At 43.4% G+C, this 72,089-nt stretch overlaps 2 protein-coding genes across 2 annotated transcripts in view; one reads left to right on the top strand and one right to left on the bottom strand.

The window, feature by feature from the left end:
- The first annotated feature begins 16,673 nt into the window (after positions 1 to 16,673).
- Positions 16,674 to 57,428, top strand: LOC129867893 (mucin-2-like). Its single transcript, XM_055941361.1, has 11 exons — positions 16,674 to 16,914; positions 26,933 to 27,147; positions 33,232 to 33,369; positions 33,558 to 33,696; positions 40,032 to 40,206; positions 42,922 to 43,063; positions 52,378 to 52,524; positions 54,104 to 54,159; positions 54,329 to 54,895; positions 54,981 to 55,063; positions 55,139 to 57,428. The coding sequence occupies exons 1-11, from the start codon at positions 16,792 to 16,794 to the stop codon at positions 55,214 to 55,216; spliced, it is 1,863 nt and encodes a 620-aa protein (XP_055797336.1). The 5' UTR covers positions 16,674 to 16,791; the 3' UTR covers positions 55,217 to 57,428.
- A 14,127-nt stretch (positions 57,429 to 71,555) lies between these two features.
- LOC129869103 (macrophage mannose receptor 1-like) overlaps positions 71,556 to 72,089 on the bottom strand; it is a 14,091-nt gene continuing 13,557 nt past the window's right edge. Inside the window, exon 5 of the mRNA XM_055943608.1 lies at positions 71,556 to 72,089. This exon is cut by the window's right edge and continues 60 nt beyond it. The gene's annotated coding sequence lies outside the window, so the exon portion shown is untranslated.

Raw genomic sequence — 72,089 nt, 5'->3', positions numbered from 1 at the left:
GATGACCAGGGATGTTCTCTGTTTAGTGAGTCCTCCAGATCAGAGGCAGTAGGGATGACCAGGGATGTTCTCTGTTTAGTGAGTCCTCCAGATCAGAGGCAGTAGGGATGACCAGGGATGTTCTCTGTTTAGTGAGTCCTCCAGATCAGAGGCAGTAGGGATGACCAGGGATGTTCTCTGTTTAGTGAGTCCTCCAGATCAGAGGCAGTAGGGATGACCAGGGATGTTCTCTGTTTAGTGAGTCCTCCAGATCAGAGGCAGTAGGGATGACCAGGGATGTTCTCTGTCTAGTGAGTCCTCCAGATCAGAGGCAGTAGGGATGACCAGGGATGTTCTCTTGAGAAGTGTGTGGATTCAACCATTTTCCTGTCAAAATGTAACTAGTACTTCTGCGTGTCAGGGAAAAAGGAGTAAAAAGTACATTATTTTCTTTAGGAATGTAGTGAAGTAAAAGTTGTCTAAAATAAAGGAAAATCAGATACCCAAAGAAACTTCTTAATAAGTAGTACTTTAAAGTATTTTTATTTAAGTAACTTACACTACTGTGTAAAAGTCCCCAAAGATAACTCGGGGGGCTCTAACTTACCTTTAGAAATGGCAAAAGGTTATTCCTTTTATGGCAAAAGTAGCTACATGACTGAATCATGCCACATAAATGTTTTGCTGTTGTGTGAATACATGTCACTGGAAGTATTCAGTTTGAATACATGTTACTGGAAGTATTCAGTGTGTGAATGCATGTCACTGGAAGTATTCAGTGTGTGAATACATGTCACTAGAAGTATTCAGTGTGTGAATACATGTCACTGGAAGTACTCTGTGTGTGAATACATGTCACTGGAAGTATTCAGTGTGTGAATACATGTCACTGGAAGTATTCTGTGTGTGAATACATGTCACTAGAAGTATTCAGTGTGTGAATGCATGTCACTGGAAGTATTCTGTATGAATACATGTCACTGGACGTATTCACTGTGTGAATACATGTCACTGGAAGTATTCAGTGTGTGAATAGATGTGTATGGAAGTATTCTGTATGAATACATGTCACTGGAAGTATTCAGTGTGTGAATACATGTCACTGGAAGTATTCAGTGTGTGAATACATGTCACTGGAACTATTCAGTGTGTGAATACATGTCACTGGAAGTACTCTGTATGTGAATAGATGTGTATGGAAGTATTCTGTGTGAATACATGTCACTGGAAGTATTCTGTATGTGAATAGATGTGTATGGAAGTATTCTGTATGAATACATGTCACTGGAAGTACTCAGTGTGAATACATGTCACTGGAAGTATTCTGTATGTGAATAGATGTGTATGGAAGTATTCTGTATGAATACATGTCACTGGACGTATTCACTGTGTGAATACATGTCACTGGAACTATTCAGTGTGTGAATACATGTCACTGGAAGTATTCAGTGTGTGAATACATGTTACTGGAAGTATTCTGTGTGAATACATGTCACTGAAAGTACTCTGTATGTGAATACATGTCACTGGAAGTATTCAGTGTGTGAATACATGTCACTGGAACTATTCAGTGTGTGAATACATGTCACTGGAAGTATTCAGTGCATTACAGTGACAGTGATAGATATTCTAATACATACAATTATTAACTATATTATATTTCTCACTATCCTCACAATGTTACTCCTCTCCTCTCCTCTCCTCTCCTCTCCCCCTCTCCCCTCTCCTCTCCTCTCCTCTCCCCCTCTCCCCTCTCCTCTCCTCTCCTCTCCCGTCTCCCGTCTCCTCTCCCTCTCCTGTCTCCCGTCTCCTCTCCTTCTCCCCTCCTCTCCTCTCCTGTCTCCCATCTCCTCTCTTCCCCTCCTCTCTTCTCCCTTCCCCTCCTCTCCTCTCCTCTCTTCCCCTCCTCTCTTCTCCCTTCCTCTCCTCTCTTCCCCTCCTCTCTTCTCCCTTCCCCTCCTCTCCTCTCCTCTCTTCTCTTCTCCCCTCCTCTCCTCTCTTCTCCCCTCCTCTCTTCTCTCATCTCTTCTCTCCTCTCTTCTCCGCTCCTCTCCTCTCTTCTCTTCTCCTCTCCTCTCCTCTCTTCTCTTCTCCCCTCCTCTCCTCTCCTCTCTTCTCCCCTCCTCTCCTCTCTTCTTCCCTCCTCTCTTCTCCCCTTCTCTCTTCTCCCCTTCTTTCCTCTCTTCTTCCCTTCTCTCCCCTCTTCTCCTCTCCTTTCTTCTCCTCTCCTCTCCTCTCTTCTCCCCTCCCCTCCTCTCCTCTCCTCTCCTCTCTTATCCCTTCCTCTCCTCTCTTCTCCCTTCCTCTCCTCTCCTCTCTTCTCTTCTCCCCTCCTCTCCTCTCTTCTCCCCTCCTCTCTTCTCCCCTTCTCTCCTCTCTTCCTCCCTTCTCTCTCCTCTCCTCTCCTCTCCGTCTCCTCTCCTCTCTTCTCCCCTCCTCTCCTCTCCTCTCTTCTTCCTTCCTCTCCTCTCTTCTCCCCTCCTCTCCTCTCGTTTTCCCTTCTCTCTCCGCTCCTATCCACTATTTCCTATCCTCTCCTTTCCTCTCCTCAACTCTCCTCTTCCTCTCTCTCTCTCTCTCTCTCTGCAGGATGGCGGTGTGTCAGATAATGAACAGGAGCTGTCAGTAGCGGGAAAGATAAAGAAGCACTTCAACACCGGCCCTCAAGCTACTGACACCACCGCCGGGGTGTCTGTCATTACGGTAAGCACCGCCCAGGAGAGATTGATGCAGACATGTCTGTTTTTTTTGACCCGGCACCACTAAGTTGTACTGGCTTTGTCTTTGGCTCTAAGTCTGAATCAACTGAATCAAGTCTGAATCAACTGAATCAAGTCTGAATCAACTGAATCAAGTCTGAATCAACTGAATCAAGTCTGAATCAACTGAGTTGAACTCCTGGTTTAGAAATCTAACTGTAAATGTTTCCACTGGTTTGATACCTGCAAAGGTTAAATGTTTTACTGGTTTCTCTATAAGTCCTACTGGTTTAATCCTGGTTTCTCTGATTGTACTGGGTTTCGCTATGTTACTGGTTTTAAAGGTTGACTGTACTTGTTTCTCTATGAATCCTACTGGTTTAAAGGATACTGGTTTCTCTGTAAGTCCTACTGGTTTAAAAGGCTACTGGTTTCTCTTTAGGTCCTACTGGTTTTAAAGGCTACTGGTTTCTCTTTAAGTCCTACTGGTTTTAAAGGCTACTGGTTTCTCTATAAGTTCTACTGGTTTTAAAGGCTACTGGTTTCTCTTTAAGTCCTACTGGTTTAAAAGGCTACTGGTTTCTCTTTAAGTTCTACTGGTTTTAAAGGCTACTGGTTTCTGTGTTCTGTTGTCCAGTTGGATCACAGCTTCTGTTTGCAGCGCTCTGGGTCGTTGGACTTCTACCAGCACCCGGCCATGTACTGGATAAGGTATGACCTCGCGTTGTCACGACAACCCTGTCCGCTCCGTTTCCTGTGGCCCAGCGTACTGATTGGCTGCTTGCTTTGGCTGCTTGCTTCTGTGTGCTCTATCAGCCCCACCCATGTCCTGCCCCCTGCTCCCTCTCATAGACCTCCTCTCATAGACCTCCTCTCATAGACCCCCTCTCATAGACTCCCTCTCATAGACCCCCTCTCATAGACCTCCTCTCATATAACCCCCTCTCACAGACCCCCTCTCATAGACCTCCTCTCACAGACCCCCTCTCACAGACCCCCTCTCATAGACCTCCTCTCATAGTCCTCCTCTCATAGACCTCCTCTCACAGTCCTCCTCTCATAGACCTCCTCTCATAGTCCTCCTCTCATAGACCTCCTCTCACAGTCCTCCTCTCATAGACCTCCTCTCATAGTCCTCCTCTCATAGACCTCCTCTCACAGTCCTCCTCTCATAGACCTCCTCTCATAGTCCTCCTCTCATAGACCTCCTCTCACAGTCCTCCTCTCATAGACCTCCTCTCACAGTCCTCCTCTCATAGACCTCCTCTCACAGTCCTCCTCTCATAGACCTCCTCTCACAGTCCTCCTCTCATAGACCTCCTCTCACAGTCCTCCTCTCATAGACCTCCTCTCACAGTCCTCCTCTCATAGACCTCCTCTCACAGTCCTCCTCTCATAGACCTCCTCTCACAGTCCTCATCTCATAGACCTCCTCTCATAGTCCTCCTCTCATAGACCTCCTCTCACAGTCCTCCTCTCATAGACCCCCTCTCATAGACCTCCTCTCATAGTCCTCCTCTCATAGACCTCCTCTCATAGACCCCCTCTCATAGACTCCCTCATAGACCTCCTCTCATAGACTCCCTCTCATAGACCCTCTCTCATAGCCCTCTCTCATAGACCCCCTCTCATAGACCCCCTCTCATAGACCTCCTCTCATAGACCTCCTCTCATAGACTCCCTCTCATAGACTCCATCTCATAGACCCTTTCTCATAGACTCCATCTCATAGACCTCCTCTCATAGACTCCCTCTCATAGACCCCCTCTCATAGACTCCATCTCATAGACTTCATCTCATAGACTCCCTCATAGACCTCCTCTCATAGACTCCCTCTCATAGACTCCATCTCATAGACTCCCTCAGACTCCATCTCATAGACCTCCTCTCATAGACTCCATCTCATAGACCCCCTCTCATAGACTCCATCTCATAGACCTCCTCTCATAGACCTCCTCTCATAGACCCCCTCTCATAGACCCCTCTCATAGACTCCCTCTCATAGACTCCCTCTCATAGACTCCCTCTCATAGACTCCCTCTCATAGACCTCCTCTCATAGACCTCCTCTCATAGACCTCCTCTCATAGACCTCCTCTCATAGACTCCATCTCATAGACTCCATCTCATAGACCTCCTCTCATAGACTCTCTCTCACAGACTCCATCTCGTAGACCTCCTCTCATAGACCTCCTCTCATAGACCCCCTCTCATAGACTCCCTCTCATAGACTCCATCTCATAGATCTCCTCTCACAGACCCCCTCTCATAGACCCCCTCTCATAGACCCCCTCTCATAGTCTCCCTCTCATAGGCCTCCTCTCATAGACCCCCTCTCATAGACTCCCTCTCATAGACCCCCTCTCATAGACCTCCTCTCATAGACCTCCTCTCATAGACCTCCTCTCATAGACCTCCTCTCATAGACTCCCTCTCATAGACCCCCTCTCATAGACTCCATCTCGTAGACCTCCTCTCATAGACCTCTCATAGACCTCCTCTCATAGACCTCCTCTCATAGACCTCCTCTCATAGACTCCCTCTCATAGACCCCCTCTCATAGACTCCATCTCGTAGACCTCCTCTCATAGACCTCCATCTCATAGACCCCTTCTCATAGACTCCATCTCATAGACCTCCTCTCACAGAGAGGTTGTTACCAGGGATGGGCAACTACAGTTCTCAGGGGCCTGATTGGTGACACATTGTTTTGCCCCCCGGCCCTTTTGCTAACACACCTGACTCCAATAATCAAGGAAACATGATCTTTAGTTTAGAATGCAATTAGTTGAATCAGTTGTGTTAGCGAGGGCTGGGGGGCTGGGGGGGCTGGGGGGGGGGGGGGTGATAGTACAACACCAATCAGCAGATGCCCATGCCTGGCATAAAGCTTCTTAGATTAGGTCTAATCTAGGATCAGTTTAGACCTTTAAATCATAATGAATAATACAGGGGTTACCTGATCCTAGATCAGCACTCCTACTGAGACGCTACGTGGATATGGGCCCAGGTAAAACTTCAGTTATCATTCCCAGCCCAGCTAGTTATACCGGTATATGTCATTAGAGCCACCCCATCCAGCCTGGACACATTCCAGTGTTCTGTGGACTACGGTAGCTAGCTGAGCAGAATCCGTGTGTTTCCACCCACAATAACAACAAAATGTTCAACTGTTCAGCGTCTAAAAACAACCATGCTGACATTCAGGTGGTGAGAGGGAAACACACCACACCTGTAAGCCAATTTAATTTCACCTTTATATAACCAGGTAGGCAAGTTGAGAACAAGTTCTCATTTTACAACTGCGACCTGGCCAAGATAAAGCATAGCAGTGTGAACAGACAACAACACAGAGTTACAATGTAGAGGACAAGAGTCCCATGGGGGACCCGGGTTCATATCCCGTCCATGACCCCTACAATACCTGCTACTCTATGGGTGGTTAGACTGGGGGGACCCGGGTTCATGTCCCGTCCATGACACCTACAATACCTGCTACTCTATGGGTGGATAGACAGGGAGGACCCGGGTTCATGTCCCGTCCATGACACCTACAATACCTGCTACTCTATGGGTGGTTAGACTGGGGGGACCTGGGTTCATATCCCGTCCATGTCACCTACAATACCTGCTACTCTATGGGTGGTCGGATAGGGGGGACCCGGGTTCATGTCCCATCCATGACACCTACAATACCTGCTACTCTATGGGTGGTTAGACAGGGGGGACCCGGGTTCATGTCCCGTCCATGACACCTACAATACCTGCTACTCTATGGGTGGTTAGACTGGGGGGACCCGGGTTCATGTCCCGTCCATGACCCCTACAATACCTGCTACTCTATGGGTGGTTAGACTGGGGGGACCTGGGTTCATATCCCGTCCATGTCACCTACAATACCTGCTACTCTATGGGTGGTCGGATAGGGGGGACCCGGGTTCATGTCCCATCCATGACACCTACAATACCTGCTACTCTATGGGTGGTTAGACAGGGGGGACCCGGGTTCATGTCCCGTCCATGACACCTACAATACCTGCTACTCTATGGGTGGTTAGACAGGGGGGACCCGGGTTCATGTCCCGTCCATGACCCCTACAATACCTGCTACTCTATGGGTGGTTAGACAGGGGGGACCTGGGTTCATGTCCCGTCTATGATACCTACAATACCTGCTACTCTATGGGTGGTTAGACAGGGGGGACCCGGGTTCATGTCTCGTCCATGATACCTACAATACCTGCTACTCTATGGGTGGATAGACAGGGGGGACCCGGGTTCATGTCCCGTCCATGACACCTACAATACCTGCTACTCTATGGGTGGTTAGACAGGGGGGACCCGGGTTCATGTCCCGTCCATGACCCCTACAATACCTGCTACTCTATGGGTGGTTAGACTGGGGGGACCTGGGTTCATATCCCGTCCATGTCACCTACAATACCTGCTACTCTATGGGTGGTCGGATAGGGGGGACCCAGGTTCATGTCCCATCCATGACACCTACAATACCTGCTACTCTATGGGTGGTTAGACAGGGGGGACCCGGGTTCATGTCCCGTCCATGACACCTACAATACCTGCTACTCTATGGGTGGTTAGACAGGGGGGACCCGGGTTCATGTCCCGTCCATGACCCCTACAATACCTGCTACTCTATGGGTGGTTAGACAGGGGGGACCCGGGTTCATGTCCCGTCCATGACCCCTACAATACCTGCTACTCTATGGGTGGTTAGACTGGGGGGACCTGGGTTCATATCCCGTCCATGTCACCTACAATACCTGCTACTCTATGGGTGGTCGGATAGGGGGGACCCAGGTTCATGTCCCATCCATGACACCTACAATACCTGCTACTCTATGGGTGGATAGACAGGGAGGACCCGGGTTCATGTCCCGTCCATGACACCTACAATACCTGCTACTCTATGGGTGGTTAGATGACGAGCCATGGTCGGAATTCAAACCAAACTTACACTTATGCAGTAGCCATGTTGTCCTCATGTTCACAAAAGGGTTTTGGTTACAGGGTTTTGGTTACAGGGTTTTGGTTACAGGGTTTTGGTTACAGGGTTTGGTTACAGTAAAAACACACTGTAAAACGTGTGTACGACTTCACAGTAATTTGTGAACAAAGAGTGCATTAACATGGCTAATGTGGTGGGTTCTGTTGGATTTCTGTCCTTTAAATCCTGTGTGGAGGGACATTGAGGACATTGCCCCAAGGACTCCAGCCAGCCCTAGTCACCACCAGTACAGTGTTGTAGGTAGTGTACAGTCTTCACTGTTACTGTGAGTGGGGGTTGACTAAGACAGTGTTGTAATGGTACTGTTACTGTGAGTGGGGGTTGACTAAGACAGTGCTGTAATGGTACTGTTACTGTGAGTGGGGGTTGACTAAGACAGTGCTGTAATGGTACTGTTACTGTGAGTGGGGGTTGACTAAGACAGTGTGTGTGTTACTGGGTGGGTGGGTGGGTGGGTGGGTGGGTGGGTGGAAATGTTTCAGTCTGGTTGTAGACCCCATCATAGCACTGAGACTGCACTTGTGAAGGTGGTAAATTACCTTTTAATGGTGTCAGACCAAGGCTCTGCATCTGTCCTCGTGCTAATAGACCTTAGTGCTACGTTTGATACCATAGATCACCACATTCTTTTGGAGAGATTGGAAACCCTAATTGGTCTACACGGACAAGTTCTGGCCTGGTTTAGATCTTATCTGTCGGAAAGATATCAGTTTGTCTCTGTGAATGGTTTGTCCTCTGACATGTCAACTGTAAATTCCGGTGTTCCTGAAGGTTCCGTTTTAGGACCACTATTGTTTTCACTATATATTTTACCTCTTGGTCATGTCATTCAGAAACATAATGTTAACTTCCACTGCTATGCAGATGACACATAATGTTAACTTCCACTGCTATGCAGACGGTACACAGCTGTACATTTCGATGAAACATGGTGAAGCCCCAAAATTGCCATCCCTGGAAGCCTGTGTTTCAGACACAATGAAGTGGATGGCAGCAAATGTGCTACTTTTAAACTCGGACAAACAGAGATGCTTGTTCTAAGTCCCAAGAAATTAAGAGATCTTTTGTTTAATCTGACAATTATTCTTGATGGTTGTACTCTCTTTTGACGAACATATCAATACTTTTTCAAGGACAGCTTTTTTCCATCTTCGTAACATTGCAGAAATCAGAAACTTTATGTCTTAAAATTTTGCTGAAAAATGAATCCATGCTTTTGTCACTTCTAGATTAGACTACTGCAATGCTCTACTTTCCGGCTACCCGGATAAAGCACTAAATAAACTTCAGTTAGTGCTTAACATGGCTACTAGAGTCTTGACTAGAACCAAATCATATTACTCCAGTGCTAGCCTTTCTACACTGGCTTCCTGTTGAGGCTAGGGCTGACTTCAAGGTTTTACTGCTAACCTACAAAGCATTACATGGGCTTGCTCCTACCTATCTTTCCGATAGGTCCTGCCATACATACCTACACGTACGCTACGGTCACAAGACGCAGGCCTCTTACTGTCCCTAGAATTTCTAAGCAAACAGCTGGAGGCAGGGCTTTCTCCTATAGAGCTAAATTGTTATGGAATGGTCTGCCTATCCATGTGAGATACGGTGGGTGGGGTTATATCCTGCCTGTTTGGAACCCTGAGCTGTTCACCGGACGTGCTACCTGTCCCAGACCTGCTGTTTTCAACTCTCTAGAGACAGCAGGAGCGGTAGAGATACTCTGAATGATCGGCTATGAAAAGCCAACTGACATTTACTCCTGAGGTACTGACCTGTTGCACCCTCGACAACCACTGTGATTATTATTATTTGACCCTGCTGGTCATCTATGAACATTTGAACATCTTGGCCATGTTCTGTTATAATCTCCACCCGGCACAGCCAGAAGAGTACTGGCCACCCCTCAGAGCCTGGTTCCTCTCTAGGTTGCTTCCTAGGTTTTGGCCTTTCTAGAGAGTTTTTCCTAGCCACCGTGCTTCTACACCTGCATTGCTTGCTGTTTTGGGGGTTTTAGGCTGAGTTTCTGTACAGCACCTTGTGACATCAGCTGATGTAAGAAGGGCTTTATAAATACATTTTATTGATTGGATGACTGAGACCCAGTGTGTGTTACTGGGTGGGTGGTTGGATGACTGACAGGTTAGGAACTCTCTCTCTGACATCACAGAGAGACAAGGAAGTGTTTAGGTATGTATATGGAATGTATAGAATGGACGCAGTGTTTGTGTTTTTTAGTTGTGAGACGAGGTCCTGAAAGGTGTCCGTCTGTTGCAGGCAGTTCTGAGGACAGCACAACGTAGGACCCGGGCATTCCAGCCATGGTGTCAGGAAATATGATGATCCCAGAGGTAGACAGCAGCATTGACACTCCCTGAGGGACGAACAGAAGCTACTCTCCCCCCGCTCAGCCTGTGGAGGTATCCCCACCACCCCCTGGGCCCCCTGTCGTGCAGGGAGGGGTCCAAGGTGGTGCCTGTAACCCTGGCAGGGATGCTGTCTGTGGGGGTAGCCCTGGGTGAAATGGAGCAGGGGATTGGAGGAACCAGGCTGCAGCACCGGCGACGCCAACGGCCCCAGGGTGGGTTAGAGGCACTGGGCAGAGAGATCCACCAGCGCTGGGCCTCTCTGGCCCTGTGTCCCCACCCCTGCTGCCTCCATGTTAGCTAGCCAGGTGATGATGTTGGTCAGACCCTCATCGTCTGCTGTAGCTGCCTGGCCGTGTCCCAGGGGACTCCCTGGTGATGTAAACCCAGGGAAGGGACCTCCAGGCACAGGGTAAGGTGCTGCCAGACCCCTCTGTGGCCCCTGTCCTGCCTGGTAGGCCACCAGACCCTTGGTCAGACATGGCAACGCACAGTCATACTGGTCCCTAATCAGCAGTAACTCTGCTGGCTCTGTCAAAGACATGCCTCACTGCAGGCTGGTGATCTAGACAGAGGAGAGGAGAAGTAGGCTAATCATGACATTTTTCCTCCATGTGACAGCTACCCCATTCAGACGTCAATTGACGATTGTATCTTCTAGCCGGGGGAGTTGTAACGCTTTGCTTAGTAAACATTATCACAAGTCACCTGCGGTACCGGTTTGTTAACATAAGGAACATATCTTTCTTATCAGCAAAGAAAAAAAACAACAAAAAAAAAAACAAGGTTAAATTACTACAGCCCTTTATAGGTTTCGGGTTCACGGACATATTGCATGTTAGGGCACTTGTTTACGGTCAACAGATGGAAGAGAATAGAGAACACATACATGTGTTCACTCATAAGCTCCTCCTAGCCACTGAATTAGCCCCATGTCCCTTAACTTACATTTACATTTTAGTCATTTAGCAGACGCTCTTATCCAGAGCGACTTACAGTAGAGTGCATACATTTTATTACATTTTTACATACTGAGACAAGGATTTCCCTACCGGCCAAACCCTCCCTAACCCGGACGACGCTATGCCAATTGTGAGTCGCCCCACGGACCTCCCGGTTGCGGCCGGCTGCGACAGAGCCTGGGCGCGAACCCAGAGACTCTGGTGCCGCAGCTAGCACTGTGATGCAGTGCCCTAGACCACTGCGCCACCCGGGAAGTCAACTTGGCTCGTAATCTATAACATGTTATCTAAACCTTGTAGTAATCATGGTACTCATTGTTAGTTTATGCCCAGTCAGATATCTTATGAACATGGCAAATATGTAAACTCGCAGGAATTAGCTTTAATTGCCCCATGGAATGGTGTGTAGCATCACACGAAATACATTTGAAAACGAAATGTTTATCTGCCCCGTGGAAAAATGTCAACATTCTATGCGCCATTGCAAAGTGTGTAGAACTGCAGGACATTAACTTTAAAGCGGCATGGTTAGCATGGCTGGGCCCCACCACCAACCAAATCTCAGGGCCCCCCAAAACACTAGAGCCCAAGTGAAGGCTGAGGATGGAGAAGCAGGGTAAAGCAAGAGGCCAAACTACAGGTAACTAGTTTCCTTTAAATCACATGATACAAACATACACGGTGCAGCCGGAGGGCAGCCAAAACAACTTGATACAAAATGAATCCATACCGGTTTTAAAGTGTCTTCTACAGACATGAGTCAAGTCATGAACTTAAACGAGCACTACTACATTTACAAGTGTTCATTCAAGAGTTTGAAGTCAAGAAGACAACTTACTGTCATGTTGTTTATGTGATAGCTACCTACACAGACAACTAGCTACCTGGGATGAGACACTATGGCAATATTTGAGGAATGATGGTAAAAGAAAAGTACAGATTCCCAACTCACTTTGAGCTCGTGTACTTCTTCCTGGTGGCCTGCTGGGAGCAATGAGGTACGTCTTGTGGAGGTCTTTGAGGCAGGGATTTCTGCCAGAGTGTAGCCAGTGAAGATGCACAATGCCTCAGACTGAAACAAATGAAATAATTTTACTGAAACAATTTTATAATGTCATATGTTTTCCCCCCAACACCACTTTCCATCAATTTGGATAGCAGATCATCTCTCACCCTCCCGCGCGCGCACACACACACACACACACACACACACACACACACACACACACACACACACACACACACACACACACACACACACACACACACACACACACACACACACACACACACACACACACACACATCAATCAATCAATCAATCAATTTTATTTTATATAGCCCTTCTTACATCAGCTGATATCTCAAAGTGCTGTACAGAAACCCAGCCTAAAACCCCAAACAGCTAGAATGCAGGTGTAGAAGCACGGTGGCTAGGAAAAACTCCCTAGAAAGGCCAAAACCTAGGAAGAAACCTAGAGAGGAACCAGGCTATGAGGGGTGGCCAGTCCTCTTCTGGCTGTGCCGGGTGGAGATTATAACAGAACTATGCCAAGATGTTCAAAAATGTTCATAAGTGACAAGCATGGTCAAATAATAATCATGAATAATTTTCAGTTGGCTTTTCATAGCTGATCATTAAGAGTAGAGAGATAAACTTAGAGATAAAGCTCTCCAACTACAACCAGGATAAAGTTTGCTGTCGGTGATGCTGTGTTTGTTTATCAAACAGCTTTGTCCTCTTCGTTCTAGAACAAACAGCTTTGTTCTCTTCCCCCCCCCCTCTTCGTTCTAGAACAAACAGCTTTGTTCTCTTCCCCCCCCCTCTTCTTTCTAGACCAAACAGCTTTGTTCTATTTCCCCCCCCCCCCTCTTCTTTCTAGACCAAACAGCTTTGTCCTATTCCCCCCCCCCCTCTTCTTTCTAGAACAAACAGCTTTGTTCTATTCCCCCCCCCCTCTTCTTTCTAGAACAAACAGCTTTGTTCTATTCCCCCCCCCCCTCTTCTTTCTAGAACAAACAGCTTTGTTCTATTCCCCCCCCCTCTTCTTTCTAGACCAAACAGCTTTGTTCTATTCCCCCCCCCCCTCTTCTTTCTAGAACAAACAGCTTTGTTCTATTCCCCCCCCCTCTTCTTTCTAGACCAAACAGCTTTGTTCTATTCCCCCCCCCCCTCTTCTTTCTAGAACAAACAGCTTTGTTCTATTCCCCCCCCCTCTTCTTTCTAGACCAAACAGCTTTGTCCTATTCCCCCCCCCCTCTTCTTTCTAGACCAAACAGCTTTGTTCTATTCCCCCCCCCTCTTCTTTCTAGACCAAACAGCTTTGTCCTATTTCCCCCCCCCCCTCTTCTTTCTAGAACAAACAGCTTTGTTCTATTCCCCCCCCCCCTCTTCTTTCTAGAACAAACAGCTTTGTTCTATTCCCCCCCCCCCCTCTTCTTTCTAGAACAAACAGCTTTGTTCTATTCCCCCCCCCTCTTCTTTCTAGAACAAACAGCTTTGTTCTATTCCCCCCCCCCCCTCTTCTTTCTAGAACAAACAGCTTTGTCCTATTCCCCCCCCCCCCTCTTCTTTCTAGAACAAACAGCTTTGTCCTATTCCCCCCCTCTTCTTTCTAGACCAAACAGCTTTGTCCTATTCCCCCCCCCCCTCTTCTTTCTAGACCAAACAGCTTTGTCCTATTCCCCCCCCCCCTCTTCTTTCTAGACCAAACAGCTTTGTTCTATTCCCCCCCCCCCCTCTTCTTTCTAGACCAAACAGCTTTGTCCTATTCCCCCCCCCCCCCCCTCTTCTTTCTAGACCAAACAGCTTTGTTCTATTCCCCCCCCCCCTCTTCTTTCTAGACCAAACAGCTTTGTTCTATTCCCCCCCCCCCCTCTTCTTTCTAGACCAAACAGCTTTGTTCTATTCCCCCCCCCCCTCTTCTTTCTAGACCAAACAGCTTTGTCCTATTCCCCCCCCCCCCTCTTCTTTCTAGACCAAACAGCTTTGTCCTATTCCCCCCCCCTCTTCTTTCTAGACCAAACAGCTTTGTTCTATTCCCCCCCCCCCCTCTTCTTTCTAGAACAAACAGCTTTGTTCTATTCCCCCCCCCCCCTCTTCTTTCTAGAACAAACAGCTTTGTTCTATTCCCCCCCCCCCCTCTTCTTTCTAGACCAAACAGCTTTGTCCTATTCCCCCCCCCCCCCCCCCTCTTCTTTCTAGACCAAACAGCTTTGTTCTATTCCCCCCCCCCCTCTTCTTTCTAGAACAAACAGCTTTGTTCTATTCCCCCCCCCCCTCTTCTTTCTAGACCAAACAGCTTTGTTCTATTCCCCCCCCCCCCTCTTCTTTCTAGAACAAACAGCTTTGTTCTTTTCCCCCCCCCCTCTTCTTTCTAGACCAAACAGCTTTGTTCTATTCCCCCCCCCCCTCTTCTTTCTAGAACAAACAGCTTTGTTCTATTCCCCCCCCTCTTCTTTCTAGAACAAACAGCTTTGTCCTATTCCCCCCCCCCCTCTTCTTTCTAGACCAAACAGCTCTGTTCTATTCCCCCCCCCCCCCTCTTCTTTCTAGACCAAACACCAGCCCAGAGTAAGGTTGTTTCGAGTTACTTACATTATATTGTAGTCATTCAGCAGACGCTCTTATCCAGAGAGACTTACAGTTAGTGCATTTGTGTTATTAAGGTAGCTAGGTGGGAAAAGCACATATCACAGTCACGGTACATTGTTCCTCAATAAAGTCGCTATCAGCAAAGTCAGAGTAAAAAGAAAAGAGAGCCGGAAGGTCGGGAGGGGCAGTTGCTCTTGTTGCTCTGTAGGTAACCACCATGGTTACCACCATGGTAACCACCATGGTAACCACCATGGTAACCACCATGGTAACCACCATGGTAACCACCATGGTAACCACCATGGTAACCACCATGGTAACCACCATGGTCTATTAGTGGATGAGAGCTTCGACTGGAAGCCAGTGGGGTGTGCAGAGGAGCGGGGCGACATGAGAGAGACTTTCAGAAGGTTGAAAACCAGGCGGCCTGGTTGCTGGGAGGGACCTGGGGGACTCAGCCAAGAGCGAGTTGCAGTAGTCCAGATGGGAGATGACACGTGCCTGGGCTAGGACCTGCTTTGCTTCCTGTGTGAGGTAGGGTCATACACTACAGATGTTGTAGAGTATGAATCAGCAGGAGCGAGTCACTGCTCTGATGTTGGCAGAGAATGACAGGGTGTTGTCCAACGTCACGCCAAGGTTCTTTGCACTCTGGGAGGGGGACGCCGTTGAATTGTCAACTGTGATGAAGAGGTATTGGAGCAGGCCTTACCCGGGAGGAAGAGCAGATCCGTCTTGCCGAGGTTGAGCTTGAGGTGGTGGCCCGAAATCCAAGTTGAGATATCTTCCAGGCACGCAGAGATGCGTGTCGCCACCTGGGTGTCAGAAGGGGGGGGAGGAGAAAAGTATTTGAGTCTCATGTTATGTCTGTTGCTGTCTGTTACTCTCTTATATTGACTTTTAACAATCTTCCCTGTACATGAAACATTATAAAGTAAGTTGTTTATTTTTTTTAATTTATTTAACTTTTATTTAACTCGGCATGTCAGTTAAGAACAAATTCTTATTTTCAATGACGGCATAGGAACAGTGAGTTAACTGGGGCAGAACGACAGATGTGTACCTTGTCAGCTCAGAGATTTCAACTTGCAACCTTTCGGTTACTAGTCCAACGCTCTAACCACTAGGTCACCCTGATCTGTTTTGTATGTTGTGTTTGTGATGAATCTATGTAATGCAAAGTTAGCAACAAAAAAAAAGTGTGTTTTTCATTGAACTCCTGACTGTGTTCCAGGACCACCTCCCACTAGGCACAGACGTCAATTCAACATCCCCTTGGTTCCACGTCATTTCATTGACCCAAGGTGGAAACATGCCCAGTGGGTTGCCAGGTCTGCTCTGGAATCCTGCAGGAATCTGACTCATCTCACTTTTCAAGTGACAAACAACAATCTTTACCAGGATTCCATAGTCCGTCTAGTGACTAAAACAGGTCAAATCAAATCAAATCAAATCAAATTTTATTAGTCACATACACATGGTTACATGGTTAGTGTACTTCTGAGTGTGACTCATAACGCGCAGTGGGAGATGCTTCTGTAAATGTGTGAGTGTTTATGTGTGTGTGTACATGAGTACATGTGTGTAGATGGGTGCGTGTGTGTGTGTGTGTGTGTGTGTGTGTGTGTGTGTGTGTGTGTGTGTGTGTGTGTGTGTGTGTGTGTGTGTGTGTGTGTGTGTGTCTCAGAGCAGGCTGGTGGGAGGAGCTATAGAAGGACTGGCTGGAATGGAATAGATGGAAAAGACTCACTGTGGTTTCCATGGTTATGTTATGTTTGATGTGTTTGATTCCATTTACTCCATTCCAGCCATTACAATGAGCCTGTCCTCCTATATCTCCTCCCACCAGCCTCTACTGGCAGGTGTGAGTGTGCCAACGTTCTTACATGCTTGAGTGAGTGTGCGTGTGTGCATGTGCATGTATGAGTGTGTGTGTGTGTGTGGGCAGTTCAGTGTGCTTGCAGGTTAATGTGCGCATGTGCCTCTACTGTACATGTATCTATTAAAGCAGAGTCTGATCTCAGAGAGACTCAGACAGAGACACAGAGATACAGAGAGACAAACAGACAGAGACTGATCGACAGAGAGACAGAGTGAAAGACAGACAGACAGACAGACAGACAGACAGACAGACAGACAGACAGACAGACAGACAGACAGATACCATGTCTCCCTCCCAGTCCTCACTACTACTGCTGATGCTGGTCTCCTGCTCCTGGGCCTCCCACTTCTTAGGAGGAACCACGACCTTCAACCCCAGAGGGACCAACCCAGACGGAACCTACAGGGTGAGACCAATGACAATGATGATGCTTCCTATTAAAGATGCACTAAGCAGAAATCACTCTGCCATTTCCTGGTTGCTACAATTCTAATAGTTTGTCTAATTTCAGTTTGTGACAAAACAAGCATGTATAGTGTAGATCTAAACTGCTGTGAAATATCTTTTCAAAAACCAACAATATAGTATTTTCAGCTGTTTGAAGCTGGTGTACAGAACTGAAAGTAAAAGACACAAAAAGACAGATCTATAACTCACATTTCTACATATTGCAGCTTCAAGTGTTATTAAGATTTTTCTTCCAATGAGAGAAATACTAATTTGTTCCTGATGTCATCTTGAAAAATAGGTTCTTTATAGGGTTGGAGTTTTACTGGTAACTTTCAAAATGTAATGGTGACTTTCTAAATGTACCAGTAAACTAACAGATTGTACCAGTAAACTACCAGAATATACCAGTAAACTAACAGATTGTACCAGTAAACTACCAGAATATACCAGTAAACTACCAGAATATACCAGTAAACTACCAGAATATACCAGTAAACTACCTGAATGTACCAGTAAACTACCAGAATATACCAGTAAACTACCTGAATGTACCAGTAAACTAACAGATTGTACCAGTAAACTACCAGAATATACCAGTAAACTACCAGATTGTACCAGTGAACTACCAGTAAACTACCTGAATATACCAGTAAACTACCAGAATATACCAGTAAACTACCAGAATATACCAGTAACCTACCAGAATATACCAGTAAACTACCTGAATATACCAGTAAACTACCAGAATATACTAGTAAACTACCAGATTGTACCAGTAAACTACCAGATTGTACCAGTAAACTACCAGATTGTACCAGTAAACTACCTGAATATACCAGTAACCTACCAGAATGTACCAGTAAACTACCTGAATATACCAGTAAACTACCAGATTGTTCCAGTAAACTACCAGAATATACCAGTAAACTACCAGAATATACCAGTAAACTACCAGAATATACCAGTAAACTACCAGAATATACCAGTAAACTACCAGATTGTACCAGTAAACTACAGATTGTACCAGTAAACTACCAGAATATACCAGTAAACTACCAGATTGTACCAGTAACCTACCAGAATATACCAGTAAACTACCAGAATATACCAGTAAACTACCAGAATATACCAGTAACCTACCAGAATATACCAGTAAACTACCAGAATATACCAGTAAACTACCTGAATATACCAGTAAACTACCTGAATATACCAGTAAACTACCAGATTGTTCCAGTAAACTACCAGAATATACCAGTAAACTACCAGATTGTACCAGTAAACTACCAGAATATACCAGTAAACTACCAGATTGTACCAGTAAACTACCAGAATATACCAGTAAACTACCTGAATATACCAGTAAACTACCTGAATATACCAGTAAACTACCAGATTATACCAGTAAACTACCAGATTGTACCAGTAAACTACCAGAATATACTAGTAAACTAACAGATTGTACCAGTAAACTAACAGAATATACCAGTAAACTAACAGAATATACCAGTAAACTACCTGAATATACCAGTAAACTACCTGAATATACCAGTAAACTACCAGTAAACTACCAGAATATACCAGTAAACTACCAGAATATACCAGTAAACTACCAGAATATACCAGTAAACTACCAGATTGTACCAGTAAACTACCAGAATATACCAGTAAACTACCAGATTGTACCAGTAAACTACCAGAATATACCAGTAAACTACCAGAATATACCAGTAAACTACCAGAATATACCAGTAAACTACCAGAATATACCAGTAAACTAACAGAATATACCAGTAAACTACCTGAATATACCAGTAAACTACCAGAATATACCAGTAAACTACCAGAATATACCAGTAAACTACCTGAATATACCAGTAAACTACCAGAATATACCAGTAAACTACCAGAATATACCAGTAAACTAACAGAATATACCAGTAAACTACCTGAATATACCAGTAAACTACCAGAATATACCAGTAAACTACCAGAATATACCAGTAAACTACCAGAATATACCAGTAAACTACCAGAATATACCAGTAAACTACCAGAATATACCAGTAAACTACCTGAATATACCAGTAAACTAACAGAATATACCAGTAAACTACCAGAATATACCAGTAAACTACCAGAATATACCAGTAAACTACCAGTAAACTACCAGAATATACCAGTAAACTACCAGAATATACCAGTAAACTACCAGAATATACCAGTAAACTACCAGAATATACCAGTAAACTACCAGTAAACTACCAGAATATACCAGTAAACTACCAGAATATACCAGTAAACTACCAGAATATACCAGTAAACTACCAGAATATACCAGTAAACTACCAGAATATACCAGTAAACTACCAGAATATACCAGTAAACTACCTGAATATACCAGTAAACTACCAGAATATACCAGTAAACTACCAGAATGTTGCAAATATTCAAGGAGTTTTCTGAACATGGAAAATATATAAAATATATAAAATATTTATATATTTTTATTATTCTCATTACAAATGGACATGGAAATAGGTATAAAGAATATGAAGAAAACAATTCTGAATACATATATAAATTACCAACATTTCCATAGATTTCCAAAATAACCTGTTAAATGGAAAAATCAATAGCAACTGTTGTAAATACCGGGGGATTTGGAAACCTATTCTTAGTTTAACAAGCTTGTAAAATAGACTCCAGACTAGAGACTGGTAGAAATGGAACGCACAACGTTTCCCTTTGGACTGTGTTTACTGCCCTCTAGTGGTCTTGTCATGTATGGCTCTCCTTTTCTCACTCACATTCAATACTTAAACCTTATCATATGCACTACTTATACCCACTCCTATTCACTATGTATACCCACTCCTATTCACTGCTTATACCAACTCCTATTCACTACTTATACCCACTACTATTCACTATGTATACCCACTCCTATTCACTATGTATACCCACTACCATTCACTATGTATACCCACTACCATTCACTATGTATACCCACTCCTATTCACTACGTATACCCACTCCTATTCACTACGTATACCCACTACTATTTACTATGTATACCCACTCCTATTCACTGCTTATACCAACTCCTATTCACTACTTATACCCACTCCTATTCACTATGTATACCCACTACTATTCACTACTTATACCCACTCCTATTCACTACTTATACCCACTACTATTCACTATGTATACCCACTCCTATTCACTACGTATATCCACTCCTATTCACTACTTATACCCACTACTATTCACTATGTATACCCACTCCTATCCAACTATTCACTATGTATACCCACTCCTATTCACTGCTTATACCAACTCCTATTCACTACTTATACCCACTACTATTCACTATGTATACCCATTACTATTCACTACTTATACCCACTCCTATTCACTACTTATACCCACTCATATTCACTACTTATACCCGCTCCTATTCACAACTTATACCCACTCCTATTCACTACGTATACCCACTCCTATTCACTACTTATACCCACTCCTATTCACTGCTTATACCAACTCCTATTCACTATGTATACCCACTCCTATTCACTACTTATACCCACTACTATTCACTATGTATACCCACTCCTATTCACTACGTATACCCACTCCTATTCACTGCTTATACCAACGCCTATTCACTACTTATACCCACTCCTATTCACTATGTATACCCATTACTATTCACTACTTATACCCACTCCTATTCACTACTTATACCCACTACTATTCACTATGTATACCCACTCCTATTCACTATGTATATCCACCCCTATTCACTACTTATACCCACTAATATTCACTATGTATACCCACTCCTATTCAACTATTCACAATGTATACCCACTCCTATTCACTGCTTATACCAACTCCTATTCACTACTTATACCCACTCCTATTCACTATGTATACCCACTACTATTCACTACTTATACCCACTCCTATTCACTACTTATACCCACTACTATTCACTACGTATACCCACTCCTATTCACTACTTTTACCCACTCCTATTCACTGCTTATACCAACTCCTATTCACAACTTATACCCACTCCTATTCACTACTTATACCCACTACTATTCACTATGTATACCCACTCCTATTCACTATGTATACCCACTCCTATTCACTACGTATACCCACTCCTATTCACTACGTATACCCACTCCTATTCACTACTTATACTCACTACTATTCACTATGTATACCCACTCCTATTCACTACGTATACCCACTACTATTCACTATGTACACCCACTCCTATTCACTGCTGATACCAACTCCTATTCACTACTTATACCCACTCCTATTCATTATGTATACCCACTACTATTCACTACTTATACCCACTCCTATTCACTACTTATACCCACTACTATTCACTATGTATACCCACTCCTATTAACTACGTATATCCACTCCTATTCACTACTTATACCCACTACTATTCACTATGTATACCCACTCCTATTCAACTATTCACTATGTATACTCACTCCTATTCACTGCTTATACCAACTCCTATTCACTACTTATACCCACTCCTATTCACTACTTATACCCGCTCCTATTCACTACTTATACCCACTACTATTCACTACGTATACCCACTTCTACTCACTACTTATACCCACTCCTATTCAATGCTTATACCAACTCCTATTCACTACTTATACCCACTCCTATTCACTACTTATACCCACTACTATTCAGTATGTATACCCACTCCTATTCACTACGTATACCCACTCCTATTCACTATGTATACCCACTCCTATTCACTGCTTATACCAACTCCTATTCACTACTTATACCCACTCCTATTCACTATGTATACCCATTGATATTCACTACGTATACCCACTCCTATTCACCACTTATACCCACTACTATTCACTATGTATACCCACTCCTATTCACTGCTTATACCAACTCCTATTCACTACTTATACCCACTCCTATTCACTGTGTATACCCACTACTATTCACTACTTATCCCACTCCTATTCACTACTTATACCCACTACTATTCACTATGTATACCCACTCCTATTCACTACGTATATCCACTCCTATTCACTACTTATACCCACTACTATTCACTATGTATACCCACTCCTATTCAACTATTCACTATGTATACCCACTCCTATTCAGTGCTTATACCAACTCCTATTCACTACGTATACCCACTCCTATTCACTACTTATACCCACTCCTATTCACTGCTTATACCCGCTCCTATTCACTGCTTATACCCGCTCCTATTCACTGCTTATACCCGCTCCTATTCACTACTTATACCCGCTCCTATTCACTACTTATACCCGCTCATATTCACTACGTATACCCGCTCATATTCACTACGTATACCCACTACTATTCACTACTTATACCCACTCCTATTCACTACTTATACCCACTCCTATTCACTACTTATACCCACTCCTATTCACTACTTATACCCACTCCTATTCACTACTTATACCCTCTCCTATTCACTACTTATACCCACTCCTATTCACTACTTATACCCACTCCTATTCACTACGTATACCCACTCCTATTCACTACTTATACCCACTCCTCTTCACTGCTTATACCCGCTCCTATTCACTACTTATACCCGCTCCTATTCACTGCTTATACCCGCTCCTATTCACTACTTATACCCACTACTATTCACTATGTATACCCACTCCTATTCACTATGTATACCCACTCCTATTCACTACGTATACCCACTCCTATTCACTACGTATACCCACTCCTATTCACTACTTATACTCACTCCTATTCACTACTTACACCCACTACTATTCACTATGTATACCCACTCCTATTCACTACGTATACCCACTCCTATTCACTACTTATACCCACTACTATTTATTGTGTATACCCACTCCTATTCACTGTTTATACCAATGCCTATTCACTACTTATACCCACTCCTATTCACTATGTATACCCACTACTATTCACTACTTATACACACTCCTATTCACTACTTATACCCACTACTATTCACTATGTATACCCACTCCTATTCACTACGTATATCCACTCCTATTCACTACTTATACCCACTACTATTCACTATGTATACCCACTCCTATTCAACTATTCACAATGTATACCCACTCCTATTCACTGCTTATACCAACTCCTATTCACTACTTATACCCACTCCTATTCACTACTTATACCCACTCCTATTCACTACTTATACCCGCTCCTATTCACAACTTATACCCACTACTATTCACTACGTATACCCACTCCTATTCACTACTTATACCCACTCCTATTCACTGCTTATACCAACTCCTATTCACTGCTTATACCCACTCCTATTCACTACTTATACCCACTACTATTCACTATGTATACCCACTCCTATTCACTACGTATACCCACTCCTATTCACTACGTATACCCACTCCTATTCACTACTTATACTCACTCCTATTCACTACTTATACCCACTACTATTCACTATGTGCACCCACTCCTATTCACTACGTATACCCACTCCTATTCACTACGTATACCCACTACTATTCACTATGTATACCCACTCCTATTCACTACTTATACCCACTACTATTCACTATGTATACCCACTCCTATTCACTACGTATATCCACTCCTATTCACTACTTATACCCACTACTATTCACTATGTATACCCACTACTATTCACTATGTATACCCACTCCTATTCAACTATTCACTATGTATACCCACTCCTATTCACTGCTTATACCAACTCCTATTCACTACTTATACCCACTCCTATTCACTATGTATACCCACTACTATTCACTACTTATACCCACTCCTATGCACTACTTATACCCACTCCTATTCACTACTTATACCCGCTCCTATTCACTACTTATACCCACTACTATTCACTACGTATACCCACTTCTATTCACTACTTATACCAACTCCTATTCAATGCTTATACCAACTCCTATTCACTACTTATACCCACTCCTATTCACTACTTATACCCACTACTATTCACTATGTATACCCACTCCTATTCACTACGTATACCCACTCCTATTCACTACGTATACCCACTCCTATTCACTACTTATATTCACTCCTATTCACTACTTATACCCACTACTATTCACTATGTATACCCATTCATATTCACTACGTATACCCACTCCTATTCACCACTTATACCCACTAATATTCACTATGTATACCCACTCCTATTCACTGCTTATACCAACTCCTATTCACTACTTATCCCACTCCTATTCACTGTGTATACCCACTACTTTTCACTACTTATCCCACTCCTATTCACTACTTATACCCACTACTATTCACTATGTATACCCACTCCTATTCACTACGTATATCCACTCCTATTCACTACTTATACCCACTACTATTCACTATGTATACCCACTCCTATTCAACTATTCACTATGTATACCCACTCCTATTCACTGCTTTTACAACTCCTATTCACTACGTATACCCACTCCTATTCACTACTTATACCCACTCCTATTCACTGCTTATACCCGCTCCTATTCACTGCTTATACCCGCTCCTATTCACTGCTTATACCCGCTCCTATTCACTACTTATACCCGCTCATATTCACTACTTATACCCACTCCTATTCACTACTTATACCCACTCCTATTCACTACTTATACCCACTCCTATTCACTACGTATACCCACTCCTATTCACTACTTATACCCACTCCTATTCACTACTTATACCCACTCCTATTCACTACTTATACCCACTCCTATTTACTACTTATACCCGCTCCTATTCACTACTTATACCCACCGCTATTCACTACTTATACCCACTCCTATTCACTACGTATACCCACTCCTATTCACTACTTATACCCACTCCTATTCACTACTTATACCCACTCCTATTCACTGCTTATACCCGCTCCTATTCACTGCTTGTACCCGCTCCTATTCACTGCTTATACCCGCTCTCATTCACTACTTATACCCGCTCATATTCACTACTATTACCCGCTCCTATTCACTACGTATACCCACTCCTATTCACTACTTATACCCACTCCTATTCACTACTTATACCCACTCCTATTCACTATGTATACCCACTCCTATTCACTACTTATACCCGCTCCTATTCACTACGTATACCCACTCCTATTCACTACTTATACCCGCTCACATTCACTACGTATACCCACTCCTATTCACTACTTATACCCGCTCCTATTCACTACTTTTACCTGCTCATATTCACTACTATTACCCACTCCTATTCACTACGTATACCCACTCCTATTCACTACTTATACCCACTCCTATTCACTACTTATACCCACTACTATTCACTACTTATACCCACTCCTATTCACTACTTATACCCACTACTATTCACTACGTATACCCGCTCATATTCACGACTATTACCCACTCCTATTCACTACTTATACCCACTACTATTCACTACTTATACCCACTCCTATTCACTACTTATACCCACTACTATTCACTACTTATACCCACTCCTATTCACTACTTATACCCACTCCTATTCACTACTATTACCCACTCCTATGCTCTACTTATACCCACTCCTATTCACTACTTATACCCACTCCTATGCACTACTTATACCCACCCCTATTCACTATGTATACCCACTCCTATTCACTACTTATACCTACTCCTATTCACTACTTATACCCACTCCTATGCACTACTTATACCCACCCCTATTCACTATGTATACCCACTCCTATTCAAGTCTCCTCAGTATTTCAGGCTTTAATATACATTATGATAATACATTGACTAGTGAGAGTCTACACACCCTTTGCACTGTCTTCAAAATGTGCTGTCTTAAAATGACTTCTACAGTGGATTACATTAGATTACCCCCCCCCCCCCCTCCCAAGTCATCTTGCTTTTACAATCTACCTTTCACTTTGGAAATGTGAAGAAGGATATCTAAATCGACAGGAAAGGGGTGTGTAGACTTTCACTAGACATTATATATCTATTTTAAAAATTTAAATTGATATTGTCTATTGTTGATAACTAAGTGTTGTCCACCAATGATTATGTTGTCCCTAACCACTTCCTTTCCAATCAGGCTTTGTTGTAACATGGTTTGTTCTCTACAGAAGGCTTGTTGTAACATGGTTTGTTCTCTACAGAAGGCTTGTTGAATCATGGTTTGTTCTCTACAGAAGGCTTGTTGAATCATGGTTTGTTCTCTACAGAAGGCTTGTTGTAACATGGTTTGTTCTCTACAGAAGGCTTGTTGAATCATGGTTTGTTCTCTACAGAAGGCTTGTTGGAACATGGTTTGTTCTCTACAGAAGGCTTGTTGGAACATGGTTTGTTCTCTACAGAAGGCTTGTTGAATCATGGTTTGTTCTCTACAGAAGGCTTGTTGAATCATGGTTTGTTCTCTACAGAAGGCTTGTTGGAACATGGTTTGTTCTCTACAGAAGGCTTGTTGAATCATGGTTTGTTCTCTACAGAAGGCTTGTTGTAACATGGTCTGTTCTCTACAGAAGGCTTGTTGTACCATGGTTTGTTCTCTACAGAAGGCTTGTTGTAACATGGTTTGTTCTCTACAGAAGGCTTGTTGTAACATGGTCTGTTCTCTACAGAAGGCTTGTTGTAACATGGTTTGTTCTCTACAGAAAGCTTGTTGAATCATTGTAATCCCTGACAAAGGATGAAATGCATCAGAGTTTAGAATGTTCTGTACTATTGAACGTACCATAATGATAAAGGCATTTAGTTATATGAAGAATGCCTTGCTCCTCCTGGTTCTCTTACCCTCCTTACCAAAGAAAACATTTGTCTTTGTTGCACTCTTGTTAAAGACAGCAGTCTAGCAATGTGTCTGAAGTGGTGGTTTAATGAAGTGTGTTGTTGCAGGTGGACCTTCGTTACAAGGCAGCCATTCGCCAATCCTACTTCAGCTTTTTCGATGATTTTAATGCTAACTGGTCGTGTGCCAGTGGGGACTGTGGAAATGAGATCAGTCTAGTGATTACGACAGTGGGGCTATCTGATATAGCTGAGGACTGGTATCAGACAGAAGGAGTCATGACTAGACACGTCTCCAATAACACACAGACTTTTGATCTGCGGTGAGTGTTTCTTTTATATTCAAATCTTCCATCCGTTACAAGTGTGTTTATGAACCTGATTTGTAGTAACAGGGAACAGATTAGTTACATCCTGGTTACCAGTGTGTTTATGATCCTGATTTGTAGTAACAGGAAACAGATTAGTTACATCCTGGTTACCAGTGTGTTTATGATCCTGATTTGTAGTAACAGGGAACAGATTAGTTACATCCTGGTTACCAGTGTGTTTATGATCCTGATTTGTAGTAACAGGGAACAGATTAGTTACATCCTGGTTACCAGTGTATTTATGATCCTGATTTGTAGTAACAGGGAACAGATTAGTTACATCCTGGTTACCAGTGTGTTTATGATCCTGATTTGTAGTAACAGAGAACAGATTAGTTACATCCTGGTTACCAGTGTGTTTATGATCCTGGTTTGTAGTAACAGGGAACAGATTAGTTACATCCTGGTTACCAGTGTGTTTATGATCCTGATTTGTAGTAACAGGGAACAGATTAGTTACATCCTGGTTACCAGTGTGTTTATGAACCTGATTTGTAGTAACAGGAAACAGATTAGTTACATCCTGGTTACCAGTGTGTTTATGATCCTGATTTGTAGAAACAGGGAACAGATTAGTTACATCCTGGTTACCAGTGTGTTTATGATCCTGGTTTGTAGTAACAGGGAACAGATTAGTTACATCCTGGTTACCAGTGTGTTTATGATCCTGATTTGTAGTAACAGGGAACAGATTAGTTACATCCTGGTTACCAGTGTGTTTATGAACCTGATTTGTAGTAACAGGAAACAGATTAGTTACATCCTGGTTACCAGTGTGTTTATGATCCTGATTTGTAGTAACAGGGAACAGATTAGTTACTTCCTGGTTACCAGTGTGTTTATGATCCTGATTTGTAGTAACAGGGAACAGATTAGTTACATCCTGGTTACCAGTGTGTTTATGGACCTGATTTGTAGTAACAGGAAACAGATTAGTTACATCCTGGTTACCAGTGTGTTTATGATCCTGATTTGTAGTAACAGGGAACAGATTAGTTACATCCTGGTTACCAGTGTGTTTATGAACCTGATTTGTAGTTACAGGGAACAGATTAGTTACATCCTGGTTACCAGTGTGTTTATGAACCTGATTTGTAGTAACAGGGAACAGATTAGTTACATCCTGGTTACCAGTGTGTTTATGATCCTGATTTGTAGTAACAGAGAACAGATTAGTTACATCCTGGTTACCAGTGTGTTTATGATCCTGATTTGTAGTAACAGGGAACAGATTAGTTACATCCTGGTTACCAGTGTGTTTATGATCCTGGTTTGTAGTAACAGGGAACAGATTAGTTACATCCTGGTTACCAGTGTGTTTATGATCCTGATTTGTAGTAACAGGGAACAGATTAGTTACATCCTGGTTACCAGTGTGTTTATGAACCTGATTTGTAGTAACAGGAAACAGATTAGTTACATCCTGGTTACCAGTGTGTTTATGATCTTGATTTGTAGAAACAGGGAACAGATTAGTTACATCCTGGTTACCAGTGTGTTTATGATCCTGGTTTGTAGTAACAGGGAACAGATTAGTTACATCCTGGTTACCAGTGTGTTTATGATACTGATTTGTAGTAACAGGGAACAGATTAGTTACATCCTGGTTACCAGTGTGTTTATGAACCTGATTTGTAGTAACAGGAAACAGATTAGTTACATCCTGGTTACCAGTGTGTTTATGAACCTGATTTGTAGTAACAGGGAACAGATTAGTTACTTCCTGGTTACCAGTGTGTTTATGAACCTGATTTGTAGTAACAGGGAACAGATTAGTTACATCCTGGTTACCAGTGTGTTTATGAACCTGATTTGTAGTAACAGGAAACAGATTAGTTACATCCTGGTTACCAGTGTGTTTATGATCCTGATTTGTAGTAACAGGGAACAGATTAGTTACATCCTGGTTACCAGTGTGTTTATGATCCTGATTTGTAGTAACAGGGAACAGATTAGTTACATCCTGGTTACCAGTGTGTTTATGATCCTGATTTGCAGTAACAGGGAACAGATTAGTTACATCCTGGTTACCAGTGTGTTTATGAACCTGATTTGTAGTAACAGGGAACAGATTAGTTACATCCTGGTTACCAGTGTGTTTATGATCCTGGTTTGTAGTAACAGGGAACAGATTAGTTACATCCTGGTTACCAGTGTGTTTATGAACCTGATTTGTAGTAACAGGGAACAGATTAGTTACATCCTGGTTACCAGTGTGTTTATGATCCTGATTTGTAGTAATAGGGAACAGATTAGTTACATCCTGGTTACCAGTGTGTTTATGAACCTGATTTGTAGTAACAGGGAACAGATTAGTTACATCCTGGTTACCAGTGTGTTTATGATCCTGATTTGTAGTAACAGGGAACAGATTAGTTACATCCTGGTTACCAGTGTGTTTATGATCCTGGTTTGTAGTAACAGGGAACAGATTAGTTACATCCTGGTTACCAGTGTGTTTATGAACCTGATTTGTAGTAACAGAGAACAGATTAGTTACATCCTGGTTACCAGTGTGTTTATGAACCTGATTTGTAGTAACAGGAAACAGATTAGTTACATCCTGGTTACCAGTGTGTTTATGATCCTGATTTGTAGTAACAGGGAACAGATTAGTTACATCCTGGTTACCAGTGTGTTTATGAACCTGATTTGTAGTAACAGGAAACAGATTAGTTACATCCTGGTTACCAGTGTGTTTATGAACCTGATTTGTAGTAACAGGAAACAGATTAGTTACATCCTGGTTACCAGTGTGTTTATGATCCTGATTTGTAGTAACAGGGAACCGATTAGTTACATCCTGGTTACCAGTGTGTTTATGATGCTGATTTGTAGTAACAGGAAACAGATTAGTTACATCCTGGTTACCAGTGTGTTTATGATGCTGATTTGTAGTAACAGGGAACAGATTAGTTACATCCTGGGTACCAGTGTGTTTATGATCCTGATTTGTAGTAACAGGGAACAGATTAGTTACATCCTGGTTACCAGTGTGTTTATGATCCTGATTTGTAGTAACAGGGAACAGATTAGTTACATCCTGGTTACCAGTGTGTTTATGATCCTGATTTGTAGTAACAGGGAACAGATTAGTTACATCCTGGTTACCAGTGTGTTTATGATCCTGATTTGTAGTAACAGGGAACAGATTAGTTACATCCTGGTTACCAGTGTGTTTATGATGCTGATTTGTAGTAACAGGAAACAGATTAGTTACATCCTGGTTACCAGTGTGTTTATGATGCTGATTTGTAGTAACAGGGAACAGATTAGTTACATCCTGGGTACCAGTGTGTTTATGATCCTGATTTGTAGTAACAGGGAACAGATTAGTTACATCCTGGTTACCAGTGTGTTTATGATCCTGATTTGTAGTAACAGGGAACAGATTAGTTACATCCTGGTTACCAGTGTGTTTATGAACCTGATTTGTAGTAACAGGGAACAGATTAGTTACATCCTGGTTACCAGTGTGTTTATGATCCTGATTTGTAGTAATAGGGAACAGATTAGTTACATCCTGGTTACCAGTGTGTTTATGAACCTGATTTGTAGTAACAGGGAACAGATTAGTTACATCCTGGTTACCAGTGTGTTTATGATCCTGATTTGTAGTAACAGGGAACAGATTAGTTACATCCTGGTTACCAGTGTGTTTATGATCCTGGTTTGTAGTAACAGGGAACAGATTAGTTACATCCTGGTTACCAGTGTGTTTATGAACCTGATTTGTAGTAACAGAGAACAGATTAGTTACATCCTGGTTACCAGTGTGTTTATGAACCTGATTTGTAGTAACAGGAAACAGATTAGTTACATCCTGGTTACCAGTGTGTTTATGATCCTGATTTGTAGTAACAGGGAACAGATTAGTTACATCCTGGTTACCAGTGTGTTTATGAACCTGATTTGTAGTAACAGGAAACAGATTAGTTACATCCTGGTTACCAGTGTGTTTATGAACCTGATTTGTAGTAACAGGAAACAGATTAGTTACATCCTGGTTACCAGTGTGTTTATGATCCTGATTTGTAGTAACAGGGAACCGATTAGTTACATCCTGGTTACCAGTGTGTTTATGATGCTGATTTGTAGTAACAGGAAACAGATTAGTTACATCCTGGTTACCAGTGTGTTTATGATGCTGATTTGTAGTAACAGGGAACAGATTAGTTACATCCTGGGTACCAGTGTGTTTATGATCCTGATTTGTAGTAACAGGGAACAGATTAGTTACATCCTGGTTACCAGTGTGTTTATGATCCTGATTTGTAGTAACAGGGAACAGATTAGTTACATCCTGGTTACCAGTGTGTTTATGATCCTGATTTGTAGTAACAGGGAACAGATTAGTTACATCCTGGTTACCAGTGTGTTTATGATCCTGATTTGTAGTAACAGGGAACAGATTAGTTACATCCTGGTTACCAGTGTGTTTATGATGCTGATTTGTAGTAACAGGAAACAGATTAGTTACATCCTGGTTACCGGTATGTTTATGATCCTGATTTGTAGTAACAGGGAACAGATTAGTTACATCCTGGTTACCAGTGTGTTTATGATCCTGATTTGTAGTAACATTGAACAGATAAGTTACATCCTGGTTACCAGTGTGTTTATGAACCTGATTTGTAGTAACAGAGAACAGATTAGTTACATCCTGGTTACCAGTGTGTTTATTAACCTGATTTGTAGTAACAGAGAACAGATTAGTTACATCCTGGTTACCAGTGTGTTTATGAACCTGATTTGTAGTTACAGGAAACAGATTAGTTACATCCTGGTTACCAGTGTGTTTCTGATCCTGATTTGTAGTAACAGGGAACAGATTAGTTACATCCTGGTTACCAGTGTGTTTATGATCCTGGTTTGTAGTAACAGGGAACAGATTAGTTACATCCTGGTTACCAGTGTGTTTATGAACCTGATTTGTAGTAACAGGAAACAGATTAGTTACATCCTGGTTACCAGTGTGTTTATAATCCTGATTTGTAGTAACAGGAAACAGATTAGTTACATCCTGGTTACCAGTGTGTTTATGATCCTGGTTTGTAGTAACAGGGAACAGATTAGTTACATCCTGGTTACCAGTGTGTTTATGATCCTGGTTTGTAGTAACAGAGAACAGATTAGTTACATCCTGGTTACCAGTGTGTTTATGAACCTGATTTGTAGTAACAGGGAACAGATTAGTTACATCCTGGTTACCAGTGTGTTTATGATCCTGGTTTGTAGTAACAGGGAACAGATTAGTTACATCCTGGTTACCAGTGTGTTTATGATCCTGATTTGTAGTAACAGGGAACAGATTAGTTACATCCTGGTTACCAGTGTGTTTATGATCCTGGTTTGTAGTAACAGGGAACAGATTAGTTACATCCTGGTTACCAGTGTGTTTATGAACCTGATTTGTAGTAACAGGGAACAGATTAGTTACATCCTGGTTACCAGTGTGTTTATGATCCTGATTTGTAGTAACAGGGAACAGATTAGTTACATCCTGGTTACCAGTGTGTTTATGAACCTGATTTGTAGTAACAGGGAACAGATTAGTTACATCCTGGTTACCAGTGTGTTTATGATCCTGATTTGTAGTAACAGGGAACAGATTAGTTACATCCTGGTTACCAGTGTGTTTATGAACCTGATTTGTAGTAACAGAGAACAGATTAGTTACATCCTGGTTACCAGTGTGTTTATGATCCTGATTTGTAGTAACAGGGAACAGATTAGTTACATCCTGGTTACCAGTGTGTTTATGATCCTGGTTTGTAGTAACAGGGAACAGATTAGTTACATCCTGGTTACCAGTGTGTTTATGAACCTGATTTGTAGTAACAGAGAACAGATTAGTTACTGCATCCTGTTTACTAAAGCAGTTATAGACAATATGTCCAACCACTACAACAGGAAGGAGAAAACACACATTAGTTAATACACACAGTATTTTACATGATGAACACCATGACAACAACAGTGTTTAGGATGTGTTTTTGGAACTCACCTTTCACCTTTGTCTCTTTATCATTACAGATTGAATGGCAGAAACTGGATGGACAATGATAATTCTGTTTTAGATTGGAGGCTGTTGACTCATGTGGATCTTGGGGTCAGGTCTGACACGGGGACAGTCAACCGGTCTCCACAGACCACTGTCGTACCTCTGATGCGGTATATACTCCTACTTATCAGTGTTAAGTCATTTAGTTCGATGAACAAGTGATTTTATCAATCTGTGTGTTGTATACAGTCAATAGAAAACAGATCTGAAACACAGAAATAATCTCTCTGTCTCGCTCTCGCTCTCTCTCTCTCTCTCTCTCTCTCTCTCTCTCTCTCTCTCTCTCTCTCTCTCTCAGTGTCCCTGCTAATTGTCAAAGAGATTTCAACCTGTTGTCATTTGATCCAGATGAGGATAAGGTCAGATGCAGATATGCAGTACCAACGGAGGAGTGTTTCACATCAAGTGACCTTCCTAATGACTTCACTCTACGAGAGGTTAGTATCCAAGTAAAACAACACAGACAACGTTGGACTATGATGATGAAGGCAGCAACCAGCTGGCCAAGGCAGGTTACTGTCATTTAACATGCCAAGGCACCAACCAGCTGGCCAAAGCAGGTTACTGTCCTTTAACATGCCAAGGCACCAACCAGCTGGCCAAAGCAGGTTACTGTCATTTAACATGTCAAGGCAGAGACCAGCTGGTCAAAGCAGATTACTGTCATTTAACATGCCAAGGCACCAACCAGCTGGCCAAAGCAGATTACTGTCATTTAACATGCCAAGGCACCAACCAGCTGGCCAAAGCAGATTACTGTCATTTAACATGCCAAGGCACCAACCAGCTGGCCAAAGCAGGTTACTGTCATTTAACATGCCAAGGCACCAACCAGCTGGCCAAAGCAGGTTACTGTTATTTAACATGCCAAGGCACCAACCAGCTGGCCAAAGCAGGTTACTGTCATTTAACATGCCAAGGCACCAACCAGCTGGCCAAGGCAGGTTACTGTCATTTATCCTCACTAGGGTAGGGGGCAGTATTTTAGACATCCGGATGAAAACTGTGCCAAAAGTAAACTGCCTGTTACTCAGGCCCAGAAGCTAGGATATGCGAGTATAACAGTGAGTATACTGTGAGTATAACAGAACTGATATGGCAGGCAAAATCCTGAGAAAAATCCATCCAGGAAGTGAGATTTTTTTAATGTTTGCAGTTTTCCATTGACTACCTATACAGATTCCATTGACTTAGGACTCAAATTGCAGTTCTTATGCCTTCCACTAGATGTCAACAGTCTTTAGAAATTGTTTCAGGCTTGTATTCTGAAAAATGAGGGAGTAAGACCGGTTGAAAAATTATTGATTATTATAATTATTATGACTAAAAACAACCTCTGGATTGATTATAAACGTCATTTGACATGTTTCTACGAACTTTACTGATACTTTTCGTTTTTTTCGTCTGTCTGTTGTGACTGCCTTTGAGCCTGTGGATTACTGAACAAAACGTGCGAACAAAACAGAGGGTTTTGGATATAAAGAGGGACTTTATCGAACAAAACAAACATTTATTGAGTAAATGAGAGTCTTGTGAGTCCATATGAAGATCATCAAAGGTAAGTGATTCATTTTAATTAAAATTTTGAAAAAATTTACTCCTCTACTTAGCTATTAACCTCTCCAAGGCAGCGTCCCAACTGGCCAATAGCCTGGGAAAATGTAGAGCGCCAGATTCAAAAAAATTATATAAAATCAAACTTTCATTAAATCACACATATAAGATACCAAATTAAAGCTACAATCGTTGTGAATCCAGCCAACATGTCAGATTTAAAAAGGCTTTTCGGCGAAAGCATAAGATGCTATTATCTGATGATAGCCCAGCAGTAAACAAAGAGAGTTTAGCATATTTCAACCATGCAGTCGCAACACAAAATGCAGAAATAAAATATAAATCATGCCTTACCTTTGACGAATTTCTTTTGTTGGCACTCCAATATGTCCCATAAACATCACAAATGGTCGTTTTGTTCGATTAATTCCGTCCATATATGTCCAAATTGTCCATTTATCTGTCCTGTTTGATCCAGAAAAAACAGCTTCCCCTTGGAGAATGTCACTACAAAATATCTAAAAAATTACCTCTAAACTTTGCCAAAACATTTCAAAGTACTTTTGTAATACAATTTAAGGTATTTGTAAACGTTAATAATCGATCAAATTGAAGACGGGTCAATCTGTTTTCAATACAGTATATCAACAAACTCACGCTACTTTTCAAGTCTTGTGCAACTCTCAAACAAAACACAAGACATCACTCTACTTCCTGGTGTTTTTCTTCCTCATTGTTCAAATTAATAACTTCAACCTATTTCCATACACTGGCGACATCCAGTGGAAGCAGTAGGAACTGCGAGTATAGTGATTAGAATTCTGGCCTGCCCATAATAACTCTATTGAACAGACAGTGACTTAAAAAAAAAAAAAGGTTAGTCCTCAGGGTTTTGACTGCTATATAAGTTCTGTTATACTTACAGATATGATTCAAACAGTTTTAAAAACTTCAGAGTGTTTTCTATCCAAATCTACTAATAATATGCATTTCTTATATTCTGGGGATGAGTAGAACGAAGTTGAATTTGGGCACGCTATTTTTCCCTAAGTGAAAACTCTGCCCCCTATCCTAGAGAAGTTTTTAACTGTTTGTTATGATTTGTCTGCTGGGCGCTGTTCTCAGATAATCGCATGGTATGCTTTCGCCTGTCTGTAGTCTAGAGTCCATTTTGCCATTTTGAAATTTGACACCGTGGTTGGATTAACAAGAAGTTCATCTTTAAACCGATGTATAACACTTGTATGTTTTTATGAATTTTTAGAATTAGTATTTCTGTTTTTGAATTTGGCGCTCTGCAATTTCCCTGGATGTTGGCCAGGTGGGACGCTATCGTCCCACAACCCCTAGGGAGGTTTAACATGCCAAGGCAGCAACTAGCTGGACAAATCAGGTTACTGTCATAACATCAATGTTATGCAAAAATACAGCACATTAGGTCATGGGCTGAATTGAAGTACAATTAGTCATAGGCTACCATAAGAGAAGCTACTTTGTAAAATGATTTTAGTAATCTTCACACATGGAGCTATTGTGTATCTACCATATAGACGGGTTGATTGTTCAGTAACAAAACTGACGGGGTTTGTTGTTTAGCAACAAAACTGACGGGTTGGTTGTTTAGCAACAAAACTGACGGGTTGGTTGTTTAGCAACAAAACTGACAGAACGAACTCTGAAGATAGATGAGGGGCAATCAATTTACATATGGTGTCCAGGGCACAGCTGGGAGCTGAGGGGGGTCTATAACAAGCGGCAACAGTGAGAGACTTATTTCTGGAGAGATTCATTTTTAAAATTAGAAGCTCGAACTGTTTGGGCATAGACCTGGATAATATGACAGAACTCTGTAGGCTATCTCTACAGTAGATTGCAACTCTTCCCGCTTTGGCAGTTCTTGACGGAAAATGTTATAGTTGGGTATGGAAATCTCAGAAGTTATGGTGGCCTTCCTAAGCCAGGATTCAGACACGGCAAGGACATCAGGGTTGGCGGAATGTGCTAAAGCAGTGAGTAAAACAAACTTAGGGAGGGGGCTTCTGTTAACTTCTTATGGCTGGTCAATATGACAACAGCCAGTCCAAGTGCATGGCGCGAAATTCAAAAGATATTTTTTAGAAATGTTTAACTTTCACACATTAACAAGTCCAATACAGCAAATGAAGGATAAACATCTTGTGAATCCAGCCAACATGTCCGATTTTTTTAAATGTTTTACAGCGAAAAGACCACGTATATTTATGTTAGCTCACCACCAAATACAAAAAAGCACAGACATTTCTTTCACAGCACAGGTAGCTTGCACAAAACCGACCAAATAGAGATAGAATTAGTCACTAACCAAGAAACAACTTCATCAGATGACAGTCTTATAACATGTTATACAATAAATCTATGTTTTGTTCGACAAATGTGCATATTTCAGGTATAAATCATAGTTTTACATTGCAGCTACAATAAGAAATAGCACCGAAGCAGCTAGAACAATTACAGAGACTAACGTGAAATACTTAAATACTCATCATAAAACATTTATGAAAAATACATGGTGTACAGCAAATGAAAGACAAACATCTTGTGAATCCAGCCAATATTTCTGATTTTTTAAGTGTTTTACAGCGAAAACACAATATAGCATTATATTAGCTTACCACAATAGCCAAAAACACAACCCATTTATCAGCAGCAAAAGTTAGCGATTGCAAAAAAACAGCAAAAGATATATAATTTTTCACTAACCTGGACAAACTTCATCAGATGACAGTCCTATAACATCAGGTTATACAATACACTTATGTTTTGTTTGAAAATGTGCATATTTAGAGCTGAAATCCGTGGTTATACATTGTGAAAACGTAGCAACTTTTTTGCAGAATCTCCGAATATATTTCTGACACTCACCTATTCTGATCAAATAACTAATCATAAACTTTGCAAAAAAATACATGTTGTACAGCAAATGATAGATACACTAGTTCTTAATGCAATCGCCGTGTTAGAATTCAAAAAAGAACTTTAGTACGACATACAGCTTACGTTATAGCGAGACAGCGCCCAAAATCCTGGCGGAAAATAATAAACATTTTCCACAGAAATACGAAATAACATCATAAATGGGTCCTACTTTTGCTGAGCTTCCATCAGAATCTTGTACAAGGGGTCCTTTGTCCAGAACAATCGTTGTTTGGATTTAGAATGTCCTCTTCGTCTGTCGATTTAGCAACCAAAGCTAGCCAAGTGGCGCGAAGCTGTCCATCGTCAAACGCAGAGAACGGAACACGCCAAAACTCCCGATAAACTTTCAATAATCTGATAAAACTATATTGAAAAAACATACTTTACGATCATATTATCACATTTATCAAATAAAATCAATGCCGGAGATATTAGCCGTCTATAACGAAAGCTTTTCAGAAGGCAATCCAGAGTTCCTTCCGGCGCCTTGCTGAACAAAGGAAATTGGGATCATGTCATTCCAAGAGCTCTCTTTTGACCATAGATAAAGCTAGACACCCCATTCCACCTCTCACAGCCTATTGACATCTAGTGGAAGGTGTATGAAGTGCATGTATATTAATAGATTTCAAGCAAATGAATAGGGAGGCCCTGGAACAGAGCCTCGATTTCAGATTTTTCACTTTCTGACAGGAAGTTTGCTGCAAAATGAGTTCTGTTTTACTCACAGATATAATTCAACAGGTTTTAGAAACTTGAGAGGGTTCTCTATCCAATGGTAATAATATGCATATTGTACGAGCAAGAATAGAGTACGAGGCCGTTTAAATTGGGCACGATTTTTTCCCAAAGTGAAAATAGCACCCTCTATCCTTAACAGGTTTTAACATGCATGAAACCAAGGCTTTGTTGATTACATAAGTCAACAAATGAGAGTGCCTGGGGACACGCAGGGCATGGGTTAACCTCCACATCACCGAGGAACCCGAGGAACAGAGGAGGAGTAGGATGAGGGTACGGCTAAAGGCTATCAAGACAGGTCTTCTAGTGTGTTGGGGAACGAGAATAAAAGGAGCAGATTTCTGGGCGTGGTAGAATAGATTCAGGGCATAATGTGCAGACCAGGGTATGGTGGGGCACGGGTACAGCGGAGGTAAGCCCAGGCACTGGGTGATGATAAGAGAGGTTGCATCTCCGGACACGCTGGGTGAGGTTACCGCAACGTTCTTTGGCTCACTCGAGACACGCTATCGGAGTCGGTACAGCCAGCTGGTTTCTTCACGCATCGCGCCGACAGAAACAAGCATCTTTCTGGTAAGAAGAAGGGCGGAGGGGTATGCCTTATGATTAACGAGACATGGTGTGATCATAACAACATACAGGAACTCAAGTCATTCTGTTCACCTGATCTAGAATTCCTCACAATCAAATGCCGACCGCATTATCTACCTAGAGAATTCTCTTCGATTATAATCAAAGCCGCATATATCTCCTACCCCCCCAAGCAGACACATCGATGGCTCTGAACGAACTTCATTTTACTCTATGTAAACTGGAAACCACATATCTGATGCTGCATTTATTGTAGCTATGGGATTTTACCAAGGCTAATCTGAAAACAAGGCTCCCGAAATTCTATCAGCATATCGATTGCGCTACCAGGGCTGGCAAAACCATAGATGATTGCTATTCTAATTTCCGCGACGCATATAAGGCCTCCCCCACCCTCCTTTCGGAAAAGCTGACCACGACTCCATTTTGTTGCTCCCAGCCTATAGACAGAAACTAAAACAGGAAGCTCCCGCGCTCAGATCTGTTCAACGCTGGTCCGACCAATCGGATTCCACGCTTCAAGATTGCTTCGATCACGTGGACTATATTTGGTTATTGATGAACACTTTATTTCATATGCAGATCAGGTTAGCTGGCTTCAGCTAGCAGTAGGCTTACATTCTGATAGGAGAACCAGCTAGCAGAAGACTCACATTCTGGTAGGAGAACCAGCTAGCAGAAGGCTTCCATTCTGATAGGAGAACCAGCTAGCAGAAGGCTTCCATTCTGATAGGAGAACCAGCTAGCAGAAGGCTCACATTCTGAAAGGAGAGCCTTGGATTACCTAGTGACTTTCTTGTACATTTCACACGGCATTGACAAGTTATATCCTTCAATAATCTATGGGTTTATATACATCATTTTAAAGTAAAAATGGATGTAGCAATAGCAGATTGACCCGTTAATCTTGTTTTTATCTTGTCTCCCTCAGAACTGCACCTTGTCATTTTGGAGCAACAGTAATACCACTGGAACATATGCAGTTCAGATGGTGATGGAGGATTTCCCGACTCAGTCCATCTCTCTCTCCTATACTGACGGATCTCAATCTAACAGGACCTCAAATGATACACTCTGCAAACTGGCTGTTCAGTTTATAGTGAGAGGTACATGTATATGATCTATATAGTCTATCTTTATATCTAGGTAGTTTATCTTTATAACTAGATAGTTTATCTTTATATCGAGGTAGTTTATATCTAGGTAGTTTATCTTTATATCTAGGTAGTGTCACGCCCTGACCATAGTTTGCGTTGTATGTTTCTATGTTTTGTTTGTTCAGGGTGTGATATGAGTGGGCATTCTATGTTGTATGTCTAGTTTGTCTGTTTCTATGTGTTTGGCCTGATATGATTCTCAACCAGAGGCAGGTGTTAGTCATTGTCTCTGATTGGGAACCATATTTAGGTAGCCTGTTTTGTATTGTGGGTTGTGGGTGATTGTTCCTGTGTTTGTGTTCACGTTACGGAACTGTTTCGTCTTTGTTCGTTGGTCGGTTTATTGTTTTGGTTCTTGTTCAAGTATTCTTATTAAAATGCATACTCACCACGCTGCATCTTGGCCCTCCTCTCTTTCGCCCGACGAAGTGCGTTACAGAATCACCCACCACAACCGGACCAAGCAGCGTGGTAACGGGCAGCAGCAGCAGCAGCAGCGGCCGAAATCTCAGGACTCCTGGACATGGGAGGAGATTTTAAATGGAGAAAGACCCTGGGCTCAGGTTGGTGAATATCGCCGCCCCAAAGCAGAGCTGGAGGCAGCGAAAGCTGAGCGGCGGTGGTATGAGGAGGCAGCGCGGTTGGAAGCCTGAGAGGCAGCCCCAAAAATGTATGGGGGGGAGGTACACGGGGGGTGTGGTTAATTCAGGTAGGAGACCTGAGCCAGATCCCCTTGCTTACCGTGGAGAGAGATGGACCGGGCAGGCACCGTGTTATGCCGTGAGGCGCACGGTGTCCACGGTGCGCAGGCATAGCCCGATGCGTTACATCGCAGCGCCTCGTATCGGCCGGGCTAGAGTGGACATCGAGCCAGGTGCTATGAAGCCGGCTCAGCGCATCTGGTCTCCAGTGCGTCTCCTCGGGCCGGGGTACATGGCACCAGCCCTACGCATGGTGTCCCCGGTTCGCCAGCACAGCCCAGTGCGGGCTATTCCACCTCGCCGCACTGGCCTTGCTACGGGGAGCATTCAGCCAGGTAAGGTTGGGCAGGCTCGGTGCTCGAGACCTCCAGTGAGCCTCCACGGTCCAGACTATCCGGTGCCCCACGCACCAGCCCCACGCAGCCCCACGCACCAGGCTGTCTCTCCGTTTCCTTCCTCCAGGTGCTCCCGTCTGTCCAGCATTGTCAGAGTCTCCCTCCTGTCCAGCGCCGCCTGAGTCTCCCTCCTGTCCAGCGCCGCATGAGTCTCCCTCCTGTCCAGCGCCGCATGAGTCTCCCTCCTGTCCAGCGCCGCATGAGTCTCCCTCCTGTCCAGCGCCGCCTGAGTCTCCCTCCTGTCCAGCCACCCGTCTGTCCAGCGCCGCCTGAGCCGCCCGTCTGTCCAGCGCCGCCAGTCTGTCCTGAGCCGCCAGAGCCGCCCGTCTGTCCTGAGCCGCAAGAGCCGCCCGTCTGTCCTGAGCCGCCAGAGCCGCCCGTCTGTCCTGAGCCGCCAGAGCCGCCCGTCTGTCCTGAGCCGCAAGAGCCGCCCGTCTGTCCTGAGCCGCCAGAGCCGCCCGTCTGTCCTGAGCCGCCAGAGCCGCCCGTCTGTCCTGAGCCGCCAGAGCAGCCCGTCTGTCCTGAGCCGCCAGAGCTGCCCGTCTGTCCTGAGCCGCCAGAGCCGCAAGTCTGTCCTGAGCCGCCAGAGCCGCCCGTCTGTCCTGAGCCGCCAGAGCCGCCCGTCTGTCCTGAGCCGCCAGAGCCGCCCGCCAGTCAGGAGCCGCCAGAGCCGCCCTTCAGTCAGGAGCTGCCCTTCAGTCCGGAGCTGCCCTTCAGTCCGGAGCTGCCCCTCAGTCCGGAGCTGCCCCTCAGTCCAGAGGCGTCCCTCAGTTCAGAGGCGCTCCTCAGTCCAGTGGGGCCTTTTATTAGGGTCCTCGGTCCAAGGTCGGAGGCGAGGGTGCCACTCTAAAGAGGCCAATGAAGAGGGAAATTACTATGGTGGAGTGGGGTCCACGTCCCACGCCAGAGCCGCCCCTATAGGTTTAGGTTTTGCGACCAGAGTCCGCACCTTGGGGTTGGGGATACTGTCACGCCCTGACCATAGTTTGCGTTGTATGTTTCTATGTTTTGTTTGGTCAGGGTGTGATATGAGTGGGCATTCTATGTTGTATGTCTAGTTTGTCTGTTTCTATGTGTTTGGCCTAATATGGTTCTCAATCAGAGGCAGGTGTTTCTCGTTGTCTCTGATTGGGAACCATATTTAGGTAGCCTGTTTTGTATTGTGGGTTGTGGGTGATTATTTCTGTTCCTGTGTTTGTGTTCACGTTACGGGACTGTTTCGTCTTCGTTCGTTGGTCGGTTTGTTGTTTTGGTTCTTGTTCAAGTATTCTTATTAAAATGGATACTTACCACGCTGCATCTTGGTCCTCCTCTCTTTCGCCCGACGAAGTGCGTTACAGGTAGTTTATCTTTATATCGAGGTAGTTTCTAACAAGTTGTTTCTCTACAGAGAATAAGATGATGCCTATGCCTTGTTGCCAGTAGTCGTAGAATTAGTGAATTTGATTGTCATTGCGTTTTATGCAGAGTTTCCAACCCTGTAGCATAGTAGAGTGGTTGTGGTAATGATTTATACTGAAAAACATGACGCTATGTGTTGTATATCAACTCCATGGTTTGTCTTTCAGTGGACCCCCCGGTTCCATCCTGTTTGGAGGGGCTGTACCTACCCATGTTCCTGTCTCCAACACCAGCCCAGGGTGCACTGCTGTACGCCTCTGCAGACCAACCCCTGGAAATCACTGTCAGAGCACAGGCTACCAACTCCACGTAAGAGAAAAGAAACGTGGAAACACATAGCAGATAGGTATAGCCTAAATCAGGGGTTTTAAACGCAATAGTTAGACGAACAGGTGTGTTGATCAATTAAGTTAATTAACTAGTTAGCACCTTCCCTTACCTGGTTGTCTAGGTCTTAATTGATGAGTTAGGACCTCCTCTCACCTGGTTGTCTAGGTCTTAATTGATGAGTTAGGACCTCCTCTCACCTGGTTGTCTAGGTCTTAATTGATGAGTTAGGAACTCCTCTCACCTGGTTGTCTAGGTCTTAATTGTTTAGTTAGGAACTACTCTCACCTGGTTGTCTAGATCTAAATTGATTAGTTAGCAACTCCTCTCACCTGGTTGTCTAGGTCTTAATTGATGAGTTAGGACCTCCTCTCACCTGGTTGTCTAGGTCTTAATTGATGAGTTAGGAACTCCTCTCACCTGGTTGTCTAGGTCTTAATTGATGAGTTAGGAACTCCTCTCACCTGGTTGTCTAGGTTTTAATTGATTCGTTAGGACCTCCTCTCGCCTGGTTGTTTAGGTCTTAATTGATTAGGTAGGACCTCCTCTCACCTGGTAGTCTAGGTCTAAATTGGACACAAATTTAATGGAAGTAACAAAAACCAGGAGACAACTGACCCTCCATGATTAGAGTTTGACCCCCCCTAGCCTAATACATTATGACGGTGAGAGAAAGTAAAACTATCTGTCACTACTGAGTGTCAGCACTGACTGTGGACCTGGAGCTGTGAGCTAGACGTCTGCACAGTCCCACAGTGTTATTTTAGACATAGTGAAGCAGCTCACTTGCCAGCCAAGGCTTCAGCAATTTTGCGCCCAATAGCCAATATATAATATATGTCGTTTATCTGTATGACTGGGCTATATCAGCCAATATAATAGATGTAGTATATCTGTATGCCTGGGCTATATCAGCCAATATAATAGATGTAGTTTACCTGTATGCCTGGGCTATATCAGCCAATATAATAGATGTAGTTTACCTGTATGCCTGGGCTATATCAGCCAATATAATAGATGTAGTTTACCTGTATGCCTGGGCTATATCAGCCAATATAATAGATGTAGTATATCTGTATGCCTGGGCTATATCAGCCAATATAATAGATGTAGTTTACCTGTATGACTGGGCTATATCAGCCAATATAATAGATGTAGTATATCTGTATGCCTGGGCTATATCAGCCAATATAATAGATGTAGTTTACCTGTATGCCTGGGCTATATCAGCCAATATAATAGATGTAGTTTACCTGTATGCCTGGGCTATATCAGCCAATATAATAGATGTAGTTTACCTGTATGCCTGGGCTATATCAGCCAATATAATAGATGTAGTTTACCTGTATGCCTGGGCTATATCAGCCAATATAATGGATGTAGTATAAAGAGAACAGAGTTGGAGAGACTTATACTTTCCCTTTAACTATTTTTATTGCCTACCTTGTAGGAGCGGGAAGATTTTCAGACGAAGAAATATGGGTGATCAATATATATTTTTAGGCAATGTAGTAAAGTATAGCCTCATTATATTTTAGGAAGTACATTTCCTATGAAAGATAACTGCCCCGTGCTTCTCACACTCACCTGATCTCGCGGGTATGGATACTGAACTTGAAGCAGCAAGAATGATGACAGCGACACTTGCTATTTTTCATATAGCATATAGCCTAGCTTTTAGGAGGACGATTAGCATATAGCCTAGCTTTTAGGAGGACGATTAGCATATAGCCTAGCTTTTAGGAGGACGATTAGCATATAGCCTAGCTTTTAGGAGGACGATTAGCATATAGCCTAGCTTTTAGGAGGACGATTAGCATATAGCCTAGCTTTTAGGAGGACGATTAGCATATAGCCTAGCTTTTAGGAGGACGATTAGCATATAGCCTAGCTTTTAGGAGGACGATTAGCATATAGCCTAGCTTTTAGGAGGACGATTAGCATATAGCCTAGCTTTTAGGAGGACGATTAGCATATAGCCTAGCTTTTAGGAGGACGATTAGCATATAGCCTAGCTTTTAGGAGGGTGATTAGCATATAGCCTAGCTTTTAGGAGGACGATTAGCATATAGCCTACCTTTTAGGAGGATGATTAGTATATAGCCTAGCTTTTTAGGAAGACGAAAAGCATATAGCCTACCTTTTAGGAGGACGATAAGCATATAGCCTACCTTTTAGGAGGATGACTAGCATATAGGCTACCTTTTTAGGAGGACGATTTGCAGACAGAGACAAATAAATGGGTAATCAATACTAATTGAAAATGAAAAGGCGCAAAGCTCACACACCATACATAGTAGCCCAACCTATGGTCACCGTAGTAACCTAACCTATGGTCACCGTAGTAACCTAACCTATGGCCACCATAGTAGCGCAACCTATGGTCACCGTGGTAACCTAACCTATGGTCACCATTGTAGTCTAACCTATGGTCACCATTGTAGCCCAACCTATGGTCACCGTGGTAACCTAACCTATGGTCACCGTAGTAACCTAACCTATGGTCACCGTAGTAGCCCAACCTATGGTCACCGTAGTAGCCCAACCTATGGTCACCGTAGTAGCCCAACCTATGGTCACCATAGTAGCCCATCCTATGGTCACCGTGGTAACCTAACCTATGGTCACCGTAGTAACCTAACCTATGGTCACCGTGGTAACCTAACCTATGGTCACCATAGTAACCTAACCTACGGTCACCGTAGTAGCATAACCTATGGTCACCGTAGTAACCTAACCTATGGTCACCGTAGTAACCTAACCTATGGTCACCGTAGTAACCTAACCTATGGTCACCGTAGTAACCTACGTGGCATTGTGCCTTTTTCTTTTCAATGTTGATTTAGTTTTTTGATTCCACCTTGACGCACGTTGGTTGAGCGCCCCCCACTTCTTTCTATTCAAATTTTTTATTTACAGACACTGTGGTAAACTACAGTCTATTCATATTTAATTAAATGTTTAAATTAACTGCTACGTGATTCTCCGCCCATGTAGGCCGCCTACTTTCAATGAGACCACACGCCCACCTAGGAGAAGAAAGGTAGGGGACTGAAGTTGAAGGAGCGAGTATGTGACTAATGCGAAAAATACATGATTTTTAATACAATTGGTAGGCACAGGCTAACGCATACAAAGAAGAAAGATGACCGAAACAAAATAATCTGCGGGACAACAAAATATTAATCCCAAAGTGGTCAGCACCGCTATGATCTCTGTCAGGACCTGCAGGCCTCGACTTTGATTACAGAATGCTCAGATAGACAAAGGTGATGAACTGATATGGTTCCTGATCTGGCATGTTCAGTCAATACTTAAACTGATATGGTTCCTGATCTGGCATGTAAAGTCAATATCTAAACTGATATGGTTCCTGATTTGGCATATTATTTTTTAACTTTGGAACACATTCAAGAACCCCAGTAGCTAACCAGCTAATCAGCTACAAGCTATTTAGTCATTTTTAGCCGCTGCTAGCAGCTTTTACCTTCTGCACAGATACCAGCTCTGTTATTAGCCTGGATATTACTCACCAATTTACCAGCATCGGACTGTCTCTCCACAACAACGCCGGATTCCTGCCGTAATCCCTGAGCCACTATTCTGATCCTCACAGCTAGCTTGCAGCTAGCGCCACTGCCACGAAGCTAGCACCAGTTAGCAAACAAAATTCTACAATACCTCTTTCGCCATCGCCATCCGGCTTGGATTCTCTGTCGACACGACCACGTCTGGTCTGCAGACGAATACCCCATCCGCTGTGCCCTCAACCGGCCGCCGTCTGAGCAGAACCCCTCCGTCTGAGCAGACCACCCCCGGGCTACTAACTTTAAACGCTGCGTGCTAGCGTAGTGGCGGCTTCCCTGCTCCATCTACGGCTGCCCCCCGGACACTATGATCACTTGGCTACATAGCTGATGCCTGCTGGACTGTCCATTAATTCACGGTACTCCATTCTGTTTATTTGTGTTTTATCTGTCGGCTCTGTGTTTTAACTCAGGCTCTGTGTGTAGTTAATCCGACCCTCTCTGCATAGTTGTCGCCATTTTTACCTGCTGTTGCTGTGTTAGCTGACTAGCTGCTGTTATCTCACCTGTTGTTTTAGCTAGCTCTCCCAATCAAGACCTGAAATTACTGTATGCCTTACTGTATGTCTCTCTCAAATATCAATATGCCTTGTATACTGTTGTTCAGGCTAGTTATCATTGTTTTGGTTTGCAATGGAGCCCGTAGTTCCACTCCCCGTACCTCTGATACCTCCTTTGTACCACCTCCCACACATGCGGTGACCTCACCCATTGAGACCAGCATGTCCAGAGATACAACCTCTCTTATCATCACCCAGTGCCTGGGATTGCCTCCGCTGTACCCGTGCCCCACCATACCCCTGTCTGCACATTATGCCCAGAATCTATTCTACCACGCCCATAAATCTGCTCCTTTTATTCCTTGTCCCCAACGCTCTAGGTGACCAGTTTTGATAGCCTTTAGCCGCACCCTCATCCTACTACTCCTCTGTTCCTCGGGTGTTGTGGAGGTAAACCCAGGCCCTGCATGTCCCCAGGCACCCTCATTTGTTGACTTCTGTGATCGAAAAAGCCTTGGTCTCATGCATGTCAACATCAGAAGCCTCCTCCCTAAGTTTGTCTTACTCACCGCTTTAGCACACTCTGCCAACCCTGATGTCCTTGCCGTGTCTGAATCCTGGCTTAGGAAGGCCACCAAAAATTCTGAGATTTCCATACCCAACTATAACACTTTCCGTCAAGATAGAACTGCCAAAGGGGGAGGAGTTGCAATCTACTGCAGAGATAGCCTGCAAAGTTCTGTCATACTTTCCAGGTCTATGCCCAAACAGTTCGAACTTCTAATTTTAAAAATTAATCTCTCCAGAAATAAGTCTCTCACTGTTGTCGCCTGCTACCGACCCCCCTCAGCTCCCAGCTGTGCCCTGGACACCATCTGTGAATTGATCGCTCTCCATCTAGCTTCAGAGTTTGTTCTGTTAGGTGACCTAAACTGGGATATGCTTAACACCCCGGCAGTCCTACAATCTAAGCTAGATGCCCTCAATCTCACACAAATCATCAAGGAATCCACCAGGTACAACCCTAAATCCGTAAACATGGGCACCCTAATAGACATTATCCTGACCAACTTGCCCTCCAAATACATCTCTGCTGTCTTCAATCAAGATCTCAGCGATCACTGCCTCATTGCCTGTATCCGCTACGGGTCCGCGGTCAAACGACCACCCCTCATCACTGTCAAACGCTCCCTAAAACACTTCTGCGAGCAGGCCTTTCTAATCGACCCGGGTACCCTGGAAGGATATTGACCTCATCCCGTCAGTTGAGGATGCCTGGTCATTCTTTAAAAGTTACTTCCTCACCATATTAGACAAGCATGCTCCGTTCAAAAAATGCAGAACTAAGAACAGATATAGCCCTTGGTTCACTCCAGACCTGACTGCCCTCGACCAGCACAAAAACATCCTGTGGCGAACTGCAATAGCATCGAAGAGTCCCCGCGATATGCAACTGTTCAAGGTACTAAACGATATCATAACCGCCATCGATAAAAGACACTACTGTGCAGCCGTCTTCATCGACCTGGCCAAGGCTTTCGACTCTGTCAATCACCATATTCTTATCGGCAGACTCAGTAGCCTCGTTTTTTCTAATGACTGCCTTGCCTGGTTCACCAACTACTTTGCAGACAGAGATCAGTGTGTCAAATCGGAGGGCATGTTGTCCGGTCCTCTGGCAGTCTCTACGGGGGTACCACAGGGTTCAATTCTCGGGCCGACTCTTTTCTCTGTATATATCAATGATGTTGCTCTTGCTGCGGGCGATTCCCTGATCCACCTCTACGCAGACGACACCATTCTGTATACTTCTGGCCCTTCCTTGGACACTGTGCTATCTAACCTCCAAACGAGCTTCAATGCCATACAACACTCCTTCCGTGGCCTCCAACTGCTCTTAAACGCAAGTAAAACCAAATGCATGCTTTTCAACCGTTCGCTGCCTGCACCCGCACGCCCGACTAGCATCACCACCCTGGACGGTTCTGACCTAGAATATGTGGACATCTATAAGTACCTAGGTGTCTGGTTAGACTGCAAACTCTCCTTCCAGACTCATATCAAACATCTCCAATCCAAAATCAAATCTAGAGTCGGCTTTCTATTTCGCAACAAAGCCTCCTTCACTCACGCCGCCAAACTTACCCTAGTAAAACTGACTATCCTACCGATCCTCGACTTCGGCGATGTCATCTACAAAATAGCTTCCAATACTCTACTCAGCAAACTGGATGCAGTTTATCACAGTGCCATCCGTTTTGTTACTAAAGCACCTTATACGACCCACCACTGCGACCTGTATGCCCTAGTCGGCTGGCCCTCGCTACATGTTCGTCGTCAGACCCACTGGCTCCAGGTCATCTACAAGGCTATGCTAGGTAAAGTGCCGCCTTATCTCAGTTCACTGGTCACGATGGCTACACCCACCCGTAGCACGCGCTCCAGCAGGTGTATCTCACTGATCATCCCTAAAGCCAAAACCTCATTTGGCCGCCTTTCCTTCCAGTTCTCTGCTGCCTGCGACTGGAACGAATTGCAAAAATCTCTGAAGTTGGAGACTTTTATCTCCCTCAACAACTTTAAACATATGCTATCCGAGCAGCTAACCGATCGCTGCAGCTGTACATAGTCCATCGTTATATAGCCCACCCAATTTACCTACCTCACCCCCCATACTGCTTTTATTTATTTACTTTTCTGCTCTTTTGCACACCAGTATCTCTACTTGCACACGATCATCTGATGATTTATCACTCCAGTGTTAATCTGCTAACCTGTTGGGGATGGGGGCGCTGTTTAGACTATTTATGCTAATGTGGCTAATTTTTTAAACGGCTTCCCACAAAATCCTTGATCGTACAATATGCATATTATTATTATTATTGGATAGAAAACAGTCTATAGTTTCTATAGGAGTTGAAATTTTGTCTCTAAGTGGAACAGAGCCCATTCTACAGCAATTTCCCTGACATGGAGTCAGATTTGAGAAACGTTGGCCACTTTTCTGAAGTCATTTAAACGGGCACTGTCGTTGCTATGACTATACGGACACTTCTTACGTCTTCCCCTGGATGCCTTTACGTGATGACGATTCCAACGGGCTCGATTGCTCGTTCACAGGCCCTACAAATGAAAAAAACCTTTAGCTAGCAAGTCTTTTCTTGCTGCGTAACGCGCGTGGAAGACACCGACCCTCTCCTGTTCCAAGCGTTAGTTTAGCCTGTTATATTTCTCCGGTCATCTTTTCACTCGTTATAGGAGTTACAAACATCACAAAGTAGTTAATTTAAAGCGTTTTATAGCAATTTATATCCGTTTAGTGCGATTTTGGGACATTTATTTTTGCAACGATGTGAAAAGTTGGTCACGCTTTTCAGTTCATCCCGAACGTAGTTGACATTTCCACATGGCAAGAGGACAGCTTTCCACCAAAAGACGATTTCTCCCAAGAAAGGATCCTTTGCCCAAGATACTGATGGAAGAACAGCTCAAGGTAGGACATTTTTATTATGATAAATCGTGTTTCTGTCGAAACATTTTAGTGGCTTAGGACGCCATGTTTTTTGACGTAGCTTCGCTTGGCGCAAACTGTATTGAAAAGTAAGGATAAATTAAAAAATGTAATAACGCAATTGTATTAAGAATTAAATTGTCTATCAATCCCTGTCCACCCTATATTTTTTAGTCACGTTTATGAGTATTTATGTATAAGAGTAGATCACTGTCTAAGTGGCGCAAGGACGTTTTCTTTACCAGCTTGTCTACATTTCACATTGTCTAACCATGATTTTGGTGGCTAAATATAAACATTTTCGATCAAACTGTATATGCATGTTGTAATGTGATGTTACAGGAGTGTCATCGGAAGAATTCTGAGAAGGTTAGTGAAAAAATTAATATCTTTTGGCGATGTTGACTTTTGTCGCTCACTTTGGCTAGAATCAATGCTGGGCTGCTAATTGCTATGTGCTAAGCTAATATAACGATTTATTGTGTTTTCGCTGTAAGACACTTAGAAAATCTGAAATATTGTCTGTATTCACAGGATCTGTGTCTTTCGATTCGTGTATGCTGTGTATTTTTACGAAATGTTTGATGATTAGTAGTTAGGTAAACACGTTGCTCATTGTAATTATTCTAGTCCATTTGTGATGGTGGGTGCAATTGTAAACTATGCCATATACCTGAAATATGCACTTTTTTCTAACAAAACCTATCCCATACCATAAATATGTTATCAGACTGTCATCTAATGAGTTTTTTTGTTGGTTAGGGGCTATAAATATCTTAGTTTAGCCGAATTGGTGATGGCTACTGGTGTTGGTGGACAAATAAAAGATGGTGGAATATGCTAATGTGTTTTTAGGTAATAGATGTACATCTTTACATATTGTGTCTTCCCTGTAAAACATTTTAAAAATCGGAAATGTTGACTGGATTCATAAGATCTGTGTCTTTCATTAGCTGTATTGGACTTTAATGTGTGAAAGTTAAATATTTTAAAAAAATATTTTTTTTGAATTTCGCGGCACTGGTTTTTCAGTGGGGGGGGGGGGGGGAGTGCCGCTAGCGCCACGCTGATCCTAGACAGGCTAAACTGTAATTATTCGATTTATTGCCTACCTCCTCATGCCTTTTGCACACATTGTATATAGATTCTCTTTTTTTCTACCATGTTATTGACTTGTTTATTGTTTACTCCATGTGTAACTCTGTGTTGTTGTCTGTTCACACTGCTATGCTTTATCTTGGCCAGGTCGCAGTTGCAAATGAGAACTTGTTCTCAACTGGCCTACCTGGTTAAATAAAGGTGAAATAAAATAAAATAAAATAAAAATGTTCAGTCATTACATAAACTGATATGGCTCCTGATCTGGCATGTAAAGTCAATACATAAACTGATATGGTTCCTGATCTGGCATGTTCAGTCAATACATAAACTGATATGTCAACTTTATTCAAGACATTTTTAGCTACAACATTTAACACATTCCATTTCAAGAAAGGATATTTTAGTTTTTTTAATTCTGATTTTTAAGTGATGCAGTTCTGTCCTTGATCTTTTCTTGTCTATTAATATTACGTATAATGTAATGTTTTATGTTTTGTGTGACCCCAGGAAGAGTAGCTGCTGCTTAAGCAACAGCTAATGGGGTTCATAATGAAAAATAAAAATGACATTGTATTATTTTCTCCCTGTGTGTTTCAGGGTTTCAGAGCTGTTGGTGAGTGGACCTTCCAGTATCACAGAGAACACCATTGTCCCAGGAGAATACATTCTAAGATGGACGCCCACTGAGGATGAGGAGGGAGGGTACTATCCTGTGTGCTTCATCGCTCTGGGAGTGAAGGACAGGTCAGTCTGCAGCCACTTCAACTGGAAACTTATAGCTCAACATAATGTGTTCCAATGACAAACCTGATTAAATAAAGGCAACAAATTAACTAGCATAATCCATCTTTTCTGTAGGCTACTATCAAGACTATCAGTTAAATGTACATTTAGACACATTTTGGTAGAATGCATTCAGTTGTTCAACTGACTAGGTTTTAACCTGCCTTTCCCTTCAATGGTATGTGGTTTGTTTGGCTTTGACATGTTTCATTAAACCAATGGTATGTGGTTTGTTTGGGTTTGACATGTTTCATTAACTTCTCTGGGATATGTGGGACGGTAGCGTCCCACCTCGCCAACAGCCAGTGAAATTGCAGGGCACCAAATTCAAAACAACAGATATCTCATAATTAAAATTCCTCAAACATACAAGTATTATACACAATTTTAAAGATAAACTTCTCCTTAATGCAACCGCTGTGTCAGATGTTTTAAAAAGTTTTACGGTAAAAGCACACCATGCAATTATGTTAGGTCAGCGCCAAGCCACAGAAAAATATACAGCCATTTATAACCGAGGAGAGGTGTCACAAAACTCAGAAATAGGGTTATAAATATTCACTTACCTTTGATGATCTTCATCGGAATGCTGGACCCATACAAATCAGCTGGGCTTGACAATCTGGACCTCCTATTTCTGAAACTGTCCGCCGCCATTGTCGCACCCCCTATTACCAGCCTGTTCAACCTCTCCTTCGTATCATCTGAGATCCCCAAGGATTGGAAAGCTGCCGCTGGCACTCCCAGGAATCCCAGTTCCACAATAAATGTTTGTTTTGTTCGATAATTTATGTCCAAATACCTCTTTTTTGTTTTGCGCGTTTACTACAGTAATCCAAAATGCACCAGGTGCGAGCACTAGGTCCAGACGAAAAGTCAGAAAGTTCCATTACAGTTCGTAGAAACATGTCAAATGATGTATAGAATCAATCTTTAGGATGTTTTTATCATAAATCTTCAATAATATTCCAAACAGACAGTTCCTTTGTCTTTAGAAATGAAACAGAACGCAGCTCGCTCTCACTCTGCACACGTGACTTAGCTGAAGGCATTCTGCCAGACCCCTTAGTCAAACAGCTCTTATTCGCTCCCCCTTCACAGTAGAAGCCTGAAACAAGGTTCTAAAGACTGTTGACATCTAGTGGAAGCCTTGGGAAGTGCAATATGACCCCATTTACACTGTATATTCGAAAGGCAATGACTTGAAAAACTACAAAACCTCAGATTTCCTACTTCCTGGTTGGATTTTTTCTCAGGTTTTGCCTGCCATATGAGTTCTGTTATACTCACAGACAACATTCAAACAGTTTTGAGTGTTTTCTATCCAAACCTACTAATTATATGCATATTCTAGCCTTTGGGCCTGAGTAGCAGGCAGTTTACTCTGGGCACCTTATTCATCCAAGCTACTCAATACTGCCCCCCTGTCCAAAATAAGTTTTAAACCAATGGTATGTGGTTTGTTTGGTTTTAATGTTTAATACAATGCTGTTTAACAAAGATCTGAACAGTTTAACAGTTGTTCTGTTGATCTTCTCAGTTCCATGTATCACTCTGAGCTGCGCTGTGTGATCGTCAGCGTTGGAAACACAAGCGGTGGGTACAGTTTCACTACAGCATGAGGTTATTGATCCCCTTTCTGGTGTTCTGCTAGTCTCACTGTTACTTACAGATGCAAGTTGAAATGCATGTTTGAGACAATTACCAACCAATCAACACATCTCTGTCTGTCTGTCTTATTTGTTTGTCTGTCTTTGTGCTACAGCCATCATAACCACAGCGGAACCAACAACCTCCCCTCCTCTGACAATAAACCTCACAACCACAGAGGAACCAACAATCTCCTCTCCTCTGACAATAAACCTCACAACCACAGAGGAACCAACAACCTCCCCTCCTCTGACAATAAACCTCACAACCACAGAGGAACCAACAATCTCCTCCCCTCTGACAATAAACCTCACGACCACAGAGGAACCAACAATCTCCTCTCCTCTGACAATAAACCTCACGACCACAGAGGAACCAACAACCTCCTCTCCTCTGACAATAAACCTCACCACCACAGAGGAACCAACAATCTCCTCTCCTCTGACAATAAACCTCACAACCTCACAGATTGCACCTGCACTTCTAACTACCACCCAAACAACTACTGAACTCACAACCACAAATGTCAGTACATACGGACCCACAACTACCACAACTACCACAGTGACCACAACTACCACAGCGACCACAACTACCACAGCATCCCCACCTTTAAGTACAAACCCAACCATCGATCTCACAACCCATATTGTGGACAGTACCACAAAGAGCAGTGGGCCTAGTAAGTACAAAATTAACTTTTGTTTAAATGTAAAAAATTATTTGTGTGTGTGTTTTGTAATAATGTGGACTAACTGTTTCCACAGGATACGTTGTCGTGCTGAGGATAAAACTGTCCTCTCTGACCCCACTAACAGATGATTACATCAGAAACGTGGTGTTACAGCAGGTCAGTGTCCCTGTCAGATCAGACAGGTTTCTCCTCAGCTCTACCTGATAATCACTGTGTGTGTTGTGTTTCCAGCTCCGTGAGGAACTGATCAGCCGAGGGCTGCCAGGAGACTTCACGCTACGCCTGAGAGCCACTCATGACATCAGCTGAGGAAGGACCAGGAATTCAGATCAACTTTCTTCACTTCCTACTCGTCTTTTCTTCCTGGCTCTGATTCTGCAGAAAGTTATTTTGAAGAAGAAGTGGTTCCTTATAATGACAGAATATGGTTGATTTGTACTCATCTCTCGTGGACAGACGCACGTAACATAAATTATGATTTTTGTTCTGGGTTTAGATTAGTTGAATGAACTGACGCTACGTCTTACTGGATGTTAGTTGAATGACTAAAATGTAAATGATTTATGTCTACAAGAAGAAATAGAACATATATGTGTTTGGTAATGTACAGAGGTAAACTGAGGTTCTTTCCTGTTTGGTAATGTACAGAGGTAAACTGAGGTTCTTTCCTGTTTGGTAATGTACAGAGGTAGACTGAGGTTCTTTCCTGTTTGGTAATGTACAGAGGTAAACTGAGGTTCTTTCCTGTTTGGTAATGTACAGAGGTAGACTGAGGTTCTTTCCTGTTTGGTAATGTACAGAGGTAGACTGAGGTTATTTCCTGTTTGGTAATGTACAGAGGTAAACTGAGTTTATTTCCTGTTTGGTAATGTACAGAGGTAGACTGAGGTTATTTCCTGTTTGGTAATGTACAGAGGTAAACTGAGGTTATTTCCTGTTTGGTAATGTACAGAGGTAGACTGAGGTTATTTCCTGTTTGGTAATGTACAGAGGTAGACTGAGGTTCTTTCCTGTTTGGTAATGTTCTGAGGTAGACTGAGGTTATTTCCTGTTTGGTAATGTACAGAGGTAGACTGAGGTTCTGTCCTGTTTGGTAATGCACTGAGGTAGACTGAGGTTCTTACCTGTGTAAAGAATTGTTGGTTGAGGCTCAGGTTTCTGTGACATTTTAGTGACAGAGGACACAGGTAGGGAGGACCCACTTGTATACACCCACACACACACTCAGGAAGAAGTTTCACTTTCACTCACAAATGGAGCATAAAGAAGAATGAACACTGAGGGGGAATTGACATTGACTAAATAGAAGAAGAAATTAATTGACATTGACCCAAGAGAAGAAGAAATGAATTGCGACTGGAATTTATTGAAACACTAATTAAAGGTTAAATATATGAAATGTTAAAGGTTGAAAACATTGGGAGATAAACATTGGGAGATAAACATTGAGAGATAAACATTGGGAGATAAACATTGGGAGATAAACATTGGGAGATAAACATTGAGAGATAAACATTGAGAGATAAACATTGGGAGATAAACATTGGGAGATAAACATTGGGAGATAAACATTGGGAGATAAACATTGGGAGATAAACATTGGGAGATAAACATTGGGAGATAAACATTGGGAGATAAACATTGGGAGATAAACATTGGGAGATAAACATTGGGAGATAAACATTGGGAGATAAACATTGAGAGATAAACATTGGTAGATATTAAAGGGGTCTTAAAATAATGCAGTTAAAGGTTAGGAGTTTTATAATGTTGTTTTCTTTAAGGTGTGAATCATATAGACTGTGTTTGATTAGGCTCAGAGGACAAGGCCTTAGGAGGTTGATAATGAGACGTTATAATGGTAAAATGTTATAATGCTGATATGTTTAAAATATTGAAGGATTAAGATATAACTGGAGTAATAAATTAGGTTGTGGTAAGATAAGAATTGAGTAAACGTAGGAGGGTGAAGGGATTAGGAAAGGTTCATGTTTGAAAAATGTTTTAAGAAGTTGATGTTAATGAAGTATATTAATGGTGCTAGCTTGATCTGGAAAACACTTAAGGTTCCCTCATTGATAGAAGTGTTCTAGTACATTCTAGGAGGAACCCTTAAGGTTATCTCATTGATAAAAGTGTTCTAGTACATTCTAGGAGGAACCCTTAAGGTTCCCTCATTGATAGAAGTGTTCTAGTAGCTGTTAGTTTTTTAGACACCAACTGAGGGACGGATTATCCTGAGGGGGGAGACAAAAAGCTTTTTATAAGTTGTAGAAGGTAAGAACCCGTTTTTCTTGTTATTAAATACTGTGCTTCTCATGAAATTGTAATAGACAATGAAGGGTTTAGTTAAGGGTTTAGTTAAGGGTTTAGCTAACAGCGCTGAAGACATCTCTGAATTTAATCCAAGGTATGTTTTTGCTTATCATCGATTGGTGATATTGATTTGTGATTGATTGATCTGGGATTTTTTTATGCCTTTTTCTGGAAATTTGAATAAACTTGCTTCATTGTTCTGAAACCCTGTGTCATCAAAGAATCATACAAGAGCACGTCGTTTTACTCCAGGTTTCTGAAACAGACTGGATTAATGGAGGATTCGTAGCGTCTGGTTAATTAGTCTATCGGGAACCTGAATTGCTGGTTTGAAGGAACTTGAGACCCAACTAATGGTACTGAGTGCATTGTTAGGAGTCGTATGAGGGGTGATTCTGGGCCAAACCAACCCAGGAGAGTGTCCACTCATAGTGTCCTAAGGTCCACGCTCTGGCCTGGACGATCCTGAAAAGGTGGTGGATTCTCAACCAGCTTCATGATGGAATCACCTGGAATGCATTTCAATTTACAGGTGTGCCTTGTTAAAAGTTAATTTGTGGATTTTTTTTCTTGAGCCAATCAATTGTGTTGTGACATGTTAGGGGTGGTATACAGAAGAAAAAAGCCCTATTTGCTAAAAAAAAGGGTAATATTTTGAAAAGACCAGCTCAAATAAGCAAAGAGAAATGACAGTCCATTATTAAATTTAAGACATGAAGGTCAGTCAAAACGGAAAATGTCAAGAACTTTGAAAGTTTCTTCAAGTGCATTCGCAAAAACCATCAATGAAACCACAGGAAAGGAAGACCCAGAGTTACGTCTGCTGCAAAGGATAAGTTCATTAAGGTTAACTGCACCTCAGATTGCAGCCAAAATAAATGCATCACAGAGTTCAAGTAACTGTCACATCTCAACATCAACTGTTCAGAGGAGACTGCGTGAATCAGGCCTTCGTGGTTGAATTGCTGCAAAGAAACCACTTCTAATGGACACCAATAATAAGAAGAGACTTGCTTGGGCCAAGAAACCACACATGCGGAGATCATCCGTTCACCTACTCCGCGTCTCACAAACACACAGCGGTTGGACATTAGACTGGTCCAAAAAATTGTCCAACTTTGAGATTTCTGGTTCCAACCACTGTGTGTTTGTGAGACGCAGAGTAGGTGAACGGATGATCTCCGCATGTGTGGTCCCCACTGTGAGGCATGGAGGAGGTGTGGGGGAGCTTTGTTGGTGACACTGTCAGGGATGTATTTAGAATTCAAAGCAAACTTAACCAGCATGGCTACCACAGCGATACGCCATCCCATCTGGTTTGTGCTTAGTGGGACTATCATTTGTTTTTCAACAGGACAATGTTTTTTATTTTTTATACCTTTATTTACTATGCAAGTCAGTTAAGAACAAATTCTTATTTTCTATGACAGCCTAGGAACAGAGGGTTTAACTGCCTTGTTCAGGGGTAGAATGACAGAATTTTACCTTGTCAGCTCAGGGATTCGATCTTGCACCCTTTCAGTTACTAGTCCAACGCTCTAACCACTAGGCTACCCTGCTGCCCCTAAATGACAATGACCCAACACACCTCCAGGCTGTGTAAGGGCTATTTGAACAAGAAGTAAAGTGATGGTGTGCTGTATCAAATGACCTGGCCTCCTCAATCACCCGACCTGAACCCAATTGAGATGGTTTGGGATGAGTTGGACCGCAGAGCGAAGGAAAAGCAGCCAACAAGTGCTCAGCATATGTGGGAACTCCTTCAAGACTGTTGGAAAAGCATTCCTCATTAATCTGGTTGAGAGAATGCCAAGAGTGTGCAAAGCTGTCATCAAGGAAAAGGGTGGCGACTTTGAAGAATCTCAAATCTCAAATATATTTCGATTTGTTTAACACTTTTTTAGTTACTACATGATTCCATATGTGCTATTTCATAGTTTTAATGTCTTCACTATTATTCTACAATGTCGAAAATAGCAAAAATAAAGAAAAACCCTTGAATGAGTAGGTGTGTCCAAACTTTTGACTGGTACTGTATATATAGTGGTCGTCACTAGCAGGGATGGATATAAATTACCACTTATAATGACAAAATACACATAAGACTAATGTATCAAAATAAATTAGCGTATTTAATTAAAATACAAAAATAAATTCGCAATTAGCCGGCCGAAAAGCAACAACATTCTCAGTTATAGAAACTTCAAATCAAATCAAAGCTCTGAATACAACAGGTGTAGAAATTCTACTTACAAGCCCTTAAACAACAATGCAGTTTTTTTAAGTAAGTAAGAAAATATTTGCTAAAAATTAATTTTTTTTAAAATAAAGTTACACAATAAAATAGCAACAGTGAACCTATATACAGGGGGTCCCGGTACCGAGTCAATGTGCGGTTACAGGTTAGTTGCGGTAATTGAGGTAATACTACCGTTCAAAAGTTTGGGGTAGCTTAGAAATGTTTTCTAAAGACAATTGATTATTTTGTCCATTAAAATAACATACAATTTATCAGAAATACAGTGTAGAAATTGTTAATGTTGTAAATGACTATTGTAGCTGGAAACGGTAGATTTGTAGAGAATATCGACATAGGTGTACAGAGGCCCATTATCAGCAACCATCACTCTTGTGTTCCAATGGACGTTATGTTAGCTAATCCAATTTTTTAATTTTCAATGGCTAATTGATCGTTAGAAAACCCTTTAGCAATTATTTTAGCACATTTGAAAACTGTTTTCCTGACTAAAGAAGCAATAAAAATGGCCTTCTTTAGACTAGTTGAGTATCTGGAGCATCAGCATTTGTGGGTTCGATTACAGGCTCAGAATGGCCAGAAACAAATGACTTTCTTCTGAAACTCGTCAGTCTATTCTTGTTCTGGGAAATTAAGCATATTCCATGAACGAGAAATTGCCAAGAAACTGAAGATCTCGTACAACGCTGCGTACTACTCCCTTCACAGAACAGCGCAAACTGGCTCTAACCAGAATAGAAAGAGGAGTGGGAGGCCCCGGTGCACAACTGAGCAAGAGGACAAGTACATTAGAGTGTCTAGTTTGAGAAACAGATGCCTCATAAGTCCTCAACTGGCAGCTTCATTAAATAGTACCTGCAAAACACCAGTCTCAACGTCAACAGTGAAGAGGCGACTCCAGGATGCTGGCCTTCTAGGCAGAGTTCCTCAGTCCAGTGTCTGTGTTCCTTTGCCCATCTTAATCTTTTCTTTTTATTGGCCAGTCTGAGATATGGCTTTTTCTTTGCAACTCTGCCTAGAAGGCCATCATCATGGAGTCGCCTTTTCACTGTTGACGTTGAGACTGGTGTTTTGCGGGTACTATTTAATTAATAAGGATTAGCCCCTTTTTTGACATTTTCGCCTAAAATGAAATACCCAAATCTAACTGCCTGTAGCTCCTGAAGAAAGGATAAAAATATTATTGATATCATTTGAAAGGAAACACTTTGAAGTTTATGGAAATCTGAAAGAAATGTAGTAGAATATAAATCAAAGAAAAAAACTCTGTTCTTTTGTATTTTTTTGGACCATCATCTTTGAAATGCAAGAGAAAGGCCATAATGTATTATTACAGCCCAGGTGCAATTTAAATGTTGGCCACTAGATGGCAGCAGTGTATGTGCAAAGTTTTAGACTGATCCAATGAACCATTGTATTTCTGTTCAAAATGTTGTATCAAGACTGCCCAAATGTGCCTAATTTGTTTATTAACAACTTTTCATGTTCCAAATTGTGCACTCTCCTCAAACAATAGCATGATATTATTTCACTGTAATAGCTACTGTAAATTGGACAGTGCAGAATTTAAGCTTTCTGACAAAATCAGATATGTCTATCTCCTGGGAAATGTTCTTGTTACTTACAACCTCATGCTAATCGCATTAGCCTACGTTAGCTCAACCGTCCCGCGGAAGGGACACAGAAGGCCAGCATCACGGATTCGCTTCTTCACTGTCGAGACTGACGTTGAGACTGTTGAAGCGGCCTTGTTTTGGTTAATTGTGTTTATGAGGAACATAAGAAGTGTACACTGGATTTGGCTAAATTGTCCATGTCAGAAGTAACCTGTATTGATCTTCGGAGCAGGGCCAAAGGAGTTACAGCCGGAGTCTCGTTGGATAGAGATAATGAGTACCATAGTCATAAAATCCCAGGACCGGTCAGTGCACGTCACCCGTATGATAAATGGAAGGAAGGAGAAAAGCCTGTCGATATTATTGTTGTTTGAGGAGACTCTACCTGAATATATGAAGCTTGGATATGTGAGGTAAGCGGTGACAGCATTTTGTGTCCAAACCGTTACAGTGTGTGGGAACTGCAAAGGATACTGTCTGCTGCTGCTGCTCCAGTTTCAACTGTTCTGCCTGCGGCTGTGGAACCCTGACCTGTTCACCGGACGTGCTACCTGTCCCAGACCTGCTGTTTTCAACTCTCTAGAGACTGCAGGAGCGGTAGAGATACTCTTCATGATCGGCTATGAAAAGCCGACTGACATTTACTCCTGAGGTGCTGTCTTGCTGCACCCTCGACAACTACTGTGATTATTATTATTTGACCCTGCTGGTCATTTATGAACATTTGAACATCTTGGCCATGTTCTGTTATAATCTCCACCCGGCACAGCCAGAAGAGGACTGGCCACCCCTCATAGCCTGGTTCCTCTCTAGATTTCTTCCTAGGTTTTGTTCTTTCGAGGGAGTTTTTCCTAGCCACCGTGCTTCTACACTTGCATTGCTTGCTGTTTGGGGTTTTAGGCTGGGTTTCTGTACAGCACTTTGAGATATCAGCTGATGTAAGAAGGGCTATATAAATACATTTCATTTGATGATTTCATTTGATTTATACAACTGTGAAGCTATTGTCGTTGGTGAACCAGTCCCTGACCAGAGCAGCCCGGTGGAAACTAACATTATCCCAGATGACAACAAACCTGGGCCTCTCTGGTCCGTCCTGTACAACTACATTATGTAGTGCATACAGAAATATAATTATGTGTTGCAATATGTAGGGACCCAGGGTGGCGTGGTGATGGAGAACTCCTTGCAGACTAATGGTGACACACAAGGTGATTTTTCTCCTGCGCTGCCCAGGGAAATTCACTACGGCTCTTTGTCCTATAGCATGTCGGCCCCGTCACCTGGTTTTAGATAGATTGAATCCAGCTTCATCAATGAAAACAAACTCATGAGGCTGTGCAGCTGCATCAAAGTCCAGGACTCTCTGTAAAACAGGAAATGCAAACACTTTACCGTGAATACGGTGTAACTCAAAATACAGGACTACAATGTCTACATTTTCACACAAGGGTGGCGATGGGGGGTGGGGGGGGGGGGGGGTGGGTTGGGTCAGACACACAGTCAAAGCTACAAGCTACAAACGTTTGACTCTAACGCTGTTCCTGTCACGCCCTGGCCTTAATATTCTTTGTTTTCTTTATTATTTTAGTTAGGTCAGGGGGTGACATGGGGAATGTTTATGTTTTGTTGGTTTTGGGTGTTGTTTATGGTAAAGGGGTTGTGTATAGTATATGGGTTTGTGTGGAGTACATGTTTCTAGTGTTGTCTATGTATGTTTAGTTGTCTAGGAGAGTCTATGGTTACCTGAATGAGTTCCCAATTAGAGACAGCTGATTTCGGTTGTCTCTGATTGGGAGCCTTATTTAGGGTAGCCATAGGCTCTCATTGGTTGTGGGTAATTGTCTATGTAGAACGTTTGTAGCCTGTATGTATGTGCACAACGTTTGTAGCTTCACGGTCGTTTTGTTGTTTTGTTAGTTTGTATAGAGTTTTGTGTCGTGTTCATCTTCGTGTTGTTAATAAAGAAGATGGCTTATTTTCCAACTGCTGCATTTTGGTCCGTCAATCCGCCACACGATCGTGACAGAATTACCCACCATAGGACCAAGCGGCATGGAAGGCGGAAACAGGACCTACCTACACAGGATTTCTGGAGATGGGAGGAAATTCTAGACGGGAGAGGACCCTGGTCACAGCCAGGGGAATATCACTGCCCCAAGGCAGAGATAGAGGCAGCACGGCGACACGGGAGGAAGCCCAAGAGACAGCACAAAAAATTTTTTGGAGGGGGGCACTTGGAGCAGTCGGCGAAGTTGAGGGGTGAGTCTGAGTGTGTCGAGGAGTTATTGGACAGATTGGAGGAGAGTGAACGAAGGGGAGATTATGAGACATTCGAAGAGTTGTTGACGAAATTGGAGGAGAGTGAAGAGAGAGAGCTGTTGGTTTGGCAGAGTATGCAATGCATTCTTCCTGAGGAGCGTATTAGCTGTCCGATGCCACCTGTGTCAGTTCCTCGTACTCAGCCTGAAACTCGTGTTAAAGTTCCGGAAGATTTGATGCCGGCTATACACACCAGGTCTCCAGTACACCGTCACAACCCGGTGTGTCCTGTTCCTACTTTTTTCACTCATTCTGAGATGCATGTCCCCAGCCCTGTACCACTAGTTCCGGCACCAAGCACTAGGTCTAAGGTGCGTCTCCAGAGCCCTTTACGCACTGTTCCTGTTCCCCGCACTAGCTTTGAGGTGCGTGTTTCCAGCCCATTACCACCAGTGCCTACACCACGCATCAAGCTTCCTGGGTGTCTCCAGAGCCCTGTTGTTCCTCCACGTACTAGCCCTGTGGTGCGTGTCTCCAGCACATTACCACCAGTGCCTACAACACGCACCAAGCCCTCTGTGTGTTTCCAGAGTCCTGTACGCACTGTTCCTTCTCCCCGTACTCGCCCTGATGTGCGGGTCCTCAGCCCGGTACCACCAGTACCGGTACCACGCACAAGGCCTATAGTACGCCTTGAGAGTCCAGTGTGCCCTGTTGCTGCTCCCCGCATTAGCCCTGAGATGCGTGTCCCCAGTCCGGTACCACCAGTTCCGGCCCCACGCACTAGGCCTAATGCGCGTCTCCAGGGTCCAGTATGCCCTGTTCCTGCTCCCCGCACTAGCCCTGAGATGCGTGTCCCCAGCCCGGTACCACCAGTTCCGGCACCACGCACTAGGCCTAATGTGCGCTCCCAGGGTCCAGTATGCCCTGTTCCTTCCCCCCCCCACTAACCCTGAGATGCGTGTCCCCAGCCCGGTGCCACCAGTCCCGGCACCACGCACCAGGCCTACAGTGCGCCTCAGTCGGCAGGAGTCTGCCGTCTGCACAGCGATGACTGAACTGCCCGTCTCCCCAGCGCCATCTGAGCCATCCGTCTCCCCAGCGCCATCTGAGCCATCCGTCTCCCCAGCGCCATCTGAGCCATCCGTCTCCCCAGCGCCATCTGAGCCATCCGTCTCCCCAGCGCCATCTGAGCCATCCGTCTGCCATGAGCCTGTAAAGCCGCCCGTCTGCCATGAGCCTGCAAAGCCGCCCGTCTGCCATGAGCCTACTGAGCCGTCCGCCAGACAGGAGCCGCTAGAGCCGCCAGCCAGACAGGAGCCGCTAGAGCCGCCAACCAGACAGGATCTGCCAGAGCCGCCAACCAGACAGGATCTGCCAGAGCCGCCAACCAGACAGGATCTGCCAGAGCCGCCAACCAGACAGGAGCAGCCAGATCAGTCAGCCAGCCATGAGCAGCCAGATCCGTCAGCCAGCCATGAGCAGCCAGATCCGTCAGCTAGCCATGAGCAGCCAGATCCGTCAGCTAGCCATGAGCAGCCAGATCCGTCAGCTAGCCATGAGCAGCCAGATCCGTCAGCCAGCCATGAGCAGCCAGATCCGTCAGCTAGCCATGAGCAGCCAGATCCGTCAGCCAGCCATGAGCAGCCAGATCCGTCAGCTAGCCATGAGCAGCCAGATCCGTCAGCTAGCCATGAGCAGCCAGATCCGTCAGCTAGCCATGAGCAGCCAGATCCGTCAGCTAGCCATGAGCAGCCAGATCCGTCAGCTAGCCATGAGCAGCCAGATCCGTCAGCTAGCCATGAGCAGCCAGATCCGTCAGCTAGCCATGAGCAGCCAGATCCGTCAGCCAGCCATGGGTCATCCCTCAGTCCGGAGCTGCAGTCCCTCAGTCCGGAGCTGCAGTCCCTCAGTCCGGAGCTGCCATTCTTCAGTCCGGAGTTGCCCCTTATCCTGGTGCTGCCCCTTATCCTGGTGCTGCCCCTTATCCTGGTGCTGCCCCTTACCCTGGTGCTGCCCCTGACCCTGGTACTGCCCCTGACCCTGGTACTGCCCCTTACCCTGGTACTGCCCCTTACCCTGGTACTGCCCCTTAGTCCGGAGCTGCCCCTTAGTCCAGAACTGCCCCTTAATGCAATGGGGTTAATGTGGAGAGGGGTCATTCTGAAGAAGATAAGGAGGTGGTTAGGGACTGTGGTGAAGTGGGGACCACGACCAGAGCCGGAGCCGCCACCGTGGAGGGAAGCCCACCCAGACCCTCCCCTAGACTGTGTATGGTGCGCCCGGAGTTCGCGCCTCAAGGGGGGGGTTATGTCACGCCCTGGCCTTAATATTCTTTGTTTTCTTTATTATTTTAGTTAGGTCAGGGGGTGACATGGGGAATGTTTATGTTTTGTTGGTTTTGGGTGTTGTTTATGGTAAAGGGGTTGTGTATAGTATATGGGTTTGTGTGGAGTACATGTTTCTAGTGTTGTCTATGTATGTTTAGTTGTCTAGGAGAGTCTATGGTTACCTGAATGAGTTCCCAATTAGAGACAGCTGATTTCGGTTGTCTCTGATTGGGAGCCTTATTTAGGGTAGCCATAGGCTCTCATTGGTTGTGGGTAATTGTCTATGTAGAACGTTTGTAGCCTGTATGTATGTGCACAACGTTTGTAGCTTCACGGTCGTTTTGTTGTTTTGTTAGTTTGTATAGAGTTTTGTGTCGTGTTCATCTTCGTGTTGTTAATAAAGAAGATGGCTTATTTTCCAACTGCTGCATTTTGGTCCGTCAATCCGCCACACGATCGTGACAGAATTACCCACCATAGGACCAAGCGGCATGGAAGGCGGAAACAGGACCTACCTACACAGGATTTCTGGAGATGGGAGGAAATTCTAGACGGGAGAGAACCCTGGTCACAGCCAGGGGAATATCACTGCCCCAAGGCAGAGATAGAGGCAGCACGGCGACACGGGAGGAAGCCCAAGAGACAGCACAAAAAAAATTTTGGAGGGGGGCACTTGGAGCAGTCGGCGAAGTTGAGGGGTGAGTCTGAGTGTGTCGAGGAGTTATTGGACAGATTGGAGGAGAGTGAACGAAGGGGAGATTATGAGACATTCGAAGAGTTGTTGACGAAATTGGAGGAGAGTGAAGAGAGAGAGCTGTTGGTTTGGCAGAGTATGCAATGCATTCTTCCTGAGGAGCGTATTAGCTGTCCGATGCCACCTGTGTCAGTTCCTCGTACTCAGCCTGAAACTCGTGTTAAAGTTCCGGAAGATTTGATGCCGGCTATACACACCAGGTCTCCAGTACACCGTCACAACCCGGTGTGTCCTGTTCCTACTTTTTTCACTCATCCTGAGATGCATGTCCCCAGCCCTGTACCACTAGTTCCGGCACCAAGCACTAGGTCTAAGGTGCGTCTCCAGAGCCCTTTACGCACTGTTCCTGTTCCCCGCACTAGCTTTGAGGTGCGTGTTTCCAGCCCATTACCACCAGTGCCTACACCACGCATCAAGCTTCCTGGGTGTCTCCAGAGCCCTGTTGTTCCTCCACGTACTAGCCCTGTGGTGCGTGTCTCCAGCACATTACCACCAGTGCCTACAACACGCACCAAGCCCTCTGTGTGTTTCCAGAGTCCTGTACGCACTGTTCCTTCTCCCCGTACTCGCCCTGATGTGCGGGTCCTCAGCCCGGTACCACCAGTACCGGTACCACGCACAAGGCCTATAGTACGCCTTGAGAGTCCAGTGTGCCCTGTTGCTGCTCCCCGCATTAGCCCTGAGATGCGTGTCCCCAGTCCGGTACCACCAGTTCCGGCCCCACGCACTAGGCCTAATGCGCGTCTCCAGGGTCCAGTATGCCCTGTTCCTGCTCCCCGCACTAGCCCTGAGATGCGTGTCCCCAGCCCGGTACCACCAGTTCCGGCACCACGCACTAGGCCTAATGTGCGCTCCCAGGGTCCAGTATGCCCTGTTCCTTCCCCCCCCCACTAACCCTGAGATGCGTGTCCCCAGCCCGGTGCCACCAGTCCCGGCACCACGCACCAGGCCTACAGTGCGCCTCAGTCGGCAGGAGTCTGCCGTCTGCACAGCGATGACTGAACTGCCCGTCTCCCCAGCGCCATCTGAGCCATCCGTCTCCCCAGCGCCATCTGAGCCATCCGTCTCCCCAGCGCCATCTGAGCCATCCGTCTCCCCAGCGCCATCTGAGCCATCCGTCTCCCCAGCGCCATCTGAGCCATCCGTCTGCCATGAGCCTGTAAAGCCGCCCGTCTGCCATGAGCCTGCAAAGCCGCCCGTCTGCCATGAGCCTACTGAGCCGTCCGCCAGACAGGAGCCGCTAGAGCCGCCAGCCAGACAGGAGCCGCTAGAGCCGCCAACCAGACAGGATCTGCCAGAGCCGCCAACCAGACAGGATCTGCCAGAGCCGCCAACCAGACAGGATCTGCCAGAGCCGCCAACCAGACAGGAGCAGCCAGATCAGTCAGCCAGCCATGAGCAGCCAGATCCGTCAGCCAGCCATGAGCAGCCAGATCCGTCAGCTAGCCATGAGCAGCCAGATCCGTCAGCTAGCCATGAGCAGCCAGATCCGTCAGCTAGCCATGAGCAGCCAGATCCGTCAGCCAGCCATGAGCAGCCAGATCCGTCAGCTAGCCATGAGCAGCCAGATCCGTCAGCCAGCCATGAGCAGCCAGATCCGTCAGCTAGCCATGAGCAGCCAGATCCGTCAGCTAGCCATGAGCAGCCAGATCCGTCAGCTAGCCATGAGCAGCCAGATCCGTCAGCTAGCCATGAGCAGCCAGATCCGTCAGCTAGCCATGAGCAGCCAGATCCGTCAGCTAGCCATGAGCAGCCAGATCCGTCAGCTAGCCATGAGCAGCCAGATCCGTCAGCCAGCCATGGGTCATCCCTCAGTCCGGAGCTGCAGTCCCTCAGTCCGGAGCTGCAGTCCCTCAGTCCGGAGCTGCCATTCTTCAGTCCGGAGTTGCCCCTTATCCTGGTGCTGCCCCTTATCCTGGTGCTGCCCCTTATCCTGGTGCTGCCCCTTACCCTGGTGCTGCCCCTGACCCTGGTACTGCCCCTGACCCTGGTACTGCCCCTTACCCTGGTACTGCCCCTTACCCTGGTACTGCCCCTTAGTCCGGAGCTGCCCCTTAGTCCAGAACTGCCCCTTAATGCAATGGGGTTAATGTGGAGAGGGGTCATTCTGAAGAAGATAAGGAGGTGGTTAGGGACTGTGGTGAAGTGGGGACCACGACCAGAGCCGGAGCCGCCACCGTGGAGGGAAGCCCACCCAGACCCTCCCCTAGACTGTGTATGGTGCGCCCGGAGTTCGCGCCTCAAGGGGGGGGTTATGTCACGCCCTGGCCTTAATATTCTTTGTTTTCTTTATTATTTTAGTTAGGTCAGGGGGTGACATGGGGAATGTTTATGTTTTGTTGGTTTTGGGTGTTGTTTATGGTAAAGGGGTTGTGTATAGTATATGGGTTTGTGTGGAGTACATGTTTCTAGTGTTGTCTATGTATGTTTAGTTGTCTAGGAGAGTCTATGGTTACCTGAATGAGTTCCCAATTAGAGACAGCTGATTTCGGTTGTCTCTGATTGGGAGCCTTATTTAGGGTAGCCATAGGCTCTCATTGGTTGTGGGTAATTGTCTATGTAGAACGTTTGTAGCCTGTATGTATGTGCACAACGTTTGTAGCTTCACGGTCGTTTTGTTGTTTTGTTAGTTTGTATAGAGTTTTGTGTCGTGTTCATCTTCGTGTTGTTAATAAAGAAGATGGCTTATTTTCCAACTGCTGCATTTTGGTCCGTCAATCCGCCACACGATCGTGACAGTTCCTCTCAAATGGAACCCTGTACAGCATTTTTTATTTTGAATAGAAGTTTTTTCCCAATGATTGCAAGAGATTGCATTCTTGAACAAAGCGTCTAATGTAAGAAACAGTGTGTAGTGTGTTGCAGAATTGCAAAACAAAGTGCAAAGCATAAAATGTGTTTGTACTTTTGTTGCCTTTTGTTTTAAGGTTAAAGTTTTGATGCTTTTGTCTAAGGGTTCACTTTCAGTGTGTAAACAATCGGCAAAACTGTAATTGTACAAATGTGTAATCCAGTTATGATATGGGTAATAAGATAACTAGTAATGACATGAGTAATACGATAACAAGTAATGATATGGGTAATAAGATAACTAGTAATGATATGGGTAATATGATAACCAGTAATGATATGGGTAATAAGATAACCAGTAATGATATGGGTAATATGATAACCATGGGTAATAACATATGGGTAATAAGATAACAAGTAATGATATGGGTAATAAGATACCTGGTAATAAGACATGGGTAATAAGTTAACTGGTCATGATATGGGTAATAAGATAACCAGTAATGATATGGGTAATAAGTTAACCAGTAATGATATGGGTAATAAGATAACCAGTAATGATATGGGTAATATGATAACCATGGGTAATAACATATGGGTAATAAGATAACAAGTAATGATATGGGTAATAAGATACCTGGTAATAAGACATGGGTAATAAGTTAACTGGTCATGATATGGGTAATAAGATAACCAGTAATGATATGGGTAATAAGTTAACTGGTCATGATATGGGTAATAAGATAACCAGTAATGATATGGGTAATAAGATAACCATGGGTAATAACATATGGGTAATAAGATAACAAGTAATGATATAGGTAATAAGATACCTGGTAATAACATATGGGTAATAAGTTAACTGGTCATGATATGGGTAATAAGATAACCAGTAATGATATGGGTAATACGTTAACAGGTCATGATATGGGTAATAAGATAACCAGTAATGATATGGGTAATAAGTTAACTGGTCATGATATGGGTAATAAGATAACCAGTAATGATATGGGTAATAAGATAAACAGTAATTATATGGGTAATAAGATAAACAGTAATGATATGGTGTAATAAGATAATCAGTAATGATATGGGTAATAAGATAACCAGTAATGATATGGGTAATAAGATAACCAGTAATGATATGGGGAATAAGATAAACAGTAATTATATGGTGTAATAAGATAATCAGTAATGATATGGGTAAAAGGATAACTAGTAATGATGTGGGTAATAAGATAACCAATAATGATATGGGTAATAAGATATGGATAATAAGATAAACAGTAATGATATGGGTAATAAGATAACCAGTAATGATATGGGTAATGAGATATGGGTAATAAGATAACTAGTAATGATATGGATAATAAGATAACCATTAATTATATGGGTAATGAGATATAGGTAATAAGATAACCATGGGTAATAAGATATCATTAAACTTATCTTATTGCCATATCTTATTACCCATGGTTATCTTATTACACCATATCATTAAACTTATCTTATTGCCATATGGTGTAATAAGATAACCAATAATGATATGGGTAATAAGATAACCATGTGTAAGAAGATAAACAGTAATTATATGGGTAATAAGATAACTAGTAATGATATGGGTAATAAGATAACCAATAATGATATGGGTAATAAGATATGGGTAATAAGATAAACAGTAATGATATGGGTAATAAGATAAACAGTAATGATATGGGTAATGAGATATGGGTAATAAGATATGGGTAATAAGATAAACAGTAATGATATGGGTAATGAGATATGGGTAATAAGATATGGGTAATAGGATAAACAGTAATGATATGGGTAATGAGATATGGGTAATAAGATATGGGTACTAAGATAACCAGTAATGATATGGGTAATAAGATAACTAGTAATGATATGGATAATAAGATAACCATTAATTATATGGGTAATGAGATATGGGTAATAAGATAACCATGGGTAATAAGATATGGCAATAAGATAAGCAGTAATGATATGGGTAATAAGATAACCAGTAATGACATGGGTAACAAGATAACCAGTAATGATATGGGTAATAAGATAACCAGTGATGATATGGGTAATAAGATAACCAGTAATGATATGGATAATAAGATAACCAGTAATGATATGGGTAACAAGATAAACAGTAATGATATGGGTAATAAGATAACCAGTAATGATATGGATAATAAGATAACCAGTAATGATATGGTGTAATAAGATAACCAGTAATGATATGGGTAATAAGATAACAAGTAATACGTCCATAAGAAAATAATAAGAGTATGATATGAATCCAATTCAATAAGAGAATATACAAACATATTTAAATCATTTAAATGATTAATTATATAAAAATATTGAATATCCATCACCTTACGCAATCTAAATCTGAATATGTCTGGAACAATGTGTTGGGCTGTAGGATTCAGCTGGTCCAGAGATCAGGAACAATGTGTTGGACTGTAGGATTCAGCTGGTCCAGATATCAGGAACAATGTGTTGGGCTGTAGGATTCAGCTGGTCCAGATATCTGGAACAATGTGTTGGACTGTAGGATTCAGCTGGTCCAGATATCAGGAACAATGTGTTGGACTGTAGGATTCAGCTGGTCCAGAGATCAGGAACAATGTGTTGGACTGTAGGATTCAGCTGGTCCAGATATCAGGAACAATGTGTTGGACTGTTGGATTCAGCTGGTCCAGAGATCTGGAACAATGTGTTGGACTGTAGGATTCAGCTGGTCCAGAGATCTGGAACAATGTGTTGGGCTGTAGGATTCAGCTGGTCCAGATATCTGGAACAATGTGTTGGTCTGTAGGATTCAGCTGGTCCAGAGATCTGG

Source organism: Salvelinus fontinalis, chromosome 13 (genome assembly GCF_029448725.1).
Source record: "Salvelinus fontinalis isolate EN_2023a chromosome 13, ASM2944872v1, whole genome shotgun sequence".
Lineage (NCBI taxonomy): Eukaryota > Metazoa > Chordata > Actinopteri > Salmoniformes > Salmonidae > Salvelinus > Salvelinus fontinalis.
The sequence above is the reverse complement of the archived record's forward strand: the minus strand, read 5'-3'. Positions and strand labels throughout refer to the sequence as shown.

Coding starts and splice junctions, on each gene's coding strand:
- LOC129867893 (XM_055941361.1), top strand. CDS start 16,792: ATGTCTCCCTCCCAGTCCTCACTACTACTGCTGATGCTGGTCTCCTGC. Junction 16,915..26,932: donor ACCCAGACGGAACCTACAGG/GTGAGACCAATG, acceptor GTGTTGTTGCAG/GTGGACCTTCGTTACAAGGC. Junction 40,207..42,921: donor TGTTCAGTTTATAGTGAGAG/GTACATGTATAT, acceptor TTTGTCTTTCAG/TGGACCCCCCGGTTCCATCC.